Source organism: Tiliqua scincoides, chromosome 4, assembly GCF_035046505.1.
Source record: "Tiliqua scincoides isolate rTilSci1 chromosome 4, rTilSci1.hap2, whole genome shotgun sequence".
In the NCBI taxonomy this organism is placed as follows: Eukaryota; Metazoa; Chordata; class Lepidosauria; order Squamata; family Scincidae; genus Tiliqua; species Tiliqua scincoides.
The window spans coordinates 194,834,357-194,906,445 of NC_089824.1; the positions used below are offsets into that span (position 1 = coordinate 194,834,357).

A 72,089-nucleotide genomic window follows, 5' to 3' on the forward strand; every position below is an offset into this window, starting at 1 on the left:
GTGGGTTAGACTAGTCACAGAACCATTGTATATACTAACTCCTGCTCATATTTGTTCACATCAATATAAGAATGTGTAGTAGAGATAAAGCAAATCACAATCAGATTTACAAAATGCTCCAGAAAGAACAATACTTAAAATAATACAAGGACATCGTAATAATTGCTGTGTCTATTAGAATAATATCTATTAGACATTATTCTATGTCTGTGTCACAATGTCTGTGTCTATTAGAATAAAGAATAATGTCTATTAATGCAAATACCTCAGTAGAAAGGATTCTCACAATTAAAGAAATCCTTTTTGGGATGGAAAACTAAGTACTCGTTGAATGAGTATATTGGGAAAGCCTCTATTTATCACATTTTGCGACCTTTGTATCAGAGAAGGAGGTTGTCTGTCCCTGGCCTGGAGAGGGAGATGTTGTTCTAGATATGAGATCCTGACATTGAGTAGGATCTACTATCCAAGTAGGGGATCCTGACAGTACATAATTTTGATAACCAGCTATCACATTTTTCTGTGCCTAGGTTGATAGCATTCCAGCCAAGAGAATCTCGTATGCAGCAATTTCTGCCTCCCCGCTGGACCAGAACAAGCACCATTCTATCGAGATTTATGACTTCTGAACTAGAAAGAGAGTTGGTGCTGAAGCAGGATATCGTGACACTGATAAGGTTTTTGTTTTTAAACCAGCCATCATATTTTGCTCTGCTCGTTCAAGAGATGGAGAGAGTTTTCAGACAAAGATCTTGTACTGTAGCAATTTCTTTCAGTCAATCAGAGTATCACAGCCTGACTCATTTTTCAGCCCATGGGCTGGAAAAGATGCTAATGTCTAGTTAGAAGAACCTAAGAAGAAGGGATTAAAAAACAACTACCACAACTAGATCCAACCAGAAAAAGAAATAACAAAATACAAGATCCACACAGATAGCCATTCATATAACCAAGGAGGTTATTGTCAAGAAAGCATCTTTTTCTCCCCCCAATACGTGATCCGGAGAAGGACATAGTACCCTGGTTGAAGATCTTGCCAAGATCTTGCCAAGGAGTCCTTCCAGTTAGAAAACCTGCTTTCAAGGAGAAAGTAGAACCTTTCTTCCTGAAAACTGGTGTTCCATGCAGAGAGATTTTGTGTTGTATGAATGGACATTCAACAACATGAGGTGTCCTCCCCTCTCAGCAATTTAATGTGGTACAGCAGAGATGCAGGTTTACAACTGCATGATTTAGATGGAGATAATGGTATGGAAAAAGATTGCAGCCCCTCCCACAATGCCATGGCCCAGATTCATACTGGACTGTCTTGCAGTTACATTTAGGGCAATCGCTTATAGACCCTGCTTGTGATACTGAGAGGCATTTGGCTGGAAACAAATGCTGGACTGGATGGTCTAATATAGCAGGACAAACCTTATGTTCTAATGCTAATATTATTGTAATATTTGCATATTTTCATTATTATAAAGATTTAAATACTGCCTTGCAACAGAAGAAGTTTACAGAGTGATGAGCAGCCCAATCCTGAGCTGCCAAGCTCATGGGGCTGCTGTAGGGCCAAAATGGCTGCAGCAAAATCCTGAGCACGCTGGTCAGCCTTCGTCCCCCTCCCCACATAAGGAAAGTAGTCCCGCAATGGGGCTACTTGATTCTACGCCTGCTATTGAGTGGGCGCAAAGTAATGGAGTTCCATTTCACGCTGAGAGGCTCTATACTGGGCTCCGGATTTGGCGGAGCTCAGATCCGCCGGTCCCACCTCCTGCCTCCCCGCTCCCTTCCCCTGCCATGTCTCCTCCCTGCCCTCTGCCTGCCCTCCCCCAACTCATCTTGCCATGGAATGCCTCCTCCCTGCCTCCTCCGACTTCCCCACTCAACTCTTTGCCGCTAGGTGGTCCAGGCTACCACCGGGCAGAGGATCACCAACTTCTGACTGGCACTCTCACAGTGCAGGCTCACACTGAACCAGCTCTGGTGCTTGACCAGCGCTAACCCTTGCAAACGTGCTTTACAGCAGATTTGCAACGGTGTGCGCTTTTGGTAAGCCAGGACCCCAAGCTCAGGATTGGGCTCTTATATTCTGCCCTTCAAGAATGTTTCTGGATCAGTTGACAACACAGGATGTTTATCATATCTCACAAAGTACAACCATTTAAAACACTATTTATAGCAGCAATGACTATAATACTGTTTTAAAAGCCTGGGAAAATAAAACATTTTAAGAATGGAAAATGTTTCAACATTTCAGAATGGATCTTCCTGGTTTGGTCTCACTTCTGGCCTCCAGTTCTCCCACGCAGGCTGACAAACAGCTCCATCTCTCCCATGGAGGGCAGCCAAGACGCTTCTTGCTCACACCCAGAGCAGGTGGAATCACTCAACTGGGCTTGTCAGCTGCTTCAAGCCGTTCTCAGCCATTCAGGGAGCTGCTGGTGCCCTCCAACTGGCGACCTAAAAGTAGGAAAGAGAGATGCAGATAAAAGCAATTTAGGAGTTAAATTCAGACCTGGAAGAGCCAGGTTCAAATCCTTGAGCCAGGTTTAAATCCCTGCTCAGCCATGAAGTTTCCTGGGTGATCTTGGCCAGTCAATATCTCTCAGCATCACCCATGTCACAGGACAAAAGGAGCGAAGGGGCCAGCTCCTTGGAAGAAAGGTAGTATAAAAATGTGAAAAGTAAAGAAACATTGCATTGCTTTATTATCTCCTTAAAACTGGAACAATAATTATTTGTGTCATTGTCTCTCAACTTTGATTATTACTGGGACATACAGCCTCCTGTACTGGAGAGAATCAGCATGGTTTTTATAATTGTATTTTGCCTGAATTCAGTCAGGTGCCATAAATGCGCCCTCGCCACAGTCAAAGCATATACTGGTAAAGGTTAAAGAGGAACATGTAACTCCACTACTCAATTTTCATCTCTCCTTATTGAACCCTAACCTGACAAATGGAGAACAACTCTTCTATTCCAGGTAGAATGCACGTCAAATGAATCTTGTGGAATAGCTGTTCATTCATAATAGGTTATGAATCTATAACCTATTATGGTCTAATAGGTCTAATAAGCTGTGGGTCAATGGCTTATAAAAAAACAATATTGTTTTGCTTCTCCAGGGTTTATAGCATAATCTTTTTGCGGCAGGGGACATGTCTCTTATTGTCCAGACAGCATGTAGCACTCTGGGGCTTTATACTAGTGTGTAGATACAACTACACTACAAATAATAAGCCGTGTAAAGTTTGTGTTATGAGTCATGTCTACCATTTTATCATAACGGAAACAGACATGGGTTCCCCTGGAGACTCCTCAGACAGCAGGCAAAGCAGGGCCAAAATAAAATTAAAATTAAAATCACCTGCTACCACATGCATCATCGAAAGGTTCATCCACTGAACTGAGCTACACCTTTGTTTCTTGGGGTAGTTCTTTATATGACAGCTCTGGATCCCAGTGATAAAAGGAGAGCATGAGCAATCCGACTAGGATTGAGAGAGTATTGTTCAATCTTTTACAACCTCCTTTTTCTTCCCATCATGTTTCTTTGGGGTTCTGAGAAATCATTAATGGTCTCCATGGACAAGGCTGTCCTCTAAATCAGTGATTTTCAACATTTTTCATCTCACACTGACAAGGCATAAAAATGGTCAAGGCGCACCATCAGGTTTTGGACAATTGACAAGGCACACTATGCTGCCAGTGGAGGCTCACATCCCCCATTGGCCCTACTTATTAATGACCTTCCCCCAAATTCCTGTGGACGGCACTCATGGCACACCAATGTGCCACCGCGCAGTGCTTGAAAATGGCTGCTCTAAATTGTACTAAACTTTTGATAATGACTAGAATTCATAATTAATAACTGTTGATAATTGTATTAAACTGTTGCAAAGTAATGATTTGTTGTTTGGAGGTTCTCTCTTTGTTTCTTTCTCCCTTTCCCTCTGAGATATCTTCTGGGAATATCCTATATTCTGCAAGTGTTGGGACCAGCCAGGATCAAACCAGGGGTGCCACCTGGTCTGCATACTGGCATTTCTTCTGATGAGTCACTTAAGGCTGCAAGGTAGGAGGAAAAGTAGCATTGTTTCTCTGGGTCCCAGCATGGCTCCATCTATTGATAGCCTATTGATTCTGTGTTATGTAACCTGATTATAAATACTTTTTGACTAGGTTTCCCCAGATAATGAGGGCTAGACCAGGGTCAGAAGTATCACTAGGGTTTACATCACCCAGTGCAAGAGCTCATTGCATCACCCTCATGATGGACCTCCTCCTTCACCAAGACCATACAGAATAAATTACAATATCATACACACAGCCTAAATGCAGTGGTATCGCCAGGGTTGGTGTCACTCCCATTCACTTTATTTACTTATTTATTTTAATATATAACGGTACAGGTCACCCAACAAATCTGTAACCAACAAAAAAAAACCAGTGGCCAACCTGATAACACTCACATAATTGTATAAGAGTTCTAGTATTAGCTTTGAGACATGGAAATGAAAGCTGACTCATACGAACACCTTATTCATTCCCTGCTGTGTCATAATAACACCTCATTGGCTCTGGGAACAATAATTCTCATTGGACAGTTTTGAGTTCAGCAAATCCACTTCTTGTTACATAAGACTGTTATGTTTTTCTTTTCTGGTTATTTGGCTATAACTTTTGATAGAATATGGATATTTCAACGTGGTTTGTTCATTGCATTCTGCATTAAATTACCCATCAAATGATACATAACATGATAGTATTGCTTGAAAATACTAAGATTTTCACAATTTTGGCCAGTAGTGGTGTTACCCCCTCCCCTCGTGAGAGTGTGGTCCACATCTCCTGCATGCATAGTGATGTCACTCACCAGGGTTTAACTCTGGAATCTCTCAAGTAAGAGTACGTGGAAGGGATCCTTAGAAGGTGAATTTTTCTCACTTCTGAGTAACTACAGACACCAGCATACAGTTTCTGTAGACCACGCAGGAAAACTTTCAAGACTGAAGACTGCACCAGATTCTGACTTTATTTATTTATTTGATTTGACTTGGTTTTTGCCCCAAAGGACACCCCAAGTAGTTTATAGAGCCATAAAATGATATCCTTTGCTGTGGCTTCCCATAATAAGAAAAGCCCTGCAGGATCAAGCCAAAGACCCATCTAGTCCAGCTTTCTGTTTCTCACAGTGGCCCACCAGATGCCTCAAGGAGCACACATGACAACAAGATACCTTTATCCTGTTATTACTCCCTTGCATCTGGCTTTCAGAGATAGCCTACTTGTAAAACCATGAGGTTGCTTATACCCATCACTGCAGCGAGTCATGGACTCTTCGCTCACAACAGGAGAGGAAACTGAATGCTTTCCACATGCGCTGCCTCCGACGCATTCTCGGCATCACCTGGCAGGACAAAGTTCCAAACAACACAGTCCTGGAACGAGCTGGAATCCCTAGCATGTATGCACTGCTGAAACAGAGACGCCTGCGTTGGCTTGGTCATGTCGTGAGAATGGAGGTTGGCCGGATCCCAAAGGATCTCCTCTATGGAGAACACGTGCAAGGAAAGCGCCCTACAGGTCGACCACAGCTGCGATACAAGGATATCTGCAAGAGGGATCTGAAGGCCTTAGGAGTGGACCTCAACAAGTGGGAAACCCTGGCCTCTGAGCGGCCCGCTTGGAGGCAGGCTGTGCAGCATGGCCTTTCCCAGTTTGAAGAGACACTTGGCCAACCGTCTGAGGCAAAGAGGCAAAGAAGGAAGGCCCATAGCCAGGGAGACAGACCAGGGACACACTACACTTGCTCCCAGTGTGGAAGGGATTGTCACTCCCGAATTGGCCTTTTCAGCCACACTAGATGCTGTTCCAGAACCACCATTCAGAGCGCGATACCATAGTCTTTCGAGACTGAAGGTTGCCAACAAAGTATGCCAGGTGGCATCAGCACATCCTGTGGCAAGGCAAGGAGTTCCACAGATTAAGTACAGACATTGCATACAGGCATTACAGACATTGTCCCAAACATTGCTTTCTCCTGGTTCATTTCAGCTTCTTAAATTCCCATATCAGATGAACAGCAGCATGGCAGATCCTGGCTACAATAGACTGTTCCAGCCTCCCTATGGTGATGGCCCACTACACCACCCAAATCCAGTTTGAGTCCTGCTGGAATTTAGCTCCCTCTAGAGCAAGGCTGACAGTACATCTGTACATATGAGAATGGAAGAGAGGCATTTGGCTTAACTAAAAGGGCTGTTGCTGTCATTCCATTTATAAATCAAATCTGCTGTCATACATGGGTGCATGAGTCTATTATAATGGATACGCTAATTGATCATTTGGGTTGCACAGATATGCTCAGTCGATGTGTAAACATAATGTGTGAAACAGAAGGGTTATCCCAAGAGAAATGTTCTGTCTTTATTTTTGGCAGCTGCTGAAGCTCTAAAGGAAGAGATGACCTCCCCATTCCCACCAAGATATTGCTAGGCCAGCTAATTCGTTGTTCCTGTTATGTCGATGACTGCTATGCCTTGCACCAGTGTAAAATGAGATCTTAATTAAATTAAGAGTTAAAATGAGGTCTTAAATGCCTCCAGGCTCAGACTACCCCTGTAAACCACTGCCTCTCTGACTAGAGAATGGAGGGATTTAAAGGGGAAGTCTTTGGGCTGGAGTCTAGCACTTCATCACATCCCTCCAGGTCTGTTGCAGGTGCTGGTATGCAGACCTGAAGGTGTAGGAGGGACTGATTTTGTAAGCATTTAGTTTTAGGCTCTGTGGGTGCTTGCTCTGGGGTCTCCAGCTCTGGGGTCTGCTGTCTGGGCCAGGGTCCAGGACTGGTCCTTCTGATTGACTGCTTCCCTCTCAATGCCTGAGTTCAGAATGGGAGCCATGACATCACCTATGAAGGTCCTATGCTGATGCCACAAAGCCTAGCCCAACCCTTCTCCCACATGCAATGCATGAGCCTGTTCCCACAAAGATGTCACAATACCTCCTTCATCACTGTCTCCTGTGGCCCATCAATTAGGGAGTTGGCAAATGGCACCTATAACCACAAGTTCTGGATTTCCCCTCAGACTATTATTTTAATTGTAAGCAACTCTTGGGAAGGGACAGAGCCCATCCCAGATAGAGATGGTAGGAATACCATTCCAATCATAACAATCGCTATATCATACCAGACAAAAAGCTGGCATATAGAACCTTCATAGGCCCAGTGCTGCCTGACTGTGTGTGTGTGTGTGTGTAACATTTCCCGCCCCCCCCCACACACATATCTTCTCTTAGATGGTTTCACAAGCCCCTTCTCTTCCCTGGTAGTGTGCCACCATTGCAATCACCACCACTCCTCCTTTTCCATAGCTTCCTGGATTTTAATGAGGATTGGAGAAAGAAGAGGAAGCATGAAGGAGGGACAACTGGTGGGTATCACCAGCATAGCTTATTTGGGAAAATAAATAAGGAAATAATAAATGTGTGCACTGGAAGTTGGTGGCATTTATCTCCAACAGGCCGCTGGCACTCTGCCAGGTAAGGTGACACTGGGGACAGTGGAGGCAGGAGTAGGTGATAGGCGTGCTCTCCAATCTACCACCTGAGGTGACTGCTTCAGCCAGCCTTATGGAGGGATCATCCCTGGATTTCAGTCCTGTTGTTGGCACCACGTATTTCATACTGCCTTGGATCTAATGGTTTGTATTGGTGTTTGTGTGAGGGAAACACACACTTTGTAAACGAGGGCCCAACTTGAACTACAATAGCAAAGTAAGAAGGCTGCAACCTGGTAGGTCCAGATACTCTGAGTGGCCAGGTACCTTAACGTTGCACAGGAGGTGAAAACTGAGAAATGAAAGTAATTTCTGAGACAGACAGCATACCCAAAATAGGTTATTCCTCTGGTTGGGCTCCGCCAGTACCTCGGGGCAAGGCCATACATGTTCAACTTGTAAGTGATACACTAGCACAGAGCAGTCAGGAACACATTTCCTTCTTCTCCTGACAGCTTTCTGACAGTGTTGCAGCTCAGAAAGTGGGGGAAATATCACCCTCTTCAAACATTTGACAGATTCCTTTCTCTCTTTGCCTGGCAGTCACGGGAAAAGCCTGAAATAATGTTGTAGCTTTAATAGAATGACACATTTTTTTTAAATCCCTTTCTTTAGTGCCAAGGCTGTAGCTTTAGATCATAATTGGAAACATTTGATCAGGTTGAGTGGAGATAAGTGTCTTTCTTGTTAAAAGAATAAAAACAACTATTTTTCATCCCTGACTTGTGGTTCTTCGAAGAGTTATTTAATGAAAACTAAAATCCATGCGCTTTCTTGTTTACGACCAGCCCTGGCAAGGAATTGTATCTTTAGTAAAATGTTGCCTTATTCTTTTTTTCTATTGACAGTTATTATTGCTAGACTAGCTTTTGCCAGGAAAACCTAAAATGTGATCGGAATAAAACCTATGTGATCAGAGCGTGAACGAGATGCATCACTTTTTCCATCTGCCTGGAGACAGATGTCTCTATTAGTGTGTGGAAATATGACTGGCAGCAATTTGAAGATTCCTAGCATCCAGTAGGAAGCACAGGGTGGAAATTCAGCCCCTTGCTATGTTATTGCCATATTGTTTTCTAGTACCCTGCCTGTTGTTGCCGGTTGATGTTTCATATTTAGGCTGCAATCCTCGACACGCTGATCTGAGACTAACAGCCCAATCTTATCCAGGTGACACACTACTGGATCTTGTGGTCTGCCACTCTATTGCATGGGCTGCCATTGCTGCCAATGGTCTACAGCTCACTGCCAATGGTGCAGCAGCCTGGCAAAGAGAGAAAGGGATCTGTCAAACACTTGAAGAGGATAATAATTCCCCCACTTTCCTAGCTGCAACACTGTCAAAAAGCTCCAGGAGAAGAAGGAAATGTGTTCCTGACTGCTCTATGCTAGTGTATCACTTAAAAATTGAGCCAGTAAGCCTGGCACAGGTAGGTTGGGGGTGAGGGGTGGATCAGGGTAGACTAGGGTGGGGATTGGGCCAGATGGGGGGTGAATATTGGCTATAGCATTGTTCTCCAGATCCTATGCCCCCTTTTTAGGCATGACATACCCACTTCACCTTAACAAATCTACACCAGCAAAATAGCTGGCATCGATTTGAGTTAGGCCCATAGAGGACCAGGGATGAAGTAAAAACTTCCTTTCTTACCTCTCCTGCCTGGCCTGGTCACTGGCCAGCCTGCTGAATGCAGCAGATGCCACATTAGCATACCTCCACTATGCAGGGATGTCCTGGATAGCATTTGGGCTATTAATTGTAATTCCGAAGAAAATGCATACAATTATGTGGTTAGGCTTTTAAAGTTATTATTATGGATTTTCGCACAGTCAGACAGATGTTGACTTGTTTATTTTATCTAGACATCAAGTTCTTCCCAAAGACAGTGGCATAACTAATGATTGTGTAGCCCGGTACCAAGCTCAAAATGTTGCCCCAGAAGTGATGTCACAACCGGAAGTGACATCATACCCAGGCTTTTAAAAAGGTGAAAATTGGGAGGAACTCACCTCCCCCCCCAGCAGCTCTCCACCCACTTGCTCTGCTGCCTTCCCCCAGTCAGTGGCATAGCTAAAGCATCTATCTACAACCTGGGGTCAAAGAACATTTTGTAGCCCCCCCCACTCGCATGACAAAATCAAATTTAATTAAGTAAATAAATAAAAAATTATTGGTTTCCTGCTGTATCATAATAACATCTCATTGGCACTCAGAACAAACAGTCTCATAGATCAGTTTGGAGTTAAGCAAATTCATGTTTTGTTCCACAAGACAGTTGTTTTCATTTTCTGGTTAATTGGCCAGAACTTTTGATAGAAAACAAATATTCCAGTGCAGTTGGTTTCATTGCATTTTGCATTAAATTACCTTTCCAATGATATATAACATGTATTATTCATACAAAGATTTTCACAATTTTGGTCACTAGTGTCAAGCTCAGCTTGTTGCCCCCCTAAAGCTTGATGCCTGGTGCAACTGCGACCTCCTGCACACTCTTAGCTACGCCACTGCCCAAAGACATGGGATGTATGACTTTTATCATATTTTGATGTTATAAATATCATTGCAAAATGTAAGGGTGCCATTAATGTAAAATTAATGCCATTAATGACCAGAGTTTAATGACCAGAGTTTAAGTGCCATTAAACTCAGTGGGGTTTGCTGAGTAGACACCATAGGATTGCGCGGTTAGATGTTTGGTGTAAATGTGCATTAAATGCCAATGAATGGGAAGAACCCAAGGAGAAGGATGCCACATGGTTGTTTTGAAGAACAAAGGAGATTCAGTGACAAAGAGAAGATACTGATGTAGCTTATCAAGGATCTGTTATGGTTGCAAAGGCAACATTGGGAAGGAAAAGCAGTGCCTTACTTTGGAGATGTCTGAAAGACCCATTTGCACTCAGAAACTCTTGCTTTCCTTGGTCCTCCATCAGACAGTTGTTTTTTGCTGTCTTACAGTGGCACAGACCTTCTGGCTCTGTCACATCAAAGCCAATCACCCTTAATGGAATGTGTTTCCACTCTCTTTTGCACATGACTTTCCCCCATCCTTCCCCTCTTTTGTGATAATTCTTTATGGACAAAGGATTATTTCACTCAGGAGTTCTCCTTTGATCAGTGGCAGCCTTATCCAGTCCCAGTGACAAGCCCTTCCCAAAGAAAATAAGTCAGCTCTCTGGCTTTTAATGTGCAATGGGATGTGGGTGGCAAACTGCAATCAGTCAACAGTCCTAGCGGCATGTCTGTTTAGAATGTCAGCCTTGAGCACTTTCTGCTCTGTTGTCCTGTCTCTTAGGAGTTGGACTGTAGGGAACGCTCCCAGAGAAAAAGAGTTTAGCAACCAGAACTTTTTGCTTTCTGGAAAGGAATGGATCCCTTGTGATTGATCAGCAGAGGGTGAGAGATGGGAGTGGGTTCATTCAAAGAGCTAACCCCTATCTTATCTTCAGCGCTAGCATAAGAACCCTGGTGATCCATCTGTTCTAGCATTCCATTCTACAAATGAAAGATCCTCAGAAGATCTATTGCAGTTGTTTGTTTTGGTTTTCTTTGTCCCTAAACTGTGAAGAATGGCAGAGTGACTCCTCCATTGGAGGTTAATTTGGATGTAATGGGTAATAGAGCATTTGTGGTTCTGCAGCTAAGGAACCTGCAACCACCTGAGATTCACCTACTCCAAGAGACTTGCCATCAACACTTTTTTTTAAGCAAGCATTTAGGCTTTACCGTCCAGAAGTGATCTGAAAAGGCACATGGTAAACTCACTCTGTTGAAGCTGAGCAGGTCTAGATTTGATAAATTCCTGATCAGAGACCCTGTGTACACTCCCCTAGCATTCCATGGCAGATACACATGAAGCAAAGAACATGTTTATCTGTGTTTTATCATTCTTCATGGATGAGAAGAGCTGCTGATTTCATTATTTTTATGTTTTATGCCTTGGATGTTTTAAACTGTACATATTGTTATTTACTTTGAAAGTTCCTGAGAATTTAAGAGCAGATTATAAATGTTCAAATCAATCACATCAAAGCATCCTGATACTCCCATGAGGCTGAATATTGTACTTCTCTTGGCCATGATTGCGACTTATTCATTGCCACAATCAACATCTATGGAAATTGTCCTAAAGCAGTACAGCTGAGCTTTCGCATTCTAGAGTCACTTTCTAATCTCTAAGGTTAATATAGTAAGTAACCCCATTCTAAGCCATCCAGCTGCATCCTTTCTCTCTCTCCAGATGGGAGATTGGTGCCGAAGTAACTTTGAGTAAAGGGAGGATGAGTAAGAATTGCTAGAAGAAACTAGTCATGTGCATGACACTGTGGGATTATTCAAGTTTCTTAACAAAATGCTGCCTGTGTTGAAAACTCTCCCAGGAGAGTTGATCCCTGCTCCCCTTTCACATGATCAGGGAGCAACTACCAGGGCTCAGAGCTGAAGTATTTTAAAGGAGTGGAGTCTTGCAGACAACTTAGGTTGAAAAAATGGATTGAGATTTCACTGCACCAGAAGCTCCAGTCAGCAGCGGACCACCCCAGCCCCATACCCAGGACAAAGGTCCACGATGGCACCCCCCGCGGGCTGTCGCTGCCCACCCTCACACAAAAAGCCACCCCCCCACACTCACCAAAGGCTCACAGAGCCTCATGTGACCTTAGCCAGCGTCTGGGAAGTCTCTCTGAGCTTCCCTGACACTATAAACTGTACTTCCGGAAAACCGGAAGCGGTTTCCACCCCTGTTGGCTTCTGCGGCTCGCACCTGGAGCTTTTGCCCCTTTGGACCTTATGGCAGATCCACAACTGGCTCCAGTTTGGTTGGGCCCTTTCTCTGTACCAGAGTCTGTAGTGTACTTGGCATAGTACCTAATCCATCACTGAAATGGAATCATTTTTTCCATGTTTGCCCCTGAATAAAAGGCTATGTGTGTAGGTATACAATCAACTGGGCCTACATGCTTTTTCAAGTCTAATATTATTTTCTTTCATTACTTCTGGCAAGCACTTCTGAATTTTTTTTAAAAATTGTTCTTAAACTAGTGCTAGCAATCTACTTTATCTGGTATGCTGTATAAATCTTTTTTAGGAGGCAGCAAATGTCATTCAGGAAGTGGACGTGGTAAACCAATTTCACACATGGTAATTTTCTGAGTTCTTCTTGCAGACCACAGTCATTATCCTGACTGCTTAATGAAGGTAAGATGGACCCATCCCCTACTCTAGTCATGGCCTTGAACTCTCTTGTCATCTTCCCAGCACTTATGAACCTTTTTTTCAGAGTGTTTGCTTTGGATGACACTTGGCTTTGTAGAAAGGCTGGCAGATTAGTAATCCTTTGCTTGTATTTGAGGAGGTCATGGCTTTTAAGGTGGCAGGAACTGTCGTGAGGAAGCCTGTTCTCTGGGACAGAGCTCCTGCCATGGCCCCAAAACATCATTAATCTCAAACAGATGACCTTTCTTCCAACTCATTAACATCAAATGCTAAAGAGTTAGAGTGCAGAGCCATTATGTAGCAATTTATATGTAAATGCATAAGGTACCAAATAAAAGCAAGTCCATTGGCATTCATTAAAAGAAGAACAGCATTATTGGGGTAGACTCAGAAACCCTCTATTTTTGAGTTCCTTAAAACAAAACACTTTTGAAACCAATCTATCACCCTGCATCTTCAGTTCAGATGATACATAATGCTGCCTTACAGAGCGTCAACCCAATAGTGCACATGTGACTGAGGTTGCAGTCAGGATCAAAAACAGGCAATGGCAAAGTTCTAAAGCCCCATCAAGCAGCTGCTGTGGTTTGGCACATTTTGTATGCACCACATGCTACAGTGTATTTATAAATTACACACCCACACACACCCCATTAGGCCATACTGTGCTTTTGGAAACACATTTAGTTTGGCTCCTAAAAGTTCTATAACAGAACAACAGCCCCACTTGACCATTGGCTAGTGTGGACATGTCCAATTGTCCATTCATAATTAAGGACATTGGGGTTAGAGGAAGGCGGGAAGGAGGTTGAACAGGGGGTGGGTGGGGGCGGAATGGGGTGATGATAGGGGTGAGGCGAGGATGGACTCCTAATAAAAAGAGCTCATCCTTTCTTACTCCCTCTCTGCAAAATGTACCTAACTCCCAATAAGAGATGGCTTCTTGCCTGTATTGCTCATGATGCTTTCCTCATTTGCTATGCTTTGCAGCAGAATGACTGTGACAATGGAGGAGCATTGCGAATTTGGCTCTACCCACTTTAATCAATGCATGGAATGTTTGTGCAGCTGCGTTAATGAAACTTGCAGGGTATTTACTGCAGTCTGTTCCATTCCAACATATTGTTTACAGGATAGAAATTAGCCCAGGGTGCATTCCATTTGGCGCCTTGTAAAATCTTTATCCATAGTATTATGGGCAGAGCTGCTCAAATCACAATCCATGTTGCTAGTTTCCCCCCTGAAAAAACAGAAAGCTCCGTGCTTCGCTCAGAGTGCTATTAATCCTGCAAGTTATGGTTCAGTCATACAGTGCACATAAAGCATCTTGATCTTTCCAGTCATTTTTATTCATTTTGATCATTTTTTATTTATCTTTCAACAGCTGCGTCATGGAAAAAAGTATTAAAACAAGAGGAGATGATAAAAATGCAGCACTGAAGTCATAATGCCACTATTAAAAATGCAATGAGCTATGCCCTATAAGAGATGCTCATTACTAGCGCACCGTGCAAAAGAGACCCCGTGAATGCTCGCTAAACTTGTGGAATTATTCTGAAAAAGGGAAACTAATTCATGGCCAGCAAGGGCTTTGCTTTAAGGCAGATTCCCACATAGTCGTGGCAGTCTTCTCTCTTGGTAGGTATATAATTGGAGAAGGAGGAGAAGCTGAGCTCAGGTTAACCTCTGGTTTCAGATAGACTAAGCACTGTCGCTGCCCCATGAGCTGATCCCATGTAGCAACGGAGACAAAAGAAGAAACCTGGAGTTATTGCTTCTTCCCAGCATGATACCCTTCATACCAATGATACTTTTCAATCCTCTGTAAAAAAATTTCGACTAAATCCAACTTCCATTTGCACCTGCTAGTGCAGCAAAGCTAAAAGAGAACTAAATATGATTGAACCTATGCAATGTACAAACCACAGCTGTCCGTAAAGGAAACAGGAAAACTGAATTATGTTCACTCAGCTTCTGAAACAGCAATGTTCTAACCAGGGGTGGCTCCAAGGAGGGGGGCGTGGATGAGTGGCTCCCCCAAACTGTTGCGCCAGAGGGGAGGGGTACCCATCGGGATGGGGAGCAACGTTGGGTGCCAGGGAAACGCCCACTGGATGGAGCATTGGTGTTGAGATTGTGTCCGGCCGATGCTGTGGCTGTCCTGAGGTCTCTCAACCCTCCTCCATTGGTAGGACAAGTTCCAGGGCCTGGCTGGGACCTCAGGTCTACGCACCTGGAAAAGGCAGCTCCAGAGGGTAGAGTGGGAATGGGAGCCCAGGTCTACCTGGCAGGTAGATCTGGGCTCCAGAGTTCTGGCCCTGCAAAGCGCAACTTTCACCTGGAGCGCAGGTCTACCTTCCTGGTTGAGCTGGGCTCTGGAGTCTTTCAGGCTCGCACAGCCCAGGCCATGTGGCCAGAAGGAGTGGGGCTCATAAGGATTATAGGAATTGTTAAATATTGTTGTTTGGGATTATACTTATTTATATTGTTTTATGTAAGTTCCAATTCCAATTTTAGTTTAACTCAGGGTTAATAGTTTTTCTTGTTTTAGTTACAAGTCATTTCAGTTAAGGTAGTGCTCATGTGCTCCCTCTCCCAACACAAACACTGGATCCACCCCTGTTTCTAACCCCACTTCTCAAGACAACTAGCTAGAATGTATTTTTAGGATGATTTTTTTGGTACCATTTCTTGCTTCTCTGGTTCATTTTGCCCTCCTGATTTCTGCTTTGTCTAAACTTAATTCTATAATTGGAGCATGCACTATTTGCTACAGTGTTCAGTTCCCTTTGTCCATTTGGATCTTTTTTTCTCCTCTGTGTTACCATTGGTCATAAATACTTTTATACAATGCAGGAAAGCTGCTTTGATGTATGGATTGCATCAGAATACTTTTTGTCCAGCAATTTACCACTGTGCACATGGAGTTCTGCACATTCACAAATTCACTATATCAGAGAATCTCGATACACAACTATACGCACAATCTCATCAAGTCTTCTTTTTAGTAGTGTTATCAATGGCTACAAGCCCACACGCATATCAGAAAAAACAAGGCAAAAAAAGAATGTTGATGCAGTCATACATATGTTAGCAACTTAGCATCAAGACTGATAAAACACTGCAAAAAAGCAATGTGTATATTGCTGATAGGGGAGGTTGGGAAGAATGAACTATTGCAGCACAATGTACTCCATGTTGGCATCCTTCAGTCTTGGAAGACTATAATATCGCGCTCTGAATGGTGGTTCTGGAACAGAGTGTCCTCTCCAGTACGCGAAGTCTGGGTAAATTAGGTATGGAGGATAGATTGTTTCCCATGCAGCAAATCCACCCTCTCCACGTCGCTGAAATGGTCCAATGGAAAGGCAGAGGCCAATACGGTTGGTTCCAGCGGCTTCGCAGGAGTTTCCAGAACGTGACTATGTTCAGCCATGAACCGCCTCAGAGACTCCGGCTCTGGATTTTGCCTCGAGGTTGACTCCTGAAGCCTTTTCCATAACTGGATGTAGCCACAAGGCAGTGGAGGTTTGGGATCAGAGTTTTCCTTCTCTCAGATGAGCTGCCTTCCCAGGCTAACAAGTCCCATCTACCCGGTGGCTGTTTAGTTGCCTCTTACGCCAAGTACAGCCAAACTGAGGGCCTATTCTTATCGCCAGCCCCCAGGGGAAGTGCATGTACTAGTGCTCTGTATACAATTCAGAAACACAAAATGAAACAGTGGCAAACTCCTAATGCACCTGCATCATTTTAGAAACAAGACAGGATGAACAGGATGAACAGAATGAACCTAAGTCAGCACTGTGATGCGGCTGCAAAGAAGGCGAATTCAATTAGCCTGCATGATTAGAAACGTATCTTCCAAGTTGTGAGAAGTTGTGGTTCTGCTTTACTTTGCACTGGTTAGACCTCACCTGGAGTACTGCATCCAATTCAGGGCACCTCACTTTAAGAAAGATGCGGCCAAACTGGAGCAAGTTCAAAGTGACAAGGATGATCAGAGGGCAAGCCCTACAAAGAAATGTTGAGATAACTTGGTATGTTCAGCCTGGAGAAGAGAAGACTGAGAGGGGATACAATAGTGTTCTTCAAATATCTGAAAGGCTGTCATATGGGAGAAGGGACAAATTTGTTCTCTACTGCCTCTGAAAGTAGAACTAGAACCAATGGGTAGAAACTACAAGAGAAGAAATTCCGATTGGACATAAGAAAAAAAATTCCTGACAGTAAGAGCAGTTCAGCAGTAGAACAGATTGCCAAGGGAGGTGGCAATCTCCCTCACTGGAGATCTTCAAGCAGAGGCTCAACCTGCTGGAAATATTCCAGGAAGATTTCCTGATGCAGGCAGGGGGTTGGATGACTTATTAGGTTCCTTCCAACTCTATGATTCTATGATAAGACCAGGTAATTCAGATCTCCAAAATCCAGTGAGATGTTTTGGTGAAAATAATTTCAGATTATCCCTATGCTAGACAAGTAGCACAGACATGACTACCACAGATGTGGAATGGCATTTGACAGCTGGCTGATAGTAGTCTTTAGTAGCCATAAGACATATTCAGTTTCTCCAGTGAGTAAAATGGCCCTGATAATAGAGCAATGACACAATTGTAGAAAAATAAAGGGTTGTATCAGTGCAGAATAAATGTGAGGTACAAAATAATAATACTTCCTTGTGTGTTCTGGTGCTGACAAGCCTTGTGTCTCCATTTTAAAAGTTACCTGCAAATTTATTAATGTGCTAATATGGATATCTGTAATAAGGTGCAGGAATAGATTCATTATGAAAATTCCTCCAGCACCTTTCAAGCCTGAATCAGCTCTTCGCAAGATGAAAATTAAATGGAAGAGTAATCTTTTACTCAGATTTGTGAGTGTGGCTGCAAGAATTTCTATGTGTTGTTTTAACAATCATGCTGATTAAAAACCAGGATTTGCATATTAGATTTATTTTTTTTTAAAAAAATAAAACATCCCTCATTAAGTTGTTGGTTATCCCTGTCAACTTAATTGGAGATATTGCACAGCTCTTTAGTAAGTTTGGTGAGCCAATTGCCAGAGCCAGGCTTTGTCCACATAGGGCTTGGGGCCAACTGCAACTTCCATGATGTTAAACTGGGATGGTGGGAAAGATGCATGCCTTTGGTTTGTCAGGTATATTGGAGGATAAATCAAGTTTAGCAAAATCAAGGATCGATAAGGTGTATGGAATTTGTATCTTCACTGTCACCTCGTTTATCTTCTAATGCATCACAGCCCAAAATATATATAGTTATGACCATTCCAGTCTGGTGCAGTCAGGAAGCTGCATTATAAAAGGATGAAAGGGGAAAGCCCTGGTTCACCAGAATTTCAGACAAAGTTCTTTCCAAGTCCCAAAAGGCGATGCCAGGGACTGAACCTGGGGGCTTTTCCATACAGGGTCTGAGCTTTGGCCACATCCACAAAGCCCCTTGCTAAGCAGGCTTCAGTGCCTATCCAGAGTCTGCCAGATTAGAACAACAGGCTGGCCAAGATCAATCCCATCATATTCACTGCTTAAATTTTTATTTTTTAAATAAAGGAATTGGGGCTTAATTCTGGAATCTCTTGGCAGGACTGGGAAAGACCCTTGTCTTTCCCTGAACCTGTGGCAAGCAGATGCCAGTCAACAGTTGATGCCCCAATCTGATCTTGATGCCCCGATAACCTGACTCAGTACAAAACCACTACATACATTCATTGATTTTCATGACTCCCTTTTTGCCCAGTCTATAAGGAATTCCAGAAGAAGCCTGTTCTTTTCTGTGCAAGGAAAGCATGTAAGTAGTGGAGACAGATGGTGTTTTTGTGATATCTGTTTATTTACGAATACACAAACTGAGCATGGGGGAGCAGGAAAGTTCACAGGTTGACAGGAGTAGACTGTAAAACACCACCCTTTTTTAACTCTTATCCCCAACACCGTTAAGTACATATAATGACCAGTGTCTGTATTCTGTCACCCTATCTTTGTCCGTTTCTCCCTCCACCACTCTTTTTCTCCTCTTGGTGGAATATGTATGCATGAATCTATGTAAAATTAAATGCATGATTGATTGATTGATGCCCCCCATCACCCACATGCCTTCAGAGTTCCTATATCAGCTACAAAACTTAAGACTTATTTCTCCATTGCTGGCTATATTCCAGTGCCCGACCCTTAACTCTCAAGCCTCCACCTGAGTCTATGGTTTTTGTTGTAATCATAACCATCAATGTTCATTAAAGAAATACCTTTATGATAATCAAAATCAAGTGACTCAGGCAATCAACCAATAGAAAAAATTGTCCTCTCACTTGAGCTGATCACATACCCCAATCCTATTTAAACCTCCTGCCAATGCTGCGGTTTCTCCCACCCCTGCCGACTGCCCACCCCCTGTGCGGACTTATCCGTGCCAGAACTTCTTCAGAGGCTGCTTGTGCAAGTCACATGCTGCTTGTCACTGCAACCTGTCTGCACAGAATGGCAGGTTACATTTTGGTTGGCAACCTTAGGTCTCGAAAGGCTATGGTACAAGCCTACAGTACCCGGTATTCCCAGGCGGTCTCCCATCCAAGTACTAACCAGGCCTGACCCTGCTTAGCTTCTGAGATCAGACAAGATTGGGCATGTGCAGGGTAACAGTTGCTGTTGCGACTGTTGTAAAGCACACTGTGCTGCTGAAACATGCTCTGGCAGCACAGTGGCTAATAGGACTGGGCTGTGGATTTTGCTTGCACACAAATTATTTTTCCAGTGAAAGCCCCAATGGCAATTTGATGGTCTGGTATCCCAGAGTCCTCACTTTTGCCCTGTTCTTATCAGTCATGCAAAGCATGAGCTACCTTAGAATCAGAGCCCACTGTTTTTTATACACTGCTCAGTTATTTTTCCTTGCTAGCATTTCACAAAGCTATTACCATCAATTTCGTTGTAGGCTCGGTAACTATGTGAGCAACCCGGGGGCAAAGAGTGATTTACATCAAGGTGACTCAGGATGCAGGGTTCAAATTTTTGGCATTACTAATCCTGTATTGATTGCACAATGTTTTTTACAACTATCTGTTGTTAGTAAGTAAGAGGAGAAGTTTCAAAACTCCTTAGTTAGCTTTTTTTATTTCCACTTTGAAAAACAAAAAACAAAACCAAATCATCAAAGAAGTCATAAGTAATAAGATGCGCCAGGCAAGTATGCTTTGATATTGGAATACAACACACTGTGGCTTTTTAAAAAATAGAACACTTCATTGACTTTCATAATTTTTACGGTACAGCTTTAGAAAACAACAAAGGAAAAAAAATATGCCTGTGCTCAGATCTTTATATGAACCAGGGCTGCCTCTAGGGTTGTGGTGGGTCCTGGGTCACCGTTATGGTTGCCAGTTCTGCAGGATTGGCCTGAAGTCTCCAGGAATCAGCATCAATTCCAGGCAAGTACTGAAAGCAATCCCAGAAATGTTAACAGGGCCTCCAGTAATTTCCAACATTATATCACATTGAGGGGGGAAAAATATCTCCAGGAATAGCTTCAGAAAGAGTTGGAAACCCTACAGTGCAATCCTATGCATGTCTACTTAAAAGTAAGTCACATTGTGTTCAGTGGTACTTACTCCCAGGAAAATGTGCATAACATTGCAGCCATAGCCACATCCCTTATGTGCACAGACCCTTCTGGGCGGCTTCTCCCTGGTTTATCCTTTCTTCCAGCTTTCCTACCTTCCTTCATTTTATCTTCCCATCCTGCCTGACTGCTAGTTTACAGATAGGCAAGTTGGGGAGCAGTGGCCACCTCTTCTTGCTCTCAGGTAGAAGTTTCTGAGAAGAAAGAAGGATTCATACAAGATTTGTACAAGCATTTCCTTCTTCTCTACCCTGGCCAGTGGGAATATTGCTCCCAGGCAGTATCCATCTGGAAGCAATGCCACTTTTGATTCATTGGCTGGGGAGGGGGGAATGGCCAGTGGGCCAGGGACATTGCTTCCAGGTGATGTCCCCTCTATTAGCACATGGACCAATGCTGGGGAGCAACCACATTGATCACCATGCAAGTCATAGCAGGCTAAAAGTCTAGCAAGGATGCTGCTCCATCTTTTCCTAACAAACTTCTTGGTAGCCAGGACTTAGGTGGAAGAAAATCTAGTGGTGGACCCATCTAAGGTCCCTGGTAAGCACTTGAGAAGGGCCACTCCTGGTATGATGAACCTGCATGTATCTGACAAACCATGATGATGAATAGATATACAACTGGAAAATCCCTTGGGAAATTATGATAAAGTGATATACAAATGTCTTAAATAAATTAATGATAACAAATAAATGAATACACTGTACAGCAGATCTGCAAATAAGTAATCCACCAAACCAAGAAGATCACTGGTCCTCTATAGGATGGGGTCCACCATGAACTTGATAAACCTCCCCATAAGGATGTAGGCACCTCACTAAGGACACTGCTTTACTTCTTGTTGTCACAGCTAACATAGTGTGTGCATGCATGTGATCACTTACTTGAGTAAGTGATTGTGTTCAAGGGAAATCTTGAGTGAACAGAGCTCTGCAGGTCAGATGGGTAGATCCTCCCTGATTTGCCCTGGCTGCTAACTTACCAGTGACAACAAACAGCTGTCACTGCCCTCTGTGTCACTGTCCTCTATGGGATGGTGTCAGCTACATATGGGTCCTGGGGATTTGCACAGGACTTAGCAAATCAGGGCAGGGGTAGGTGGTAGCAGATAGTGAGATCCACCAGCGTAAAGCCTGGATAGGTCTGAGCCCTGAGGCTGCAATCCTATGCATGCTTACTTGGGAGTAAGTTCCACTAAATTCAAATAGAGAGGCAGCTCCCTCGGAGTGAGGGAGCATTTGCTCCCATATCTTGGGTAACACAGCCATGGTGCCAATGGGTCTCCTTGGATCTGCACTTTTGAGCAGGTGCAGACACAAGGAAGTTCGTGTTGGGCTTCCCAGGCCGGGAGGGAGGTTAGGATTATGTAGCAGAGCCTGCCACCTTCTCCATCCCCCTCCCCGGCCTGAACCTCCCCTTCCTCTGCTCCATTCCACCCACTCCCCACCTACCCCTGCCCTGAAAATACTCAGGCCAATGTTGCAGGAGTGCTGGCTGCCTGCCCGTGCAGCACTGAGACTCAGAGCCAACTAGTGCTGGCCCAGCACAGGTGGCCCGTTCTCTCCAGGTGCTGTGAACGTACTATATGGAATGCTTGTGACACCCAGCACCAGCACTAAGCAGCGGTGCTGGTGAATCGAGCCCTCAGGATTGAGCTCTTACTTCAGAGTAGACATGCATAGGATTGGTCTATAACTTCTGTTAGTGTAAGGGACTCATTACACCAATGCAGAGCCAATATCTTGCCTTATCTTTATGCTCCTCCCATACAGAAGAATTTTGGGAATGGTCCTATTCCGACGTGTGAATGCGGGGAAGGGATCATCCTGCAAAGTGTTGAACACAGGAGTAAAATGGTCTGCTTTGTTGTCAGATGGAGTTTGCAGGGAAAGCCAACGGAGAATTCTGCTTACTGCAGTTTCTTGTTGCTCAAAGTTGCTTATTGGAGCACAACACTAAAAAGATTATGGCATTCAAAGGAAATAATTCATAAACAGCAGATGTTTCCTAAACTATGATAAAAAAGAGACAATGTATGCAAGTGTCTTGACTTGGAAAAAGGTATCTAGACAGCACAGCTGCTGCGAAAGCCAAGGGAGGTCGATGGCAGAGTGGCAGCGAAATGCACATGTGATGCCGACTGCTTAATAGGAAATTTTCAAACGTGAGCAAAGAAGGGATCCAAGGAAAATTAATCTCATGCATTTTTACGAGAAACAAAAAAGTGGGTTTGGGAGGAGAGGCGACGGCTGGGAAAAGGGGAGAAAGACTATAGAATTTTGAACAAACCAACCGTGAGGTCTAAGGCCAGCCTGGAGCATCTTGTCAATAGAATAGAACTGCATGCCTCTTCTTTATCATCTGGATCCTCCAGCAGCACAGTTCCCTCCAGGGACATTGGGAATGACATTGTGAGATGCTGGTGTTGCTCCCTTCCCAGAATGCCTGTTGGCTGCAGCTGCAAAACTGTCCTTTGAGCAAATCAAAGTGGGCTTTCATTCAAGCTTTTGGTCTGATTGATTTCATTTCCTCTGCATCCATGAAATAATAGAGCTGAAATTTCAGCCCGCATTCCTCTTCAATTACCCACTTTTACTTTTCTTTTTGTAATCAGCCTTCTCCTTCTTCCTCTGTTTTGGGCTTTTCATTTTGAGAGCCGCCTTCTCTAACTGCTGCTGGCACACTGGGAAGCTTCATGGCATCAAAAGAAGACATGCAGGAAGGATGCATCTTGCTTTCTCTGGCAGACTCCCCCCCCCCCAATTTGGGGTGTGAAAGTAAACTTGCTGTTGCTTTTCAGATAAGGATTTGGTTTCCTGCTTGAATACTCCTGTTGTCAGGCTGTAGAGATATTCGGCTGAGTCTTTCAGACACCATTAGTGACATGAATTTGTCTGTGTGTGCATGCATGCGTGTGGAGAGCAAGCAAGTCCTTTTGCAATAAGACCCATAAGCAATAAGCAATAAGCCTCAGAACTCTTCCCCAGCCAGTTCTGCAGTTACATGAGGATCCGCACGCTGGGTAAGTATGAGCGGCAGCATCGCACAGGGGAGGTGGCATCACAGATCTTTGCCCCAGGCATACCAAGGGGTAAGTCCGTTACTGGGAGCAGTGCACTCTAGGAAGCAAGGGCCAATTCATGCCATTTTCCTGCCTTTATCCTGAATAATGTCTCCTATAGTACTGTTTCTTCAACTCAACCTTCCTGTAATGTACATCCCACATGATGGCGTGTATTATGGAAAGTATTACTACATTCGGAAATTTTTCTTGAAATGTGGAACTAAGTGCAGCCCTTTTTACACACTTGGGAACCATGGAAGCTGAATGCTTGATGGGAGCTTGCACCTACTGACCTTCTAACTGGCCTGACCCCTCCACATTTGTAGACATGGAATATGTAGAGGTCTGAAAGAGGGGCAGCAGACAAAATCTTGCTTCATACATTTCTACACAATTTCCTACTTAGTTTTGGCCACCACTGGCATTCCTGGAGGTGGGGTAAAACGCTAAGTGTTGCAGCCTCCTGAATGCCAGTGTAAAGTGCCCCCATGTCCTTGCCTATAGAGCCAGTCGCGGCTGCAACTGGCTCTGCAGGCAAGGAGGAGGGGCTGTTGCACACAGGTGTTTGGGAGACTGCAAGACTTAGCAGGATTGGGAACTCAACTCAGATGACGGACTCAAGTCATGAAAATGCACATTTTTTGCTGACTCGTGAACTGGTGAGTCATGCATGTGGGAAAAACACTTGAGTCGGGGCCCCATGACTCAACACTTGTCCTCATGCATGCTGACTCAAGTCTGCCTGTGTCTGGGGGTGCTTGCTTACTGTTTCCGTGGCATCAAAGACCTTGTGGGGCCAGCATTCAGACCCGGCAAGCAGCAGGGAAGTTCCAGCCACGAGGCAGGGAAGGTTTAATGTTTGCTTTTGTAGAGGTCAGGAGGGGGAAGATGGGCAGTCTGGTATTTTCTTGGCTGAGGTAGGAGGTAGGGCAGGCAGAGGAGCCCAAGGAGGTTCTTTCATTACGATTGGCTGCAGAAGCCCAGGTAGGGAGAGGGAGGCAGGAGAAAGCTGTTCTCTCCATCTCTGATAGGAAGGAAGGAGCCTATGATCATTAGATGCAGGATGGGAGGTTTGATATTTTCTTTGGTTGAAAGAGGATAGAAGGAGAAGCCGAAGGGGGTTCTTGCCTTACGAGCTGCTGGAGAAGCCCAGGAAGGGGGAGGAGGCAGGGAAGGGGGGAGGCAGAAAGTAGTGCCTTTCCACTGCATGGCATGGCTCCATTGTTACTTGGGGGGAGAAACCTTGACCAGCTGCAGTGGGACTACTTCTGAGTAGAGTTGCCAAGGATTGGGTCATTTCAGTAAGCCTTGCAGCTGCTGCACATGACACCTTCCTCCCTATTACCGTTTTTGTCCTTGCTCTCTCACAGAGACTGCCACCCTCTCCTGCCCTGTTTACAAATGGGCAGGAACATCAGGAGAGTATTAAAGGAGTACTCCGACACCCCCCCCCTTGGCAGCAGCCCCTTTATTTCCATGGCAGGCTTTTTAAAGGGGGCGGAGCAACTTGAGTCCTTTAGAATCACTAAAGGGTGACTCGGCGACTCAAAAAGTGCTCTTGTTATGATTAATTTTTGAGTCGAGTCACGGGGGGCTGTGACACTAGACTCAACTCAAGTCAAGCTGCATTGGACTTTCCCATCCCTGACTCCTAATCAGTCCATCCCCTGGAATGCCAGTGGTTTTGGCCACCTTTTGTAGAACTTAAAATAGAGGTGGCCAAACTTTTTGGTAGGAGGGCCACATCATCTCTCTGACACTGTGTTGGGGGTCGGGAAAAGAAAGAATTAATTTACATTTCAAATTTAAATAAATTTACATAAATTTATGTAAATGAATATATTAGAAATGGAACCTATATGAATCAATGAAGGTCTTGCAATAGCTCAAGGCCTATAAAAAGCCTTGCACAAAGCAAGGTCAGCCTTTCCTTCATGCTGCTGCAGCATCACAGACGTGAAACAGCAAGCAGTGGAGGGAGCCCTCGTCCCACAGCTCAGGTGAGAGGTCAAACAGTTGTCCTCATGCTGAGAGCAGTTGCGTTGGGCCAGTGTGGGCTCCAGCAAATCTCTGGAGGGCCAGAGGCTCATTGGAGACAGGAGGCTCCCTGAGGGCCGGACTGGGAGACCCTGAGGGCTGCAAGTGGCCCCTGAGCCGGGGTTTGGCCACTCCTGACTTAAAAGATCACAATTTTGAGGCAACAGTAGCCAGTGTTACAGCCAAATCCTATTTGGGCTGGCTGCCATTCTAGTGCAGGAATGTCAAACTTGTTTCATATGGAGGGTCGGAGTTAGCATTCATGTTGCCTGGCCAGAAGTGGGCAGTGACATCAAGAAAGTGACATCATTTAAGCAGAAGATGGTCAGAAAGAAGCATTTTGTTATTCTCATGTAGAAACTCATTTGCTGCAAGGGACAGAAGAGGAAATGTGCAAATTTTGTTCATATTTTCAAGATATGAGATAGCTTGGAGAGCCCAGTGATAACAGGGGCCAGATAAATTGCTTCCAGGGGACTGCATGTTTGACACCCATGTTCTGGTGCAGGGGTGGGCAAACATTTTGGTAGGAGGACCACATCATCTCTCTGACACTGTCGGGGGTCAGGAAAATAAAAGAATTAATTTACATTTCAAATTGGAATAAATTTACATGAATTTATGAATAAATCTAATGAATACATTAGAAATGGAACGTATCTGAATGAACAAATTTTACTGAGCTTATTGATAATACACATGAGAACTATAACTTGGCCCACAGCTCATGTCTGGCAGTCGCGACCTGCAGTAGTGGGCCAGCACGGGCTCCAACAGTCTCCGATGGGCCAGAGGCTCATCGGAGACTGGGGGTTCCCTGTGGGCTAGATTGGGGGACCCAAATGGCCACCAATGGAGTTCGCCCATCCCTTTCTAGTGCCTCTGGTCCTGACCAGTGGCGTAGCTAACAATTCTGTTGCCCAGTGCAGAGCGCTAAATGATGCTCTGGAAGTGATGTAACTTCTGGGTTTTGAATTCATACCTGCTTTTCAAAAAGTGAGAAATAAAAAATGTGCCACGTCCCGCAAGCACCAGCACCTCCCCAGCACTCAACCCCTACTACTGTCTGTCTGAGGCAAGCCCTGCATGTGTGTGTGTGTGTGTGTGTGTTTGTGTGTGTGTGTGTGTGAGGGGAAGCTGGGGCATTCCCCCCCATGCCAGGAAACTGTTTTGTTTGGCAGGCAGAGCTCGAGTCGTGCAGCAGCCATGGGGGGGGGGAGAGAAGAGGCTGCGGAGAAGTGGACAGCCTACTTGCTGGCTCTCGGTGGCTGGGAGGGAGGAGGACTTGGGGCAGGCAGGTGGGAGGAAGCCATGCCTGACTGACTGAGGCTCCAATCCTATCCACACTTACCTGGGAGTAAGCCCCATTGACTATGATGGGACTTACTTCTGGGTAGACGTGCCTAGGATGGGGCTCTCAGGCTCCCATCCTATCCACACTTTCCTGGGAATAAGCCCCATTGACTCTGAACAGGACTTACTTCTGAGTAGACGTGCCCAGGGTTGGCTTTAAGTGATTTCATGCAGGAGGTGGTGGCGGTGGCAGCGACGTGCCTCCCTCTCCTTCCCTCCTGCTGCTGCAAAGAGCGAGGTGGAGGTGGTTGCAACCCCATAGAGGAAGCTCCCTCGCCTCAGCGCCCCTCAGTGGGATGGCTGTTGGTTCTTGGGTGGGGGGGCTGCGGCACCAGCACTGAGGTAGCCCACAAAGATCTCCCCCAGCCCCGCCAAGGTCTGGGGCAAAGTGGAGCTGGCTCTTCTGACCGGGAACTTTCCCTGCTCAGATTCTGCCTGCTGCCGTTGCCACCTCAACTGCCTTCCCAGCTCTGCCAAGGGTGGATGGGCGGGTTGCCTGCCCCCAACCCCCTTTACTTTCCCTTCCTGCCCAAGTAAGGGTAGCCCAGATGGGGCTTCCTCGACCCCCCTCCGAGGTGCTTTCCTGCTCCCTCCCAGTCCCAGCTGCTGGAGGCTGCTGGGGGGAGGGCAACAGTGTAGTTCGTTGCCACATGAGCAAGCAATCACAGTGGACAACTGTTGCCCATGTAGTTGTTGTCCCTGCAGCCCCTGATGTTGCCCTCCAGCTGCTGTAGCCTGTTGCATCTGCTACCCCCTGCACCTCCTTAGCTACGCCACTGGTCCTGACTGTCATAAAGCAAACAGCACCAGTTGTAAAAGGTGCTCCAATAGTGCACTCCATAACATGCTGTCAGGGATGCTGGAAGGAAGGCAGAATGGGATAGGGAGGCTGTGGGAAGGGGTGGATATGGCAGCAATGGTGCATGCCAGATCCTAGCCCCCTTTCCTGCAGCCTCCCTGCCCCCTTTCTCTTCAGTTGTCTCTACTCTAAAAGGTGTCAGAAGCTGGGCATCCCCTGTTGGAATTTCTTGGTACTTGCTGATGTGGAACACTACCACATAACACTATTCAGCTGCCATAACTTGAGTTGGAGGACACCATTTGAACTGGGCTACTATTGACCTTGTAGGATGTTGCGTTAGGCTGATAGTGCAGTCCTCTGATAACCATCCACCCCTGTTACCATTCTACAGGAATGCGGTATCCTTTTAAAAGTTGTTGGCAAACACCTTCCTGTGCACACACTCTAGTCAAGATACTAAGAGATTGGGGGCAAAGGAAGGGTCTAGACATTTTTGTCTGTTCCTGAGCCAGGTATACCAGATGAATCTCATGCAACTCAGCTGAAGAAGCTTAGCTCAGGCTGTCGGTCCTTAGGCTTTAAAGTACGAAGGTGCCTAAAATAATCCCTGGTGTGGCAGTCATCAAAGTAATGGATCTTATTGAGATACCAGCTTAGCGGCCTTTGTCATTTCAAGCTGACTAGCCTCTCGATTGAATACAAAAAGGTGGCTTTAATGACACAAGGCAAACACCTCTGTCAGCCAAGGATAAGGGGGTTGGATTTAGCGCTGCCTGAACATAAGTGCATTGCAGAGTTCTTCTGGCACTGTTGCATTGATTTTTTTTTCCTTTTCTGAAAATGAGAGGAGAGGTCAGCAGCATATTAATGGTCTCCACCAGTTTCATTTCCACACAGCCAGATTTGTGATGGCATGTATTGTCCCCATGAGCAGAGTGGGAGGGTGGCAAGCTGTCCAGGGGGTGAAAATATCACTAATACTTGATGATGGATTTGCTTCTTACTGGCAAATCTGCTGAAGATGGAAGACAGAAATATTACCCCTTGTGCCAGGCAATGTGACTTTTTGTCTCTATGTTTGGAATGTACTGCAAAGAAAGCTGGAATCCACTCACTAGCCTTTGAAAAGCGGATAGCTTTTGAACTCTGACTTGGAAACTTGAAAGTGCTCTTTTTGAGTCACAGCAGGCCTGACCCAGTTAACCAGGTTCCATGACCTTGATTCTTCTTAAGGCCCTTGCTGGTTTTCCTTTTTCTCCATTTGGGAAAGGTTGGGGCCACTGTGGCTACAACATCACAGTGCTAGATTTGAAACAACAAAGGAACCAGATTTTTGTACGGGAACATGTTATGTATGCAAGTTATGCAGGATCGAAATCCTGTATAACTGATTGGCCCAGACTTATGGCTGGCCAATCGGGTGATGGATCGAAATCCTACCATCCGATTGGCCCTCCAGTTAATGTTTCAACTGCACCAATCATGGGGAGTCTGGGCGGAGCTAACGGGTATAAAAGCCAGAGGTGTTTGCCTTGTGTCAAATTCATTCAGATTCATTGCCAGGTCCTGTTCTGAAGATGGGATAAACGTATTGAGCTGTTATGCCTTCCTTTATTCGCATGGACCCACTATATAACAAACAACAAAAACAAAAACCACAACTCTTGAAGGCATCATGCCAACGCAAGGGCCCTTCTGTGATTGTGTAAAGGAGCTTGGTGTGCATGCGGAAAGTCCCAGGTTCAATACTTGATGTTTCCTGGTCAGGGGGAAAGATCTCTGTCCTAAACATAGAAGATCCAGTGTCAGCCAGGATGTACACTGGTGAGACAGTTGAACCAATAGTCTGACAGTGCTAGGTAGTTTAGATGTCTTCAAGGTACAATTTATGACACAATCAAAGAGAGAGCTTAGGACAGTGGCATATCTAAGCCAGGGCAGGGGATACATTGCCCCCTGTTGCAGAGTGGTGGTTTTCCACCATGACTGCAGGGGGATGTGACAGCACATATCAGAGGTGCGCAGTAAATGCTGCAAAATCGGCCCTTCTGCCTGCCCTTGTCCAAATGGAGTCATTTCTGGGGTCAGGGCTGTGCATGTGTATGGAAGTGGGATGACAGCACAGGCGCGGGGGTGTGTGACATTATGACATGAGGGAATCATTGCATCACCCAGCCCTGGGTACCTGCCCCCCCAGCTACACTACTGGCTTAGGATACATTTTAATTAACCAAATAAGGCTATGATCTTATACGCATTTACCTAAGAGCAAATCTCATTTAAATAAATGGCTTCTTAGTAGGCATGACTAGGCTTGTGATGTAAGGCACCTGCCTTAAGCCCAGTCCTATGCATGTCTACTCAGAAGCAAGTCCCTTTACAGACAATAGTGCTTACTCCCAGGTAAGTATGAATAGAACTGTAGCCTTAAAGAGTCAGATTATAAAACAGAAAAGAATATATTGCCCTAACAATGGCTTTACCTCCTTTGCACCCTCAATTCTCCGTCTGAAACCAGGGCATAAACAGCCCATTTAACATGAAACCTGCAAAAATAGCTGAAACTAACATGACAGAATAATCAAAAGTACCTGCAAAAGTCATCAGAATTTCCCCCTCTCCCTTTAAATTTCCCCCTCTCTCTTTAACACTTAGCGGGAAAAGCATCTGAAAAGCTACAAATCAGCAAATATAAAAGTCATATCTTTTGCCAACTTGTTTCTGATATGCTCATAAGAACATAACAACAGCCCCACTGGATCAGGCCACAGGCCCATCTAGTCCAGCTTCCTGTATCTCACAGCGGCCCACCAAATGCCCCAGGGAGCACACCAGATAACAAGAGACCTCATCCTGGTGCCCTCTCCTGCATCTGGCATAACCCATTTCTAAAATCAGGAGGTTGCACATACACATCATGGCTTGTAACCCATAATGGATTTTTAATCCAGAAACTTGTCCAATCCCCTTTTAAAGGCATCCAGGCCAGACGCCATCACCACATCCTGCGGCAAGGAGTTCCACAGACCGACCACACGCTGAAAGAAAAATATTTTCTTTTGTCTGTCCTAACCGTCCCAACACTCATTTCTTCCATTTGACAAGCTAACATATACCGATTTATATAGCACCCCTAAAATCATGGCTGTTTCAAGCTGTTCCTCCCCCCCAAAAAGTACTAATATGTCTAGGCGAACAAGTGTCATTGAAATAGGCAGGACTTAGGAGAGGGGGGTAAAGGGGGTAATTTGTACCTGGGCCCAGGGTCAGAAAGGGGGCCCAGAAAGTTCCTGGGATCTTACATTTTCCTATCTCACCTGAACTTGCTGCCTGCACATGATGCTGGGGGCACAACCACGGGCATGCAGTGGAAACCGCTGCTGCAAGCCTTACACACCAGGCCTAGGAATGCATCCATGCTCCTCCTTAACACACTGTCAAATCTAGGAGGAACCTGGCCTGCTACAGTAGCTCTTTGGTGTGCAGATCCGCCTGCCTTATAGAAGCTCAGGGGCACAGCTGCAGGGCTAAAGCTGCTGAAGTTCATTTTGGTGCACACAGATTGTCCATTCCAGTGTGAACCCAAATATGAAGATGCTAATTTTCTGCAATAGATTTTCTATATTTCAAAGATTTTAGAGAGACATAAGAGTATGTTTGGTTTTCCATATTACTTTATCTAGCTGCCAGTGTCACATGGTCAGGTAGACCTAGGTTTCGCATCAAGAAGCCTGGTAGACCTGGGCTCCAAAGACTATTCTGGTCATCAGCACTCTCCCCCTGTCCTATTTTGCCCCCCGTTCTGCCTGCCCCATTGCCCCCTCCCCCTTTGGGAAGGGACCCAAAGGAAACTTTGTACCCCCTGATAAAATTTCTCTCAGAGGCCCTGGAAATAGGGATGGTGTAAGACTGGGTCACTCAGGAGGGGGGATCTGGCCTAAGTGCTGACCAGATCCTGTCCTCCCACTGGCTCTCCCCTCTCCTCAGAAGGCCCCTAGAATGCTCTCCCCCACCCTCCTGCACCAGCGGCCCACTACTGGTGCAAACGTACCTTGCATTGGCGTCATGGAGGCTGCATTTGGCCTCTGAAGACCAGAACACCTCCATGCATGACTCTCCTGGAGGCACAGAAGTGCCTTACAGAACTTTTGTGACACCTAAATCTGGTGCACGGGACTTGCCCAGGCCCAAAAGTGTCTTTGGATTGCTCTCTCAGTCATACATCTAAGTCAACAAGATGTGATGAACATGCAGCTGTGAGCTGGCTCATTTTGTCTCCATGAACATGGAGACAGCGCTGACAGCCAAGCAACGAAAGAGGTCAACAGCTTGGGGTCAGAAACACTAAAACAACAACAACAACAACAACAACAACAACAACAACAACAAACAAACAAACAAACAAACAAACAAAAAAAAGCAGCCCTTTGTGAGTTCTCTGGTTCACAAGCTGCATTGAAAACCCTTCCTGTCTTGTCTTTTGAGATCTGCATGTGGTGCTTGGGGAGGGATGGGATATGGATCTGTTCTGTTTCTCATATGGAGACAGAAATGTAAGAATTGCTTGGAATTGATAATTTCACAGAAAGCTGAAGGAACTGGGCTTGTTAAAAGGGAAAAGGATGATCGCAATGGAAACAAACCTGCTAAAGCTCATGAGGACTGCAGAAGCCTTTGTAGCCACATTTGAATTATTCCGTTCCTGTCCCTTATCCCCCTTTCATGCAGCTTCCACGATTGCCTCACTTTTAAACTCTTTTCCAAACAAATCATCTCCAAATGTCAGCTTAATAAAAGGTGACTTAGCTCAGAAGCCCTTTGCTGCTTTGTCACTTTGCTGCCTCTGTCTCCGTCTTTCCCAGCTCCAAATGCAAAATCACACCAAAAGCAGTTTAAAATGAAGAAGAAAATTCAGTGAGCTGTGATGATCCTCTTCTTACTGCACTCAATTATTACTAGGTTTCAGGAAGGACCTGGTGGCAAAATTTGGGGCTCTACCTCAAGACCCTCGGCACATAAGTGAGTGATAAAAGCTTCACCTGCTACATTTCTGCATCTGATTATGTTATTAGGCTGCTGGTAAAAAAGGAGATGTGCAGAGCTAGGAAAATTTGGAAGTGATACTTTCAGAGTTGACTGGCCCAATCCTATCCAACATTCCAGCGTCAATGCAGCCCCAAGGTAAGAGAAGAACATTTGCTTGCCTTGAGGAGGCCTCCAAGACTGATCCCCCTGCAAGACACAGCACACATCCCATTGGCACAGCTACATCAGTGGTAGAAAATTGGATAGGATAGCGCCCTGACTCTTCCAGGAGCCCCGAGAACCACCTTTGCCTATCCACTGATCTAAACTGTTTTAATTTCAGGTATCTTAATTGAAAACAAAGTATTGCAAGGATATGTGATGTGGAGGTTTCTCAAATGTCTTGTAAGCTTACATCTTGTAAGTGGATGGTGAAATATGGATCACAAACTCTTTTCTGGCTTTTGTTCTTAGGTTCTAAGTCAGTGTTGGCGAACCTATGGCACACATGCCAGAGAGGGCAATCCGAGCCATTTCTGTGGGCACGCGCGCTGAGCCAGGCAGCCTGGAGAGGGGCGCTGAAACTGCTGCCTCCTCTCCCTTCACTCCGTTGCTCCCACCTGCCCCGAGTTTGTGTCCCTCCCTGTTTTTCCCTTCCCCAACTCTCCAGCAGGCTCAGCCAATCAGCATCCAGCAGACTCCTGGCTTTTTCTGTTAGAATGGCTCAGGGCCCTTCACTGGCTGAAGACCAGCCAATCCTGAGGTGCTCTCCTCCTCAGCCATTTGAACCTTTGTAGCCCGCCTTTCCAACTGCCCACTCAGCGCCAGGAGAGGCTTTTCCTCCGCAGCACAGGCACAGCTGGGGGTGAGCAGCACAGCCAGAGACAAATCTTGCATGTCTACTCAGAAGTAAGTCCCATTACAGTCAGTGGGGCTTGCTCCCAGGAAAGTGTGGCTGGGATTGCAACCTCAGAGCCTCCAGTTAGTCCCCACTGCCACTGTACCTGAGTGAGGTTCTGCAGCCTGCCGCTGCTGTCTTGGGGTTTACTGACTCCTGCACCATCATTAGTGAGCTGCAGAATGGTGGAACAGCTGCGGCCCTGGTGGATGTGGCTTTATCCTGGTGAATCATAAGATCTACTAGTGTAAGACCGAGATAGGACTTGGCTATTAATCTCATCTCATGGATCTGCAACAGATGGGCAGCCTTTTTGACAAGTGTGCCACTCTCTGAGGATGCCACTCTAATAATCAACAGGGATCTACGGTCATAGCAACATTGCAAGTGATAGAAATGAGAAAGGAGTCCCTTGGTGTCTTAAAGGGCAAACATTTTATCATGGCCTAAGCCAGGGGTGGCCAGTCTTTCAACTTTAGGACTCCAGGACCATTAACAATTGTGTAGAGGAGGGAATGTCAGCAGGTGGAGCTTGTCAGAAATGACAAGCTTTTCTGGACTAGAACCCACATTGTCAGATGCATAAAGAGTATCCTTTGCATATTTGCTTAGGGAGGGGCTGTAGCTTAGTGGAAGAGTACTTGCTTTGCAAGAAGAAAGTTCAATGCCTGGCATCTTCAGGTAGGACAGAGAAACATTCCTGTCTGAAACCCTGGAGAGTTGGTGTCAACAATACCAATCGCATCGCTAGGGGGGTGCGGGTCCCTCCAAGTGACACGCACAGGGAGGTGGTGGTGACACCACTACTGGCCAAAATTTTGGTATTTTTTAATAATACCATCATGTTTTAAATCATTCAAAGTGTATTTTCATACAGAATGCAAGTGAACAAACCACACGGAAATATCTCTATTCTATCCAAAGTTATAGCCAAAAAACCAGCAGGGGCAGAGCGATGGAGCATCGCCATGCCTACTGCCCAAGGCATTGCTCTACCCACAACACCGGAGGAGGTCCATCATGGGGTAACGCACTGGCCTCCCTCACCAGGTGACGCAAACCTTTGTGATGCCACTGAACAATTCTGAACCAGATGGACCAATAGTTTGACTCGGTATAGAGCAGCTTCCTGTGTTTCTGCATCTCTTTCTAGAGGTTTGGAAACTGTGGAATGAAAAAGCCATGCAATGGGCAGTCCAATCCTGCCTAATACCTGGTATGGCGATGCAGCCACACCCTCTGGGTCTACTCAGACCTGCACCAGCTAGATGGCTGCGGCTGCCAATACCAACCCCTTCCGAGCCTTGATCTGCCCGCCTCCCTGTCTCAGCAGCCTATCACCCTCCCTGTTCCAGTCTGCCCACCCCACCTCTCTCTGTGCTGACTTATTTACACTGGGGCATTTTCTCCATTCCCTGTTGTGCACACCTGGCTGTTCATCACTTTCAGCAGCGGCCAGGCCATGCTGTATGGCACGTTGCGCTTTGTGACAGTCGTAAAGGAACTTACTTTGCCAGAGTAAGTTATTCTGGTAGCATAAGGCCCTGTTCGAATTGGGCCAACAAGGGGCATGTGACATTTCTGTACATAAATTAAGAATACAACAATCCACTCATAGCAGCACTCACTTGTGATAAGGTTTTTAGGGAAGCTATGCTAATTTAACACCTGTACCTTTTAGGTACCTTACCTAAAAAGAGACCCAGAGTTCCTTCCAATTAAGTCTGAATGGAATCAAAATAAATTTGTGGATATGTTCTAGTTCAGCCATTTCATACCAGAGCCTCCCGTTGACATTGTCTTGTTGAAGCATGGTGCCTTTGAGATTGGTAATCTAGTACCTCGGGAGGTGGAATGAGCCACTGTTGATTCTGAGTGTTGCCAATCTTGATACGAGAAAACACAGTGGACGCATTTAGTGATTAATCACTACCCGTACTGCACAGTTACAAAAGGTGGAAAACTGTAACTGTTAGGAGCTTGTACTGTTAGTAGTTTGGGAGATGGCATTTCAGGAGATGCAGCTTTTTCAGATACCTGAAGGACTGCCTTAGAAAACATCTCTCAGCTGCATAAATATAAAAAATAGGGGAGCACTGAGATTGAAAGCTTGCCCATCTCTGCACACCTGGAGCTGGCATTCATCACTGAAAACTCAAGGAGAATAACTGTTTTTCTATATGTTCTGGATGTTTTGTTTCTTTTGCTTCTGACTTCAGGTGGCCTTTGGCTGCCAGCAATAACATTTATATGGAAAAGCACTTCCAAGTAGAAAATCACGCACGATCCTTGTGTAGACCATCTTTTGTGTTAGTCCCACAAATGTGTCTTTTATGACAAGCATTTTCCATGCATGACAAACATAATGGTCAATTGCTGGAACAGGGTAAAATGTGTGAAATTCCACCAAAGTCCTGCCTTTGGGGGATATTTCCTCCTGCAATCTGAGATCCCAAGGCAGACTAGCTCCTTAATGGAAGAATGAACATATCCACAAACCTCATAGCAAGGGAGGACAATCTTATGCTAAATAGGCAGTGAAGTTAGCAAAGCAATCAGCAAGTGGCTGGTGAAAATTCCAGTAAACAGCACTTAGGGGAAAAACATTCTTACAAAATAATGTCACGTAATGATAAAGGGAAGACTCTGTGAACTAAATAAAGATTTCAAGCAAGAGTTAGAACAGAGCATAGCCAGACTGTGTTTATTCTGATCTCTGGGATGTAGCAGCAGCCCCAGAACAATCAGATTCTGGCCCTCACTCATATTACCTTTGGCCTCATCTGCCAGTCGCTGATGAGCAATGGGTCAGGTGGCCAATCCCCATACGTCTCCATCATCAGGAAGCATTGCTGCCATCAAATTTAAGAGCTAATTTCAGGGGGCTCAGTACTGAGATTACACTTCCTGCTCCCAATTGCTTTAAAAAAGTTTTAAACACAGGAGACTGGCTGTAATGTATTCCTTAGCACAGCTGTCGATGGGGGCTGGCATGCAATAGGGTAAATAGCTGAGGATGCACAGTGTAATGTAAGAGAGAGGATGTAAGGAGGGAGAAGGAGGGAGCGAACCAGGGAGGAAAAACAATAAATGCATAAGCAAACTGCTGTCTGCAGCAGTCTGGCAATTTTAATGAAATGTTGCAACACGTCACAGTCTTAATTTGTGGCTCCTATAAATAAACATTGTTATGAAATGGGGGGGGGGGAGTTGGGACAATGGAATGGATAGGCTTCCTCACAGCTTCCCAGGTCCTACCTGAGAAGAACATATACCACTTCTGACATGGACTCATTGTTCAACGTCAAATTCTCAATATTTAGATCTCCTCATTATCTTAAATTGTCTGCGGTCTTCCCTGTTTCTAAGAGAGGGGGTGGTAAGGAACGGGGCAGTGTCAGGGATGGGGAGGAGGGCAGATCAGGCCTAGGAGGGGGGTGGATTCTGTGGCAGCAATCCTGACTCCTTTCCTGGGCCTGATCCGCCTTCCAGGGTCAACGTGGACTTGTGCCAGCAATTCAGCTGGTGCAGGTCTGATTTGATCCATAGCAGCTGCTGGGGCTTACCTCAGAGCAAGGGGACAAATGTCCTCTTATCCCAAGGAGACTGCCAACAGCCAAAAAAAAATCTCCCATGGGATACAGCAGAAGCCACACTGGGATGAAGTTTGGGATCTATTATCCTGTTATTATCCTGATAACGATAGTGTTATCCTAACTACAATATTCTCATTAATTGTGTTCTAAAGTTGTTCCACCTAGATTGATCTGCAAGAACCACATTTGATACTGAATGAAAATAAATTCCACCAACGTGCTGGTTTTATGGATTCCTTCTGACAGTGCCTTCACAGTAGTTGTGACTGCTCAGGGAGACCTGGTGCTAAAAATAGAGAGGTCAGGGAAATCAAGTCAAAGAGAAAGGTTAATGTATCTTATGATAGCAGGAATGTTGGATCTATTTTTACAGAAGAACGTGCCAGATCATTCTGGACTTTACTGCTTCTCTAGCCTTCCTCAGCTTGAAATTTTTCTCTAATATTCATGCCCCCCCCCCCGACTTTGCAGTTGTAAATGAAGTAGCCATGAATAAATGCATACTTCAAGCACAGGAATCGTGAGGACTGAAGACAAGTTCCAACGCATTTGGGAAGTGAGAACAGTTTCATGTCCTCCATCATGACTTGCCCCTGTCCTGCCCTGATCCACCCCTTGAAATTAAAAAAGTTTAAAAAAAACCTCCGAGTTTGAAAGCTGCCCATTTATAAAATGCACATTTTCTTGGTTCTGCACACAGTCATAGTATTCAGGACAGGCACTGTTAATGTCAACTATCAATTTTGCCATAGAGAAACATAGTTTTGGTCTCTTTGCTTTAAATAAAAAATGGTGGACATGTCCAACATCTGATTGTACGCTTAATGTGATGTGATGTCATGGTTCAGAATGTAAAATACAACCCTAAAAATGAGTATCTTTTATGAAAGTGATTTACAGGTAGGACCTTGTTATCCACTGATTTGACTCACCACTGATTCTATGCTTCACCTTTAAATGCCTTGTAATAAGGAGAAAAAGCACCAAAATCCAATTTCCCACCTTTGTGGTGTTAAATAATTATAATTTCATTCCATTAGATTCCATTACTCACCTCATCTAGTTGATGAATATGGTATAGCATACCAATGTATTCTGGGGCTACGATGGAGGAACAAGAAACCTGGAAGTGGGTCTTTAAAGCTATTTTTCCACTGATTTGGTATTCACTGATTTTTTTTTTTTTAAATCCACTGGGGGTTCCAGAACAGAGCCCCAGTGAATAATGAGGCACAACCTGTACTATATGGCATACTTCAAGCATTGGTGACCTGGAAACTGAAGATGAGTTTCAACACCACTGAGGAGTTAGCGCATTTTCATTTCCTATTGTTTGAATTTTTATAGCACAACCAAATGGCTTTGGGCAGTGTGCAAAAAGCAAATCAATATATCAGGACATAAAACCAGCCATAAAATATAATAAAATACTAAAACCAGTACACAGTTAACTAAAAATAGAAACACCCAAATCTATCATTACCCGTATTACAAGTCCTTTGCACCTTCGAGCAGGGCCTGAAGGCTGCAATGCAGCAACCACTTAATTGTATTCCGGGTGAGGCACTAAAGACACATATATGCAGAAGTTTTGCATTACCACTGGAACATAGCAAAGGTCAGGCTCTCAGAGACAATTCATAACCTGAGTCACCATAACCTTGATCTATACCTCTGTCTTGTCTAAATTTAATTTCAACTTGTTCTTCCTCTTTTAACCTAGTTCCAGCTCCTCTACAGCCTTCCTAGTAGATGGGGTGGATATACTGAACTGGGTTTCCTTTGCATACTGCTATCACCTAACTTCTTTGACAAGCTCCTTCTTTGACAAGCTCCTCCAGCAGTTTCATGCAGATGTTGAACAACATGGGGGACTAAATTCAACCCTGAGGAACATCCAAGGCCAATGACCACCCATTCCAGCAAGGCATTCCAGAAGAATACCTTGGTGAATGGTAATAGAAGTCACTGAAATGCCCAGAAGAACCCACAAGAATGTATTTCCTCTATCACATTCTTGACGTAGGTCATCAACTAGGCCAAGCAATGCTGTTTCTATCTGAATCCCTGTAGTTGGGTCACCATTCCCTGTCTGATCACCTTGCCGAAGAATGAGAGGTTTGAGACTGTTTAGGAATTATCTAGAATGGTGGGATCAAGGGATGGTTTCTTCAGGAGAGGAAAGATAATTTGCCACCTGGAACCATGCCATCTCTGAGAAAAGCAATTATCTCCCTGCCTTCTCACTCAGGCAGGCACCCCCCGCCCAGAAGATCTCACCAGCCATGATGGGCAAGGATTAAGTAGATACATGGATGGCCTCATACTACCAAAAACCCTGTCCGTGTTCTCAAGTTGTACAACAGAATCCATAATAAAGAATCCATAATAACCGGACAAGGAGATGCAGAGGGTACATCCACAGGATCTGTCAATGCAGTGTCCAAGGTGGTGCGTGATGAGCAATTTTATCAGAGAAGTGTCTTGCAAATTGGTCACCATGGGCCATTCTATACTAGGTGGTTACTTTAATTTCTTTTAACATGTCTATACCTCTTTCTTATTAAAATACAATTCAAGGCAGTATAGAGACATAAAACAGCATAGCAAAAAAAAAGAATAAATTAAACCCACTTAAATAAGCATAATTAACAAAGAAAATACAGATTGACAGAACCAGCAGTCCATCTGAGACATTGAGGATGATGGTCTCAGGTCTGCTGGCTGGAAAACTGCAGTCCATGGAAGGCCTCACTGAGTTCTGGTTGCTGAGTTGGAGGCTTGGGGAACTTGCTGGGGAAGAGAGGAAGGAAGAGACATTTTAAAAATTTAAAACAACCTGCAGGCATAAAAAAATAAAATAAAAATTGGATGCTGACACAAATCCACTGTAATTGTTTGATATTTTGGATTTGCCGATAAGGAGCGCCACAAGGGTAAAGGTGCAACAACAAAGACATTTTATTGTGGGGATAATAATGCAATAGAAAGGAAATAATAATGGTTGGCAACCTTCAGTCTCGAAAGACTATGGTATAAGCCTACAGCACCCAGTATTCCCAGGTGGTCTTCCATCCAAGTACTAACTAGGCCTGACCCTGCTTAGCTTTCAAGATCAGACGAGATTGGGCATGTCAGAAATAAAAAGCAATGCAATGTATACACTGATCATTCACTAGGCCATAAAGCTAAGCAGTTCCTAGGTAAAAGAAAGACAGAGGAGGAGATAAGAGAAAGGGCGTATGTGATGGTACAAGCAAGCAGAGCTGTGTTGAAACCACAGCGCTGAGATTTGAGTCGAGTCCTGAGTATGTGCCCCCTTGACTCGAGTCATAATGGTGGCCGTTGCGACTTGTCCAGAGCTGCTTTTCAAGTTATTTTGACTTGAATTCAAGTCTTTGTAAAGTGAGTCAAGCTCTTGAGGCAGCAAAAAGAAGCAAGCAAGCACATACCCAAAACAGAGTTACAAGCACACACAAAAGTGAGTCTTGACTCAAGTCTACTCAAGTTGAGTCTGAGTCACATGAGTCTTGGCTCATCCCTGCAAGCAAGGAAGGGGAAAAGAAGAGGGACGTAGGGAAATCAAGAAGGCTTCCCTGGAGGAACTGGAATTGGAGATCTGCAAGTTTCGTGATGATAGAAAAGGAGAGGGGGTGGAAGAAAGCTGGGGGAAGAGAAGATAAAGCAAGGAAGATTCCAATGTTCAGGCCATGGCAAAAGACCATGGCTGAGTTCCAGTTCTCTGTTGCTTGAATCAAGGGCAACAGAAGAGGGAGCCCTGGGCAGACCATGAATTCACTTCACTCACTAGGTGGGAGGGCTAGTCTCTCTCCCAACAAATGATCACTCTTAACTGATGCTGCACCAGTTGTGCAGGCAGGAAAAGGGGCAAGAGACAAGTGTGCAGGAGGTGGAAATGGGGGCAAATGTGCAGGTGAAAGTGCAGAGTGGTGACATCTCATGCTCGCTTCAGGCACCAACAGTCTTAGGCTGTGACCGACCACTTCTTGTGGTCATTTCTGGAGCCATCTCTCACTCTTGATATTTTGACTTGGCGCACAGAAGTATATTCAGGAGAGAGTATCCTGGTGGATATGAAGGTACAAATTCTGTAGAAACAAGGATACCAACTGTCTGTGGCTATGTCTATAATATGACTTCCACTGTTCCTCCTACTATCCGTAATGCTATGTATACCAAGGTAACTGATACTGAGAATGAGCCCTTTGTGACAATTTAAATCTGAAATGCATGTCATACTACTCTATTTAATTACTCCTGATCCTAGTTCTGTTACTTTCTATGGAGGTGGAGTGTACGTTTGGGAATAGTGCTGAACTCTTAACAGTTCTCTAACAGTCTGTAATAGTTAAGGAAGAACAAAAAAAAATCTGTTAATTTTCAGAGGTGTTATGTTCCTTATTATAGCTGTCAGATAAGTTATAATTTAACCTACACATGCAGGAAAAAAATATGTTCCCTGGAATGGTGCTAGACTTGATATTTCTCTCTTGACATATTATTTCGGGAATGAGTGCCAAGCTTTGTCTCAGTTTTTACAGAAAATGTAAAATACCCAGTGGATCCAAACATGACAACAGAACTATCAAGAAAAAGATGTATTTCAGTTCAGAGGAATGACTGAATTCTCATTTGAGATAGAGGGAGTTGCAAGGCTGTTATTGTGGCAGAACTGGTATTAAGCAATCAATTGAAAAGAATACAGGCCTCTCTCCAAGGGTACCTAGACTTCTAGGGATACGATCTGGTCAGGAATGGATCTGGGCGAATCTTCCAGACATTATTACCAGGCTGAACACTGCTTATCAGCCTGATATTGTTGGCCTGACAGATGCTTGACAACCCCCTGCTATTTTTCCAGTCCTGGACAGTCCTCACCTCCCCATGGTGATTCCCCCTTTTTCTCAGCCACTGTTAAGCCTCTTCTCAGACATTTTGTGGTGAGAGGGCTTAAAAAGATGGAGCATCACTGTGGAATATTTAGAACACATGCACACTTAGCCTAATGTGTCCAAGACATAGTCTGGGGGCACATGATGCAGAAGCAGTGGTCAGAGCCTGGCTGGGAGACAGCCACAGTCCTCTATATGCTTCTTTGAGGTCCATGATGGAAAACAAACACATTCAGGTCTGACGTGTTTCCTGTTGGACCACAACAGTCTTTTAGGCTGAAGGATAAAAAACTCTTAAGAGTAATATCAAAGGAGTAATATCCTCCTTTGAAATGTGTGGCTTTGTATTATCATCAGTTAGCTCTTGTCCCTACCCTTGCTGTGATGTCTGTCACCTTCTTCCACCCACATTAAAAGAAGGCAGCAGAATCCTGTTCTGTAACTTTTCATGTAGAGTTGGTATCGCTTCATTCCTGCCAGGATCCAGGATTTGCATGCTTACATTGTCTTACAGACCTATATGCAAGTGTAATTAATGTCTTCTGAATTAATCTTTAGCACTCAGAGGGGGAGGAGAAGGTGCCTTGGGCTGCCTCTGCTGCTGTCATAATGTCTGCATGAAATAATAGGGCTGCTCGAAGGACCATTTAATATCCAACCATGTCTTTATACAGCTCTGTTTGCAGTGCCCTGCATGGAAGGATTATCCTTATACCTGCTGCTTTCGGACTTACCAGCCTGTGTGACAATTATTGGCACCTACAGATTGGCAATGAAGCTCATTCAAGCTCCACAAAAAGCCAAAAGCAGTGTCAGGAGGAAGGACAGGAGCACTCCATTCCCCTTCCCACTATATTTTCCTCTCTAGAGTTCCAAGAAAACCGGTCATGAAGTCCTTGAGTAGTGGCCCACCTTCCTCTGCTGTGTGGCACTGGTTTGTCTTCCAAGAAATAAAGATGAATCTATATTTGGAAGGGAAGAAAGGACTGTTTGGATGGTTTTAATCTTTGTTCCTCAAATAACCATGGCAAAATAGTTAGCGGATGTAACTAGGGATGAATGAGCTCCATGCATTTTGATGCGGAAATAATTTGGGCCTCTTGGTTATTTTTTTGCAGGATGTCAGGACATCGCAATGCATGTCCACATTCTTGCTGAAGCTGGCTGAGGTCTCACAGTTCAATGCAGTCTCATGGGCACCAACCAGGTCTGCACTTGGTTATTGAGGGCTAGAGCTACCACTGTACTCTTCACTGTCAGACCTAGTGAGGAAGGATGATCCTTAGTTCCTTCATGGTGGTTGTGGTGGTGATGACAATGGTAAGAACCACCACGTTCATCCTCGCAATAGTGCTGATCTACATGGTGAGTGGATTATCAAGTATTATAGGGATGCTACCACATAACTGCTAACATGGATGACGTCTTAGCGGCTTCAATATAGCTGTTTTAATGCATGAAGCAGCCCTGATTAGCTTCAGTGCTCCTGGAACAAGTAGAAGAGTTAAAGGCAGAGGACTTCCTGGTTCTTGAGATACTATAGCAATAATTAGTCTACTGGCAAGAGTTTTCACCTGGAAATCAATGCTGATGCATGGAGACTCCAGACATCCTTGCCTACTAGCTAAATTTAGCCTCAGGATTTTGGGGGTCCTCCAACAAGACACCCACTCTGGGCTACATTAATCCAAACTAGGTGAGGTGTGCAAAGAGAAGTCTCTTATGCTATATTTCTTGTTCTTGAGTGCTCTGTGCACAATGAGAATGGCAGGAATGTGGGCCCCCTGCCCGTATTGGAATGAGAAAATTCCAGGCCATACCACCCTCTAGACTTAGTCCTGCTAGTATCCAGATCCTGTCTCCTAGCGTTCTCATTAGCAAATTTCCTGGGGAACTGGGGAGCTGCAGTGTAGGTATACAGTTGCATTCATCCAGGGCCTTCCTTATAGCAGGTAATGTGTATTTGTATTTGTTGTAGGAATCCTTGGTGGTGGACTGTGCTTATATCTGTACATGTGTATATGTGTGACTGGGGTGTGTGTGTCTCAACACACAGTTTTGTCCCATCTCAATTGTACACTGCTGACACTGCTACAGTGCTTTTACTTTGTCCCAAAGACCTCAAATCTGAACCAATGAGATCTGAATTAATCCACATCTTCATATCAAGCCATTCAGCGGCATATCCCCACTGCTTCACCCGCAAAACACCACCTTGTGTCTTGTTGCTTGGCGTGATGTTTGAATGAAACACTGCTTTGGGAAATAGTGTTTACACACACACCCCCCTTAATATTTCAGGGCTGAATTTTAATTCGGGGAAAGAATAATTACTGGGTCCATTAAATGTGATGAACCGAACTTTTGATATGTTCCTTAGCAAATCAATATTAGATGGATAAGAAACTGTTGACTTTTTGCACTATTATTATAGTGTTTGCATTATTTTTTGCACTATTGTTATAACATCAACATATTGTATCTTAATCTTAATCAACTTGGAGATTTGTTGGTAGAATAATAGCAAGTGCTATAATCTTAATGCACTTTTTAAAAAAATTCTCTGCTGTAAGTTTTTATTTTTTATTTATTTACCTATGGTCAAGCAATTTAGCATACATTTTCCAGGGCACATCTGTCAACCTCTACATGACACCAGAAGCTCCTTGTTTTCCTTCTGGATGCATGAGCATCAAGATATTAAAGACTGTTTTACAACCCACCAATGGGGGATCCTGTCTGATTGCTCGGTTAACAGCTGCCCATGCTTGACTTGAGGCAGAAATTGGTGGCTTGACTATTTTTTTAGACTCAACAAAAGCAAGATTAATGGAAAAATCAATGTATGTGCTGTAATTCCATGTCGTTAATACATACGATATTTTAAAATTACAAAATAATAGAAAAGCAGGGAGGTAAAGAGGCAGTAATTGATGGATTGCCTTTGATTTTTTTTTTTAAGAGAGAATAATTGTGTGTGTAAGTCTGAGATGAGGCACTTAGCAAGCTGACATCATGTTCTGTAACTCTCCCATCCATTTAGTCATGAAAATCACTGTTTTGTGCACACCTACAAAACTACACTAAGTAGGGCTGTGTCTTTCTTGTCAAACTGGAGAGAGATGTGGAGGTGCAGTGAGAATGGGTTGAGAAAAGCAAAAAATTCATCTTGTTCATCTGAGAACAAATTGCTCCAGCCTATGCTCTTTCCCACCTCTAGGTCTTGGGGAATTTATTTATGGATTGACCGTTCTTTGCCCAGACTTCCGGGAAGGGGCCATAACTCAGTGGAAAGAGAGCATACTTTGCATTTATAATTTCCCAGTTTCAATCTTTTGCATCTCGACTTGCAAGGTTTTCAGACAGTGGGGCTGAGAAAGTTCCTTGCCCAAGCACCCCCTACAAATGATGCAAGCCAAGGTCAGCTTGTTAGTATGGAATGGGCCACTTTATATATCCATATAAATCCTGCAGCAGTTTCCTGTCTAGTACTTCTCTTTTAGTGCATCACCTACCCTAGATGAGATAGATGCAGCTGTCACTTCTCCCTTGAGCGTTAACACCCTGGCTCCAACCAGAGATCACCTCTCTGGTTTTCCACATCTACCTCTGGAAAGGGGGCCAAGGCAGCTAAACTGCTCTGCCCATTCCAAGCTAGATGGCCTTTAAGATGGACTTATGGCCCAACCCTATCCAGGATTAGACAGACGCATGTTCACCTGTTTTAGCGTGCCGCTGGCAGCCATTTTACACCCGCTGCTGCCAGCAGCACAAAAGGCCTGCCACCCAACTGGCACAAGTAGATCCAGTGGTAGTTGGGGCAGAACAGGATGGGGAGGGTGAGGAATAAAGGTGTTCCTGGTATGGTGGAGGATGGGAGGGAGGTGGACTGGGATTGGCAGTACTTGCATACGCCGATATCCTAACCCCTTCCATTTCCCTGTCCACCACTGTTACTTGCCTCAGACTTACGTCTGCTAAATAGCAAGTGTAGGTCCAAAGAGTCCTATGGCAGCAGTGGAGGCTTTCTTGAAGGGTAATTACCCTGAAGAGACCTTTCCTACTGCTCCCCTTTCCATGGATGCAGTACACACTTCATTGGAATGGCTGCATCAGCAGGGTGGTTTTTGGTCAGAAATGGATTCTTTCACCCACAACCACTTAAGGGCCCAATTTTATCCTATTTTCCATTGCCAGTGCAGCTGTGCCAATGGGGCATGCACTGCATCCTGTGGTGGGGGGACAGTCTAGACCTCCTCAAGGTATGGGAACATTTGTTCCCTTACCATGGGGCTGCACTGCAGTTGCACCGGGGCTGGAAAGTTGGCTAGGATTGGGCCCTATCCCAATCAGATTACCCAACAGGTAAATCTCTTGTGTTCCTGATCTTACAAAGAAACATAAACATTGCCTTTTTCTTTGCTTTTCTATATTTCTTAATAAAATCTATATTTTAGAAAACTTTGTCTTGTAGTAACTGTTATTATAGTTACTGTTAACCTAATTAGAATCACTTTGAGGTTGTTTGCGCCGCTATCCCGTCAACAGTCCCAAAACAACCATATGCTGCATTTTGACATATGCGCTTGCCCAGAGGTGGGGCCTGCAAATGTGCCTTACAGCATGTTTGCGACAGTGCGTGCCAGTGCGCACAGTGGTAAACCAGCGCGCACTGTTCAGGATCTCCTGGTGAGGAGATAAGGAAATGAATAGTTAGGCCAATTGCTTAGACTGAGTCCTGAACATTTGCAGGTGCCATTTTTGTGATGCACAAACAGGATGTGTTTGGGCCCTACATTGCACCCTCTCACCATACAGAGCCAAGTAAAGATGGAAACAAAAACCAAACAAAAAAGCCTTCCCTTTGAACTATGAAATGTTAATGTGTGTGCCTACACCCTCTGTCCTGGTTTCCAGGGAGATGACGCAGAACTGTGTGTCACCTGGCCTTCAGAAGTGGGTGGGGGTGAAGAAAGGTGTATTTATGGAACAATGACACCTGCTAGGCCAACCTTGCAAGTTGCCTTTCAGTGTCAGGAAGGTCAAGTTTTTTGTTCTTGTTCTCATTCAGCTTTGACTTTCTTCTGTCTCCTGTTAGATGTTCTGGGGACCGCTGACTATTACTGTGCTGATTGAGCACAGGAAGTGAGACCTCATACTGTTCTGGAACCCAACAGCAAGGCATTAATAGCTTATGTATGACTGTCATTCCACCAGCCTATCCCACGTCCTTCTGAGAAGCACGGGTATAGGTGGAAGTCTGCCATCTAATGAATATTTAAATTAAATTTTAAGAATGAACTGTCCCCTGGAGGCCTAATTTAGTCTCTAAGTGTTAAACTGTACGAAATATCATTTCCTGGGATTGGGGGGAGGAATAGAGAGTTATGGCTGGCTGCTGAGCAAGAGAGTCCATCAAGGGAAGATGTAGTGCTTAATTTTCTTCAGCAAATGTGTTGCTGAGCCTTTCAGGGAGGTGAATTCTCATTAGCTTTCCGAAGATATACAGCCAGCGTTCTTACATCACACCCATGTCATGGGGGCATGCAGGGACTAAAATGTACTTTCCAAACAGCCTTTGATGGCATAACCCGACAAGCTAACTTGGCAGGGAAGCATAATACTGGGAGAGAAATCCACACCTTCTCAATTACGTGCCTAGAGCTCACATGGATTGGGACTGCTGATGCAAAAAGCAAATGGTGAAAACATCCCCAAAGCTGTTGTATACTGTTAAAGAAAACATTAATGGAGGGAGAAGGCAATCTACGCAACATGAAAGTTGGCACCAGTGACTGGGTTACCTTATTTGGCCAGCGTGCCTCTTAAGCTGCAGATTTTTTTAATGCACCCAGATTATTTCAAAGTTCAGCTGAAATATGACATTAAAAGAGGTGTGTGGTCAGATGATTGAGTGGGACCTGCACTTTCTGGAGGGCATCACTTGGTAGTGGTAGATGCAGGGTGTGGTAGATGCAGGGAGGGAACAGCCTAAGTATGCGCTGGTGGAAGTTTAGTGCCTGGAAAGAAGCTAACAGTGCCCACTGTAGGCCAGTGACACTGCCTCTGCATTCTCTGCCCCTGCCAAGTAATGCCCTCCAGGTAGGGAAGTGACCTTCCTTCCCCTATCTCCATGCTGCAAGGAAGTATGCCAAATGTTCTTGCTTGCACCACCACAGATTCCAACAAGAATCTGATGCAAGAAATAAGTAACACCACTGCTGTGGTTGGTGGAATGTACCCTTTGAAGGAGCTGCACCCCAGTGGTGTAGCTACAGGGGGTGGTGTTGTTGTAAGTACTGCAGGCATTGCAATGTGCCGTGTAAGTGGCCCACTCACCGTCGGTGCATTTCCATTGCTGGAAATAGCTCCAATGGTGAGGGGGCAACCTACATGGCGTGTTGTGAAAGGCGAGTGTGAGGAGTGTTTTTGTGTAAAACTTGGGCTCAGTCTGAGGAGGACCTGAGGGAAAACTGCTGCAGGAGAGGAGGCTGCAGTACCAGTGGAGGGAAGGTAGAGGCTGCTGTGTGCAGAGGCCTATAAAAGGGGCTGCACAAGCGAGAGCTGGATAGACCACCAGGGAAGAGCTGCTGTGAGGAGCCTTGGAGAGCAAGCTCTGTGGAGGAAGAAAGATCACCAGGTGAGCTGGGAGAGAAGGAGCTGCAGAGCGGAGCTGAAACCTAAGAGCTGAGGAGAGAGAGCTGCAGCAAGGAGCCCCTGAGAGGGAGCCAGGGAGCAACCAGCCAGCCTTTGCCTCAAGTCCTGCTGCCTCCTGCCTGCCTCAGGTCCTCACTCAATCAGGGATTTGGAAGGAGGGAGTTATCATTTTGGTTCAGGTTCCAGTCCTCACAATAAAAGCCTTGAACTTACATTGGTTTCAGTGGTCTCTGTCAATCCTGCATAGCAGGAGCCACTTACGTGGCACCAGGGCCCATGAGAGGGGGTTGAAGGGGGTCAATTGTGCCCAAGCCCAGGTTCGAAAAGGGGCCCAGGCGCCAAAGGAGAAGGCCTGCAAATGTCCTGGGATCTTACATTTCTGGTTGCTTATGAGAAGGGGGTGCAGGGGGCACATCGTACTTGGGCCTGGGCTCAAAAACGGGGTCTGGGATCTGTTAAAATGGTCTTTTCCTTTAAATGTGTTATGCCTCCTTCAGCCCCCCCCCCCTGTTACCACTTGAACTGAACTTTGTATGTCCCAAGGGCAGGCTGAGTGCAGAAAGGGTGGGGCTCAGCCCGCAGGACTGAAGGGAAAAGTGTTACTTAGGGGGCTCTGCAGAGACTTGCGAGCTGCTGCAAGTCCAGTGCTGTGTGCAAAGCCTGCCTGGCTGCAGAGGAGGCTGACTCAGCAGGGGGAGACCTCCAGGGAGGCAGGCAGGGAGACTGCCAGGTCTTCTGTGGGCTGCCGAGACAAGCTGGGAGTTGGAGTGATTCCCTCTAGAGCTGCAGTTTAGCTGGGAAGGTGACAACGACTGAAAGAGCCTGGCAGGTGGATGATGCGTAATGGGTCTGCTGGGCCTGGCCTATGTTTCCCAGAGGCCCTGCTGTGCCTGGGATTCTGGCCCTGAAAGGGGAGGAGGCCTTGCTGGAGGGCTGAATCAGAAGGCCTGAGCCCAGAGAGAGAGGGAGGGCCTGGGAGCAGGTGTGTGGAGGAGGCCCAGCCAGGGATGCAAGTGGTGGGTTCTGGATGCAGAGAGAGAGAGAGGAGTGGAGCTGGGCTCTCCTGTGCAGTGAGCCCAAGTTGGATTGGCAGCCATAGGCAACTTGTTAAGGCCCTGATGCAGCTTTCCTTGGGGATACTGTTCCTGTGCTGCCGCCCCCCCCCATGATTGCCAGCCTCTCCACCCCCACCCCAGGCCCTGCCTTCCCTATCAAATAATCTGTTGTCATGAGCCAGGTGTTGCTGGAACCACCCCAGTGTCAGTGCAGAGAGGCAGAGCTCCTCTCCCACCCCTCTTCCCAGCCCAGGCTGCCTCTCCATTCAGAGAGCTTCTGGCCATCAGGACTAAGAGCCACGACGTTCCTCCCTGAATCTGCCCAGTCGCCTCTGCAGCCATAATCTCAGGCAGAGGAAAGGAATTCAAGCAGGTACTTGAAGCTGGTCTAGAAGGTGGAAAACCTCATGCAGTTCTCTGTTCTCTCCCTTGCAGATTGTGGAGAAACAGAATCTGAAGCAACCACACCTTTTGGAGGGACAGACATGGCTGCCACTCATCCCCGCCAGGTAAGGGAGATTTGCAGGGGGCAACTTGGGCGTCCTCTCCTGTAACATTCCCAGCCCCAGCCTTTTCACCTCAGTCTGGACCATCTGCACCACACTTGTTTCCTTCCTATAAACCCTGCTGACAGTCTCCATTCCCTGTACCCCAGAACCTTCCCTCCTCCTGGGTTCCTCTGGAAAGCCCAGCTAATCTACCTCCTTCCCTTCTCCCCCTCCCTCCCCCTTTCTGCTCTGTTCTTCTTGTTCAGAGAAGTTCCTGTCTTTTCCCCTCTCTTTTTCATCCCCTCTTAGCTGCTTTCCTTAGGGTTCCATTGTGTGTGCATGTTTGTGGTCAGAGTCCCCCTGTATAGTTTCAAAGGGAGTGTCAGAATAGTGAGTCTGAGCTGAAACCCTGTTTTGGTTCTTAAGCACTTTCAGTAAACTTTGGTGCACCATAATTCTTGCCAAAGTATCTTCAACACGGGTTCTCTGCACACTATTGCTTTCCCCCTTGTGTGCGCATGTTAAACGTGTTTTTAAAAAGCACTGCTGGTAACATAGCACAGAGGCTTGAGCGAATGGACACCCCCCGAAGAAGCCTTTGTGGCAGCCAAAGCAGCAGAAAGTGATGTTAATATTTTTTAAAGTGGAAAATGTGATGGGGGTTATAATAAGTGAAAGCAGCTACACAGTGCAAAGGTTCTCAATTCTGGCTATGCTTACTGGAAATACGTCCCCAGGAAGCAGCAGAGCTTACTTCTAGGCTTGCGTGCATAGGATTGTGGAGGTAGTTTGGGAATTGGAACGGAAGGACAGGATCCTCCGGGAAATCTGGGAATCCGTTGGAGTTGGAAGCCCAAGAAGTGGACATGCAAAGTTGAGAGGGAATGTGTGTGTGAATGTGTTTTCAAATTTGGAAATATTTTGTCCTTTCAAGGAATCTGGAATGCTCTTCTCCCTTTGGACTGAAGTGTTGGCCTAGGGTGACTTATAAAGAGAACATTTCTTCTTTTTCTTCCAGAGTCCAATTTCATTTCCCGACGTAGCGTTGTATTTCAGCCGTGAAGAGTGGGCTTTGCTGACTTCATGCCAGAGGCGCCTTTATGAGTCTGTCATGATGAACAATTATGAAAATGTGATCTTTGTTGGTAAGGAAGATCCTTTGACCCTTAATTGACAGATGCCTCTGGTAGGAACCTCTACTCCATTGGATGCTGCCAAGGGGAGTTGTGGCCAGGCTGCATGACCTGGTCATGGCTGCTGTGATACCTGATGGCCCCACATCCTCTCCTTCTGGCTAGCCCAGATCTGGGTCTCTTGATGAGGACGGTAGCCCCAGCTTGGGGACATGGTGCAAGAAATTAACTGGAGGATCCTTGGCTCTGCTGTAGTAACTCCAGATTCTCTAGTTAAGATTAACCCTTTGTTTTGTCGTTTTCCATATGTATTTGTGTGTGCATTAAATGACAATATCATTTTACATAGGCAGGATTAGTTTTATTTATCTAGATGATTTTTTTAAAAATAATTGTGCCGGACCCTATAAATGGAAAATGTTTGTTGTTATTAAGAGCTTTATTATTTTATTTTCTTTGTACCTTATATTGATTCCTTTTTTTCTGAGAGTAGTGTAACTGCCCGTCTTTGCACCTACCAAACCACATAGGAAAGTCTGCTATCGAACCCCCCCCCCTTTTACAGGCATTAAGCCATGCTGGGACACTCGGACAATCAAGTTGTGTACTGCTACCAGAACAGTCACTAACCCCACAGTGAGCATTGCCTACAGTGGACCTACAGGTGGACCATAAATGGCTATGAGACTACTTATGCCTCTCCCAAGGCAGGATTTCTAGTTGCCTGGGTGACAGGGACACTAGGGAAGCTGGTTCCAAACTGGAAAGGTGGTGGAGCCATGATTGTTTGGGAGACCCCAGTATGTTTTTTTCACTTGTGTACCCCATTGTACCCCTCCTAAACCTCCACTGCCTTGTGGCTACATCCAGTTATGGAAAAGGCTTCAGGAGTCAACCTCGAGGCAAAATCCGGAGCCTGAGTCCCTGAGGCAGTTCATGGCTGAACACAGTCACGTTCTGGCAACTCCTGCGACGCCACTGGAACCAACCGTATTGGCTTCTGCCTTTCCATTGGACCATTTCAGCGACGTGGAGAGGGGGGATTTGCTGCATGGGTAACAGCCTATCCCCCATACCTACTTTACCCAGGCTTCACGCACTGGAGAGGACACTCTGTTCCAGAGCCACCATGCAGAGCGTGACACCATGGTCTTCTGAGACTGAAGGATGCCAGCACTGTATTAGCAAAATGTTTGTAATTTTGCTAATAACAAAATAACTGTTATTTCAGTTATTTCTGTAACAGTTGCTGTTATTTCAAATGCATATGTTTTCAACTATTGATCCATATCTGATAATACATGAATTGATGACCAGAAACTAGCAGTTGCTAAGGCTTTTGCAGCTGCCTTCCTTCCTGCCTTGCCAGCCCTACAAGGCATTCTAATACAGACCTGCCTTTTTCCACCATTATTCAATTCTTGTTCAAGTACCCCTAAAGGTCCTGGCAAGTACCTCTGGGGGTACCCATACCCCATGTTGGCAGCCATTGCTCTGAAGGAACCAGTGCGCAGTCGGCATACTTTTGTGCACAATTTTCTTCGGGAAGCCAGATGTCACCCATATTTTGGAGACACTTCTCTGATTCACTAGCTGTAACCCTTTCTGACCTTGCTAGGGGACAGTTTCCAATCATCCCTAAATCTGAAATCACATTCTCAACTAGAAACTTGCTTTCTTGTTTTGTTCTTTTTCTAATTCTTATTCCTCCTCTTGTGTTGAGGCCTTTATTTCTCTGATATTCCTTCACCTCTAAAGAAGCAAAACAGGATATTGATGAAGACACTTGCAGTGAAATCTTGCTGTGGCTTTTCTGGGTTCTAGGTCTGGTCAGACCAAAAATGCTTTTGGGGATTCCCCAACTACCTGCTATTTCTTCCTTTGGTCTCTTACTACATTTCTTTTTTTATTTCAATAGCATCGGTTTGGAACCAGATTGGAAGAAAGAAGAAGCAGACTCAGTCTTCACAGCAGACAGCCCACACAAGGGACAGAACATTAGCATGCCAGGAGTATGAAATGGCCTTCAGTCAGAATGCTGCACTTAAACTCTGTCTTAAAACTCACACAGGGGACAAGCCCTATAAGTGCCAAGAGTGTGGAAAGAGCTTCAAAGTAAGCAGAAGCCTTATACACTATCATAGAAGAGATGCAACAGACAAACCCTATAAGTGCCAGGAGTTTGGAATGTCATTCAGTAATAGTAGTGCACTTAAGATCCACCAGAGAATGCATACAGGGGGAAAATCCTATAAGTGCCAGGAATGTGGAATGTCATTCAGTCATAGCAGTGCACTTAGGATTCATGAGAGAACACATACAGGGAAAAAACCCTATAAATGCCAGGACTGTGGAAAGAGCTTCAGTCATAGTGGTTACCTTAAGCTCTATGAAAGAACCCACATGGGGGAGAAATCCTATAAGTGCCAGGAATGTGGAAAGAGCTTCAGTTAGAGTGGTAAATTTAAGGTCCATGAGAGAACCCACACAGGGGAGAAACCCTACAAGTGCCAGGAGTGTGGAAATTCATTCAGTCATAATAGTGTACTTAGGATCCACCAGAGAATGCATACAGGGGGGAAACCCTATAAGTGCCATGAGTGTGGAAAGAGCTTTAATCAGAGTGGTGGTCTTAAGGTCCATGACAGAACCCACACAGTGGAGAAACCCTATAAGTGCCAGGAGTGTGGAAAGTGCTTCAGTGACAGTGGCAGACTTATAGTCCATCACGGAACCCACACAGGGGAGAAAACCTATAAGTGCCAGGAGTGTGGGAAGAGCTTCAGTCGAAGAGGTTATCTTAAGCAGCATGAGAGAACCCACGCAGGAGAGAAACCCTATAAGTGCCAGGAGTGTGGAAATTGCTTCAGTGACAGTGGCAGCCTTATAGTCCATCACAGAACCCACACAGGGGAGAAACCCTATAAGTGCCAGGAGTGTGGGAAGAGCTTCAGTCGGAGAGGTGATCTTAAGCAGCATGAGAGAACCCACACAGGAGAGAAACCCTATAAGTGCCATGAGTGTGGAAAGAGCTTTGGTCAGAGTGGTTGTCTTAAGGTCCATGAGAGAACCCACACAGGGGAGAAACCCTATAAGTGCCAGGAGTGTGGAAAGTGCTTCAGTGAGAGTGGCAGCCTTATAGTCCATCACGAAACCCACACAGGGGAGAAACCCTATAAGTGCCAGGAGTGTGGGAAGAGCTTCAGCTGGAGAGGTCATCTTAAGCAGCATGAGAGAACCCACACCGGAGAGAAACCCTATAAGTGCCAGGAGTGTGGAAAGTGCTTCAGTGACAGTGGCAAGCTTATAGTCCATCACAGAACCCACACGGGAGAAACCCTATAAGTGGCAGGAGTGTGGGAAGAGCTTCAGTCGGAGAGGTCATCTTAAGCAGCATGAGAGAACCCACACAGGAGAGAAACCCTATAAGTGCCATGAGTGTGGAAAGAGCTTCAGTTATAGTGGTGTCCTTAAGCTTCATGAGAGAACCCACACAGGGGAGAAACCCTATAAGTGCCAGGAGTGTGGGAAGAGCTTCAGTTGGAGATATCATCTTAAGCAGCATGAGAGAACCCACACGGGAGAAACCCTATAAGTGCCAGGAATGTGGAAAGAGCTTCAGTCGGAGAGGTGTCTTTAAGCTTCATGAGAGAACCCACACAGGGGAGAAACCCTATAAGTGCCAGGAGTGTGGGAAGAGCTTCAGTCAGAGAGGTGATCTTAAGCAGCATGAGAGAACCCACACAGGAGAGAAACCCTATAAGTGCCAAGAGTGTGGGAAGAGCTTCAGTCAGAGAAGTCTCCTTAAGCTTCATGAGACAACCCACAAAGGGGAGAAACCCTATAAGTGCCAGGAGTGTGGAATGTCATTCACTCATAGTAGTGCACTTAAGATCAACCAGAGAATGCATACACGTGAGAAACCCTGTAAGTACTAGGAGTGTGGGAAGAGATTCAATGTGAGCAGCAGCCTTATAGTCACGGAACTCACACAGGAGAAACCCTTTAAGTGCCAGGAGTGTGGAAAGACCAGTTAGAATGGTAATCTTTTATCCATCACTTAACTCACATGGGAGAAACCCTACAAGTGCTGGCAGTTCAGAAAGACCTTCAGTCTGAGTGGTAATCTTATGATCCACTAGAGAACGTACTCCAGAGAGAAACCTTATGCATCTTACAAATGTTGAAAATATTTTTGTGCTCCATCAGTAAGAATGTTGTGTTCCTTGTTTGTCTCAAATAATTAATGTTGAGAATGTCCTGATATTTTTGCAAAGTTTGTTTGAGAAGTAGATGAGGTACCTTGCATGTTCTTGTTTTCAAAAAAATTGCCAAAATTGCCCTGTCATTATTTCCTAGTCTTTGGAATGGGCCTTGCTCTTACTTTCCCTGATTGGAAGGTCTCCTGCAGGCAAAAGGGATTTCTCTCAGGTTTCTTAACAGGACCCTTGGCTCCTCACTGAGATCTTTGATGGGGAGGAGTGGCTTCTTTGTCCAGGTTTCCAACTGAATGAGAAAAATTGGCAGCCCAGTCCTGAACCCTGGTGGCACACAGAGGAGTAGTGGCACTGAAATGGCCACCGCTGCATCTTATGGAGCTGGGCAGCTGCCAGAGTCTTCTCAGGATAAGGGAACTTTTGCTCTCTTATGCTGGATATAATGCAGCCAGTGGCAATGGATCTCTTTGGAGCTTTGTCAACTATTTAGCTGGTGCAGAATTGAGAAGATCCATATTGGGCTTTCCAGTTAGGGACAAGCGGCATTCAGCGGCAGTATCTGCCACTATTTGCACCCTCTTCCCAGGCTCGTTCCTCCCTTCTGCCCACCCCCCCAGTTTTGGCCCCTCCCCAAAAAGCTTCACCCCTGGCCAATGGGAGAACTTACCACTGCTGGAGCCACTCTGGCATCATCTTGGCGCTAAGGCCCAGCCTCGGCTCAGCCGGCTTACCACCGGCTCAGGAGTGCTTTACTGCAGTTTTGCGATGGCGGTTTCTGTGGCACTCTGCTTAGGCTGTCTGCTTCTTCTTCTGAGGTTATACTGAAGCTGCTGGACATTTCTATGTCAGTCGTTCCTAGCTGGTTTCCAGCACTGATCACTATGATAGTGAAGTCTGGGTGCAAGACTGTGGTGCCACCAAGTCTGCCAGACCATCCATATCAGAGACATGCATGTTGGGGGAATAGTACCAGGCAAATCTGTCACAAAAACTCTTGACTTCTGAGGAGTAGACTTCCCTCAAATGAGGAGGCTGGTTAGAAGGAGGTTGAAAGGTAAGATAAAAAGAGTCCAATCTCTCCAGGGTGCATGGAGGCTGCTTAAAACAACAGTAATAGAGGCCCAGCAGAAGTGTATACCACATAGGAAGAAGGGTTCCACTAAGTCCAGGTGTATGCCCGCATGGCTAACCAGCCAAGTTAGAGAGGCTGTAAAGGGTAAGAAAGCTTCCTTCCATAAATGAAAGTCTTGCACTAATGAGGAGAATAAAAAGGAACATTAACTGTGGCAAAAGACATGTAAGAAGGTGATGCAGGAGGCCAAGAGAGGAACACATGACCAGCAACATTAAAGGGAATAATAAAAACTTCAAATATGTTAGAAGCAGGAAACCCGCCAGAGAAGCGGTTGGCCCTCTGGATGGTGAGGGAGGGAAAGGGGAGATAAAAGGAGACTTAGAGATGGCAGAGAAATTAAATGAGTTCTTTGCATCTGTCTTCACGGCAGAAGACCTCGGGCAGATACTGCTGCCAGAACAGCCCCCCCCCCCCGACCAAGGAATTAAGTTGAATAGAGGTTAAAAAGATATTTCAGACCTAACTGATAAATTAAAGATCAATAAGTCACTGGGCCCTGATGGCATCCACCCAAGAGTTATTAAGGAATTGAAGAATGAAGTTGCTGATCTCTTGACTAAAATATGCAACTTGTCCCTCAAAATGGCCACGGTGCCAGATGATTGGAGGATAGCAAATGTCACACCGATTTTTAAAAAAGAAGGAGGGGGGACCCAGGAAACTATAGGCCGGTCAGCCTAACATCTATACCAGGTAAGATGATGGAATGCTCATCAAAGATAGAATCTCAAAACACATAGATGAACAAGGTTTGCTGAGGGAGAATCAGCATGGCTTGTGTAAGGGTAAGTCTTGCCTCATAAACCTTTTAGAAGTCTTTGAAAAGGTCAACAGGCATGTGGATTCAGGAGAACCCGTGGACATTATATATCTGGACTTTCAGAAGGCGTTTGACACGGTCCCTCACCAAAGGCTACTGAAAAAACTCCACAGTCAGGGAATTAGAGGGCAGGTCCTCATGGATTGAGAACTGGTTGAAAACCAGGAAACAGAGTGGGTGTCAATGGGCAATTTTCACAATGGAGAGGTGAAAAGCAGTGTGCCCCAAGGATATGTCCTGGGACGGGTGCTTTTCAACCTGTTCATAAATGACCTGCAGACAGGGTTGAGCAGCGAGGTGGCTAAGTTTGCAGACGACACCAAGGTTTTCAGAGTGGTGAAGACCAGAAGTGATTGTGAGAAGCTCCAGAAGGATCTTTCCAAACTGACAGAATGGGCAGCAGAATGGCAGATGTGTTTCAATGTAAGTAAGTGTAAAGTCATGCACATTGGGGCAAAAAAAATCAAAACTTCACATATAGGCTAATGGGTTCTGAGCTGTCTGAGACAGATCAGGAGAGAGATCTTGTGGTGGTGGTGGACAGGTCAATGAAAGTGTAGACCCAATGTGTGGCTGTAGTGAAGAAGGCCAATTCTATGCTTGGGGTCATTAGAAAAGGTATTGAGAACAAAATGGCTAATATTATAATGCCATGTACAAAACGGCTAGTATTATAATGCCGTTGTACAAATCTATGGTAAGGCCACACCTGGAGTATTGTGTCCAGTTCTGGTTGCCACATCTCAAAAAGGATATAGTGGAGATGGAAAAGGTGCAAAAGAGAGCAACTAAGATGATTACTGGGCTGGGGCACCTTCCTTATGAGGAAAGGCTACAATGTTTGGGCTTCCAGCCTAGAAAAGAGGCGCCTGTGGGGGGACATGATCAAGACAAAATTATGCACGGGAAGGATAGAGTGGATAGAGAAATGCTCTTTACACTCTTAACATAACACCAGAACCAGGGGACATCCACTAAAATTGAGTTTTGGGAGAGTTAGGAGAGACCAAAGAAAATATTTCTTTACTCAGCGTGTGGTTGGTCTGTGGAACTCCTTGCCACAGGAAGTAGTGATGGCATCTGGCCTAGATGCCTTTAAAAGGGGATGGGACCAATTTCTGGAGGAAAAATCCATTACAGGTTACAAGCCATGATACAAGCCATTACGGGTTACAAGCCATGATGTGTATGTGCAACCTCCTGATTCTAGAAACCTCTAGAATCTAGAAACAGATTTACGGAAATCTATGTCAGAATGCCAGATGCAAGGGAGGGCACCAGGATGCAGGTCTCTTGTTATCTGGTTGTTATCTAGCTGGACAAGATGGGCCTATGGCCTGATCCATCAGTGCTGTTCTTATGTTCTTACGACATTGATTACTTAAGAGTTTGGGGAAAATGAACAACAAAGAACATCCTTTACATATCCCCAAGTAATAAATTCCAATCCCAGAAACACATCTGGTTTGGATCCCCGGGCTTGCCATCAGTGGCGTCACTAGGGTTTGCGTCACCCGGTGCGGGAGGCCAGCACGTCACCCCCATGCAGTGGGTGGGGCAACACTCCAGGTGGTGATCTACCATCACCCCGTCCCCACTGGTTTTTTGGCTGTACCTTTTGATAGAATATTTCAGCGCAGTTTTTTTCATCGCATTCTGCATGAAATTACACATTGATTGATATATAACATGATGGTATTATTTTTGCAAACTGATTTTAGTGATTTTGGTCACTAGTGGTGTCAACTCCCCCCAGGGTGTCAACTTACTAACACCTTATTGGAGCAGTTCTCAAACTTTTAGCACTGGGACCCAATAATTTTTTAGAATGACAATCTGTCCAGGACCCATCATAAAGCAAATTAAAATAAATAATTATAAATAAATTAAAGTAAAATAAATAAATAAGGGGAAGCCAGCCCTGTTCCACCAAGTGAATTCTCTCTGTAGCCTGCCTGCAATAACACCCCCCCCCCCGCAAAGAATCAGTAAGATTTTCACCCCTACCCAGTACCCAGTTCAATTTAAGTTCTTGTATTTCAGGCATATCACTATCAGGACCCACCTGGCTTTACAAGTCTGAAACAGAAAAAATTTCACCTTACCCTGTCAATCCTCTGTTTCATTCTTTTTATGTGGGGGGCTGCCTTCTGGAGCATTTGCTGAGCTCCAGTTCAATCAAATCAGGACCATTCTGGTGGCCTCACATTTCCCTTTACCTGACCTGCCCAGGAGCCAAGGCACGTTTGTCTTTTGGGAGCTACATTCATTGGATCAGGACAATTATGGTGTTGTTGGATTCCTCCCAGCCTGCCCTTTCAGATGGACTAAGACACACTCACCTATTCGCGAGTAAACATGCGATACGGCTCAGTTTCAATTTCCATTGGGCTCCATGCATTTTCTGTTTTCTGGTTTTTTGCCAATAACTTTTGATAGAAAGGAGCTATTTCACTCCCATTTTTTGCATTGCATTCTGCTGGAAATTCTGCATCCAACGGTATATAACATGATGGTATTACTCCTAACCACCGTGATTTTAGCATGTCACCCTCCCAGCGCACTTCACCCCCTTGCACGTCACCCAGTGCAGCCTGCATCCCCCGCACCCCCTAGCGACGCCACTGCTTGCCATGCCCTGATCATCAATACACAAGCATTCCCTCAGCATCCAATCAATACTAGAGGCCAGTCTTTGTGTCTTTGTGACTCCTGGAGTGAGGCAGAGACTCCCTTTGCCTTTGTTTCATTCTCGGCTCTCCAAAGCACCACATTGCGCACTGAGACTTGCAGACTATCTTCACGATAGAAGTTTCCATCATGCTGTGACCCTTCTTTTCTCTTGCAACTTTCCTTTGTCAATCACTCTGCTCTTCTTAGTAGCCACGTCGAAGGGTCTAAAGAGTAGAGCACTCCTAACCCTCCCAAATTTTTACCTTTCTTAGTGGTGGACCAAAAACAAGTACATATATTCTTATAGTAGAATCTAGGAATAGACCATACCAATTAAGATAACTTTTACTGCAATTTTCTTGAGCCATTTGTGAAGTACCTAATGATGAATTACCTTTTGATGTTAGTTGTTTTACAATAAAGCTTATGGTTCAATCTTTTGGAACACAATTCTGTTGTGTCGCCATATATGAGGCTTCTGGGAAGTCACAAATGCAACATGATGGAGTGCATAGGACACAAATGCAACATGATTGAACTGATGAGCTGTTGGCCCTTGTGCGGTGATGGACAGCAGATGGGATGCTAGCTATCCCAGGTAGAATTGTGCAGGGGACTGAAGGGAGATGGGGAGGGGTGGGACAGGAGATGGTTGGAACAGGAAGGTGACAGGGCCAGGAAGGAGGGCAGCGTGGGACCAGGGGGTGGCACTACTGTTCAGCAGTAGTGGCATTCACCAAAACCCAACCCCTACCTTGGGCTCAATCCCCTTTGCAGGTCCATGTAGACTTGCACTGGTGATATTTCTGACATAGGTCCAGGTTGACCCATCAGACTGGCAGAGGCTTACCCCAGGGAAGGCAACAAATGTTCCCTTTCCCCGCGGAGGTCCTTCAGAGACCAAAACGCCCCTGTGGGATGCAGCAAATGCCACATTGTCGCCCCTGCATTGCTGCACTGACTGCAGCCAGTGAAGATTCCTTATCAAGGAGCAGTTTCACTGTGCCTTAATCGCTCCCCTTTGGAGAGGCAGGACTGGCCATCCTGTATTCTCCTCCAGGGAACATTTATTAAACAGATTCCCCATGCAGCTCCGCTGGTCTCACGTTCAGGCATTCACACCTGGCTCAAAGCCAAGGACTGCTGAACGACAATCTCCAGCTTCTCACTATCTTTATCCCATGACAAAGGCACAGGGTGAAAAAAGTTATAAATTGCAGATAAAGCTCTAAGCCGAAAAGTCTTTGGGGTGACTCAGCAACCCTTGCCCAATGGGGCCAGATCCAGTAGTCCAAGCTGAGAAGACTTCTGGGATTGGTCATGGGTCTCCTTTAAACAATCAGCTAATCCCTGTTCTTGAATGTTCTTGTGGGACATTCATGCATTACCAGCATAATCTGTACATGTGTGGTAGATGTCCAGATGCTCAATTAGATGAGGGACCCTGGCACAGCAGGGGCTATGATGGGGGGGGGGGGAGTTGGTAAATTGTACTGGGTCAAAGAGGATCCCAGGAGCCAAAAGTAGGGAGGGCAGAAATTTCCTAGGATCTTACCTTTTCTGATCTCACCCGAACTTGCTGAGTGTGTTTGATTCGTTCAGCTCTCACTGCACGACCACTGCTATCGCCATGTCATCTCCAAGCCAGCCTCCTGCAAGTCATACTGGGGGTACTACTTCAGGCTGTGCATGGCAGGGGCTGGTACAGCAGCTCTTTGGGTCCTGGATTTGCTTATTGTGAAGTAGTGCACAGGAGTTCAGAGCCACAGCTGTGGGACTATAGTTGCTGCAGAAGTAAGTTTGGATACCTGGAAATTTCCTGACATCTCAGCTGTCCTCATGGAGAGCAAAAGATGGAGGCTGGGTGACAGAGAGGCCAGGTCTACTGGGTAGGTAGACCAGGGCTCTGGAGACCTAGAAAAGTCTGTTGCCATCTTCCCCCTGCCCTGCCCCATCCCACCTGCCCCATTGTTCCCCCCTTCCTTGTTTCTCCCTCTCTCCCCCTTTGGGAAGGGTCCCAAAATAAACTTCGTAACCCCAATACAATTCCTCTCTAAGACCTTGCATATCATCTTGTGGTGCCTGTAATACTTAGCCTGCCACCCCCGTAGCTGTGCCACTGCTGCACCCCACAGTGAGTGGTCAAAGCAGTGCACTTCAGTTCATTTGAGGCCCCAAAGTGGGGAGAGATGACTTACAGCCCAACCCTATGCTTGTCTACTCAGAAGTAAGCCCCATTAGAGCCAATGGGGCTTACTCCCAGGAATGTGTGGATAGGATTGGGCTGTGAGTGGGATATGGAGGATTATTTACCAAATAGCACAACCACCCCCGTTTCTATACATATGCTAGAAAAACATCGTGGGCCGTTGTTTACTTTTAAGGGTGAAAAAGATAGAAAAGGAAGGGGTTTTTTTTGTATATAATAAATGTGTTCCAGGAATGGCTGCCCTTTTCCCTCAAGATTGATTGCCTTGCTTCAATATATGTTATTAAGCATAAAACTTACACAAGGATTGGAAGGAATAAGGCATAGTATAAGATGCAGAGATTTATGTCCAGGGTTCCTCACCCCATGACTACATTTGTTTTACAGCTTTGCTTTAGGGGTTCTGATATACATACAGAAGGGCACCTCCCAGGAGCCAGAGTCTAGGAGAGTTATGTCTTTGTAAACGTAGTCTGTGTGTGTGTGGGGAGGGTGGGGGGTGTTACAGAACTAGACATAGTCAAGAAGACATAAGTAGTGAACCAGTCCAGATGTTATTTTTATCTCCCCAACCAATCCCACATGATAATGGACCTGTATATACCTGTCCTGGTCATTTGTCTTGCTTCTGTGATAGCTTCCCTAATCTAATAAGGATTTTTCATCTGAACCATCCCTCTAGGCAGGATGCTAAAGTATGAGATTAGAGAAATAAACCAGAAAGTGGGGGAAGAGGGCAGGGCACATGTGTAACATGAGTCACATGGGGCTGATTTGGGGCTACAGTATCATCTGAACCAGTCCAGCCTTGCCTTTCCTAGTAGCATGGAGGGAGGATGTCATGGGTCTCAGAACGACCAGGTTGACACCTGCTTACTAGGGGTGCTTTGAGATGGTTTGTTTGTTTTTTAAGTGTGCCAACTGCTGCTTCTTTAAAGGGAAAGCCCGGATCTCAAAGGAAGAGTGTCAATGCACCATTCCAAACTGGTGGTTGGGCTGCCCTTCTTTCCCAACACATTAGTGGTACTTGGGGTATTTCTGATCTTGGGTAAGTAACAATTTCATTTGGTGCTTTTCTTCCATCCTTGATCTCAGCTTGGGATATTGATCCCTGCTGGTAGCCCTGAACGAGGTTGGAATTTTATTTATTTCAAAGGTAAAGGCTACTCCAGATTTAGGGAGCAATGCAGGAGAATGCATAGAACTGAGAGGCTATACACAAGTCATAGTAGAAGGAATGGAGGCTTGGTGGTGGTTTGAAATATGAATCAACAAGCTCACAATGCCTGGCTGTATCTCAAACTCTCAGATCATCATCGAAGCCAGAGAAGAATTCTCCAGTCCTTACATTTCACCCCTGAATCTGGCTAGATGGTGGGAGCAACTACAACAATGGTGGAGATGGAGATTTGGGCCTCAGTGTCTTCCCTCTTATCTTTTTCTGGTGTCTGGAATACTAATGATTTGGGTACCAGGGAAACTATATTGCAAAGGTCTTTAGCACCTAGGATGCTTGAGAGGTTTCCAGATCTCTGCTGTTGTCTCTCTCTGCTGTTGTCATTGCCATTGTTGCTGTAGCCATCAAGTAAATGAAGGGGAAAGGACAGTGTTCAGTGGCTCTTGGGGGCATTTGGAACCCTTCTTGTGAATGGACTGTGTCGTCAGTTGGGCTTGTGAATTCGGTATTCAGGCTAGACAAAATATTTATTTTAAAAAGGTATATCCTGGCCTTCTGAGAAAGACTGTGCAGGGCTAACAGCAAAAGTCGAACTGTATAATAATAACCAAAAGCAACAATAAGAGAAAAAACCTGAGCAGGGAAATAGTTTTGTTTCCAGTTCAAAACCCAGAGAACTAAGGTGGATTCTGCTATCACTGGTTCCATCCAGCACCTCTCTCTGATGTCTGACATTGCTAACCTTGTTTTATCTCTGGCACTTTGGATGAGTTTATAAATGCCATCTGACAATTTTTTTTTGTCCATGTGATTCTTCCTGACAAACTTCTTGTGTGTGTGTGGTGGCTATGTAGTGGCAGGCATACAGCACCCCTCCAAAAAAGTAACAACCAAACTAGTTATGCTGGAGGGCTGAGTTTCAGAATTCTTCGCAAATGACACCCCCTACTGTGGAAATAATGAGCTTTTTATGATTGGAGCCCAAAGCCCTCTGAATTTCAGCAAGGCCTTGTAAATCAGTTCACAGCACTCCAAGCTGCCCCCATAACCCAAGGCTGCTCCCCAGGCCTTAGTTGGTTCCAAAATCCTTACTAGGAAGTTCTCAGCGTAAGACTCAGAAACTTAATCAATCTGATCTGAGTAAGGATGCAGAAATCTGGTAAGGCATAATTTCCACAGATTGTTTTAATGGGCAGGGATGGGCAGTGATTTGGATGACTCATAAGAACATAACAAGAGTCCTGCTGGATCAGGCCAAAGGCCCATCTAGTCCAGCTCCTGTATCTCACAGTGCCCACCAGATGCCACTGGGGGCACACAGGACAAAAAGAGACCTGCATCCCGGTGCCCGCCCTTGCATTTGGCATTTTGAGGTAGCCTACTTCTAAAACCAGGAGGTTTTAGAATTAAGGTTTTATTAATTAGCCTACTTCTAAAACCAGGAGGTTGCACATGGCTTTTAACCTGTGACTCAGAAAGAGTCCCAACCTTTTCAGGAATTCCTGAAAAATCTCAGACTTGAATGAGCACAGCTTGGATGGAGGGGGGTGAACACTTTCCTATCTCTCACCCAAAATGCTCCTCAATGACATGCTTCAAGTAAAGATGATGGCAAGGTCAGATATCTTGCTGTTGAAGCAAAGGTTGCTGAAAGGTTAGGTACACAGTGCCATCTGTTTACAAAGCGGCCCTTCTGTGCCTTGTTTCTTGGGTCCTTTGTCTCCACACTGAGGAAAACAGATACTTCCCTTACTGACACAGGACATGCGAGAGGATTGATTAGTGAATATCTGCCAGCAATTTGGAAGATGAAAAGTGTTTATTGTTAACATTAGGTGTAGCTTCAGCTCTGCTTTATTCCAAAGCCTGCAGCTTCCCATATCTCATGTCAAACCGGCACTTTTCACGAGTTTAAAAATGAGGCGCTTGCTGGCGGCGGATAAACTTTTTGTCTTTCAAATTTCCACTTTGGAGATGTGTTTAATTTTTTTTAAACATGGTGTAATTTATTGCCTTTCAGTTTTTGCTTGGAGAGCTGTCACCAGGAAAATGGTGAGAACAGAACAGAAAAACCCGGCGTTATTGGGACGTTCAAAGACAAGGGCAAGAAGCGGTGGAGGAGAAGAAAATCAAATTTCATACCATCCTAGGCACAAAGACTGGGAGAGACTGGGGCTTGAAACAGAATCATATGACAAACTAGTTCATATGTGGCCAAATTTTTATCCCCCTCATTATTAGTTATCTGAAGGGTGACTATCCTCTCTGCCTTTCATGCCTGAACAGCAGCAAAAGAAAAAAAAATGTATATCATTGTTTCCTGCCATGTTGTACAAGATGCTAGTACACAGGTTAATGGAAAAAATGCATGGATTTGGATAGATATATAAAGGTCTCCTGGGTGTTGAGTCATAAATCTTTGTAGCTGGAAGGCACCGCAGACACAAATAGGCCTGCTATCCCCAGCTGCTTTACATACAAATGAGTGCTTCCCTTTAATATAGTTGACAATATTATTATTTTGGACCACAGAAGAATGTTAAATAACTTCTGGTTTGCTGTTAGCATTCGGGCTGATCCTCGATCTCAGGAATTGTGACGGAAGCCGTGGCCACAGGCTGTGTGTGTAGAAATGATTAAAAAAAATAACAGACAAAAAAGCCGCTGTGGGTGCCCTTCGGGGAGAAAGGTGGAATATAAATCTAATAAATAAATAAATAAATAAATAAAAGTGTATTATCTTGTTGTAATCCATAAGCATTATTAACAATATTACAATATTGCAGCTGTAGAGCTGAGGCTGAAAGGGAGAGACTTGCCTAAGGCCAAGACCAGCCCAAGACATCTCGAGCTTTGTATGTAATGCTGAGGGCATCTCAAGCGATGTACCTGCATCCCTTCCCTGTTGATGAGCCAGCCTCTGTTCCCATAGGAGGCACCCTTGCCCATCACTCTTCAACCCTCAGCACTTCTGTTCCATTTCTCCATCCTTTTCCAATCTAGGGAGTGGGAGGAAGTGAAAGTGGAACAGTGGAGGTGAGTGGGTGGACAAAGGTGAGTGCCTTTTCAATCTGCTGCCTGAGGCGACTACTTCAGGCGGCCTTATGGATGGGCCAGTCCTGCCTAAAGACACCGAGTGAGTGGCAAAGGCAGAATTTGAATGAGGGAAGTTTTGGTTCACAGTTTATGGCCCAGTCCTACCCTTCCTTTCCTGCCAAAATGGTCACCGCTGTGTCCTATGGTGAGGGGGCAGTTGCGGAGATCTCCTCTGAGTAAGGGAACAATTGTTCCCTTACCCAAGTGTAAGCCTCCACAGTGCGGTGTGGTCTACTTCGACCTTCGCTAGCTAAATAGCTGGTGCAGTTCCATGTGTGCCCACGCTGTGGGATCAGGTTCGGGAAGGGGGTTAGGACTGCAGCATAGGAATCAATTTAACTGGCAAGTTGCTTTACATATGACCTGATACATTAGCAAGCAAGCAGGTGGCAGTTTGCTTCAAGGTATTTGGAAAGAGTACTGGGGAAGAGGTTGAGAATGAATGACTGACATAGAGGACACAAACATTGTTGTAGAGGTAAATATAGTAATAACTACAGGAATTTGGGGTGAAAGAGGAAAGCAAACCTGGGGCATTGGAGACTCATGTCACTGTGGCAGGACACTTGTGCCTTGTGTATGCACTGCAGCTAACTGAATATTGAATGTTAAGTGGACTAAAGGTGATAAGCCAGTGAACGTGATGAAAGGTGTACTTAACCTCATAGAACTTTTTGTTTATTTGGTCTCTGCTGACCATATTGCTGTTTGTTAAGCAGGGCTCTCTCTCTCTCTCTCTCTCTCTCTCTCAGAGGGCTCTGAGAAGAAATTGGTGCCAAGCCTCTTATTCAAGTATTTCCTCCACATGGGAGAAGGTAGGAAACAAGAATGTTATTACCTGTTTATATGTGGCCCTTCAATTAAGAACTCTCAGAGGCTTAACTAAGCAGCCCTGTTGCTATTTTACCAGGCTTAATTCTTTCCCACTGAAATAACAGTTCTGGACCTTAACAATTTGGGTTAATGGGAACACATGACAGGGCCTCTTCAGTTGTAGCACCCAGGTTGTGGGACTCCCTTCACAGTGAGACTTATTTGGTGAGAGAGACTTTCACTGAGGAGCTTAGTCCTTGCCTGTAGCCCTTGATTCAGGCTACAGAGAACTTTTAAGCATCCATGGCCTTTCACTGTGGCCAGAACCCTGGGAACCTCTCTCATTTCCTTTCCCTACCCTCCTACTTTTCTTCTTTCTCTCTCCCTTCCTGCTACTGCATAACCCCTGGGTTTTCCAGCCCCAATTCCCCCTTTGTAACTCTCCTGATTTCATGAATTCTCTTTCCCTCTCTTGCTTACACCATCGCACTTCCCTTTTCTCTTTTAAAAATTCCCCCTTTCTTTTTCCTGTACTTAATAACTGTTTGTGTTTAGGGCCTACTCCTAAATGTAAGCAGTTATTATGGTTAAGGAATATTGAATGGTTTAAAAAAAATTTTTTTTTTATTCCCCTGTAGGGGCCCACCCCTGAAGGGGCCTGGAGCAGGCTTGTTCTACCCCCAGGGAGGCCTCAGATTGGCTGGAGGAGAAGGGGGTTCCAGCACCCTTGTCCTCCTCCCTAGCAGAGCTGCCAAACTGGGCCTAGTAGAGCAGGAGCTATTGACCTCACAGCTCCCTGCTTCACACTGACTGCCTCTCATCCCTGGCCTCCCTGTTTTATGGAGCAAGCCTGCCCCCTTTGGCCCCTCCCCTTCCTCCAGGTGGGGCAGAAAAGGCCTTTCCTGTTCCTGGCTTGTTTCCTGTAATGTTCCTTGTTTGCCCTGCCAGCTCCCTCTGGCTGGTTGGGGTGAGCCAACTGGCTTTGCCCCCTTCAAGGGCAGTGAAGCTTCCTCACCCTGGGCATGGGGTGCCTGCTCCAGGGTAAGTCAGGGGTCAGGGCATCTGGGAGGGGCCCCGACATCCCCTTCCCTATAACTAAAATTACACCCACAATAAAGTTCTTCTTGTTGCACCTTCACCTTTGCACCTTCACCTCTTTCTCCCCTGCCAAACTGTTGAGCTGTGCCACTGGCCACTGCACAGGGTCCCAGCACATGAAATAGATTTCCCCTGTGGGTGCATGTTAATGCATGTTCTGAAAAGCACACCTGGTGACACGGTCACCTTTGATATGCGTGGAAAGAGGCAGGACATAAATCTTTTAAAGAAATAAATTGCATGTCTTAGCCATGGCAGGACACACATGCTGTATCTGCTCTGGGATTGTACATGTCTTTCCCTAGGTGGGGAGGAAAGACATGCATGATTTTTCCCTTTTAAGTTGCCCAAGTCAGAAGCCAAGAGAGGGCTTCTCAGTGAACAGCATTTGCTTTGCATGCAAAAGGTTGTAGGTTCACTCCCTGGCAGCGCCATGTAGGGCAGAGAAAAATTCCCATCTGAGTCCCCGGAGAGCTTCTATCAACCAGCCTTCGAGGATACTGAGCTAGATGGACCAATGGTCTGACTCCGGATAAGGCATTTTTCTGTGGAAGACGATGCATATATCACCTCCACATCTTCAGCTGACACTTCTGTGATAATGCACAAAGCTACTATCAAGGGGAGATTCGAGTAGCAAATGCAAATGATATTTGTACAAGATTCACCAAGATTTCCATTGACAAGACAAAAGAACTTAAGATAGAAATCTTTTAGATTTAGGATGACATGGCCAAATAGCCGATTCCAGCACACTCATTATGGCTTTTGAATGCTACATCAGAAAGTAAGCAAAGTGAATTACCTGCAAAACGCATGGTAATACCTGGCAATAAAAACCCGGTTTACTTGGTGTTCTTCTATGGGCTTTAGCACTATCATTTTCATGTCACTTGTTACATTGTCAATATTTTATTTCCTTTGATTCCAAGGTGTGCAGGAGACACACATCTATACATGTGTTGTAGTGATATCCCCCTTTTCACTACCAGCTTTATAGTAGTGGTGGTCGTCCCAGCAGTTGCCATTGCACCCTGCCCCTGTGGAATGCCTCCTGTGAATGATGCAACATCATTAAATAGTGCCGTTTCCAGGGAGCATTCTGGGGAAAAATGGCAGCCCCAGGTGATAGCCACCTGGAAGACTGCTACTGCTGCCTCTGGTGCCCCCCCCCATCACACACACTTTAGACGCATTTTTCTTCATTAAAAATTTCTAGTGTGTGTGTGTGTGTGTGGGAGTAGCATTGTGTTGACAGGCTTGCATGGAGAGAGCCCTGCAGATGTTCTAATGACACCTGGAGGCTGGAAGCTGAACCTGCTACTGCAATCCACATTCCCCTACAGGTGTTCATTTTGCCCCAAACGAATGCCTATAAATGTGTTGATGCTTTCTATGTTCTCCTTTTAAAATAACAACCCTGACCTATATGTGGATGCAGCTTAGGGGGTCTTGAGTTGCATTTGGAAGTCATTTTTGCCTGAATCAAGTCAATACAGAACGACACCATACAATAATGATTATAAAACAGCCTGGGATTACTGCTCTGTAAATAGGGAACAAATTCTCTAACTTGTTAAAAACTTCCCCAATTTTAATAGCTGAGTTTTCAAGTTTATCCACTTCTGATTTTTTGTGACATTGTCGTATGCCCTGATATTTCTCCAGATCTGCTTTGGCTGCATTGTGCAACTTCCTGTTCAAGCAAGTTGAATTGCTTTATTTTTAATAGCCGAGGCAGCAGGGCGCTGTGTCTACAGCAGTCAGAAGAATGGATGGTGTGCAACCACGAATGCAGGCATATCCCTGAAAAACAAATAAAACCATGAATGATAATATCTTCCCTTCTGTGCTTGCTACAAAAAATACAGCAGCATCCTCTGAAGGCCCACTGTCCCTTTGGAGTATTGGGACTCTGAAGTTGATGAACCAGAGCTGGTGATGCATTGTGAACCTCTCTGCCTTTTTACTGCAGTGTCTAAGGGTCTCTAGAACCAGACACATTGCACAGTGCAATGCAGTTCTATTTCTCATTGAATATCCTGCATACATATTGAATCCATGAACATAACAGACATCCAGGGACAGGGAATCCAAATCTGGAGAGGGGGAAAAAAAGGTACAGGTACATGGAAATGACTCCTTATGTCAAGTATAGTATTTAGGTATTTAGGGTGACTGGTCCTGTGTTGTCAAGTCATCATGTTCTGATTTTCCTGCCTTAGCTCCATAACATCTGCAGCTACTGGTGAGGTTGGGATGAATTGCCAGTACTGTGACATCACAATACACAGTCAATGACTTTAAACATGTGGAGGTGCTGTTATTGTCATTGTAGGCTAAAGTCCTTGCCATGCAGAAACACCGCAATGTGATAACTGGTTTCAGTAGGTTAAGGTGGTCGGTTAACAAAAACCGACCCTATTTCTCCTGATTTTTTTCCTTATTACTCTGGCTGTAAGATGGTAAAGGTTCTATCTCAGGCTATTTGGGGGGGGGGGTATCATTGGTCCCTGCTCCTTTACCACTGCCCTCCCCCGCATCATATTTTCTCCATGTGGCAGTTTTGTGACATCACCAGGCACCACTTTAGAAATCTCCGTTTTTTTAATGTCTCTCTGACCAGATAACCCACCACTGCTAGCTAGTAAAAGAGGCACTTTTAAAAGTGATGCTTCTCTTACATTTAGCAGAGCAGCTGTCTCTCTTTCCCCAGCACAGCATCTTTTCCAGGGACTGTTCATTGGTGCTTCTTCTGCAGTTTTTTTGATTGTGAGCTCTTTTGGGACAGGATGTAATATATTTACTTACAATCTTACAAGCAACCTAAGAATGCACACGCAGCAGGCACTTGCAAGAACCAAACAGTGTCTCCTACAAGTTGCCGTCACCACCTGGAATGGGTCTCACACTGAATGGGAGGGGCTGCTTACGTTGCGGTGCCTGCAGTACCTACTGCGTCACCCCCTATAGCTACACCACTGCATGGGAGAAAGGGTTGAATTCCCAGCAGAATATCCAGGTGGAGCTGTTGGTGAGCTTACCAGCGATCTGGTCCTGGACAGAAGGTGATGGTATAAATCTTTCACATTTTGAAACAAATATCCATTCTAGGAGCATGAAATTAAAAGTAGAAACTGTCATGTTTAGACAAAACTTCTGAACCACAGAAGTGGTTTGCAAACCAGCTGAACCACAGATGTTGGTGCTTCTCATATTTATTTGTTAGCTGGCATCTACCCCCTCCGGCACCTTCTATTAGGAGAAGATGCCTGATCTGGTGCCAAATAGAATTGGTTTTGTAAAACTTTCATTAGGCTCTTTGCAAAGTGATGATGCTTCTATCTGATATCAGATATACAGATTGTGTGAAGAATGTTACCTGACTGCTAATGAGCAGAGATGGGGTTCACAAGTTCCATTAAGAACTC

The 72,089-nt window shown here is 45.3% G+C and overlaps 1 pseudogene; it reads left to right on the top strand.

Moving 5' to 3' along the window:
* Positions 1–23,402: 23,402 nt before the first annotated feature.
* LOC136648572 (zinc finger protein 709-like) lies at positions 23,403–55,358 on the top strand (annotated as a pseudogene).
* The last annotated feature ends 16,731 nt before the right edge of the window (positions 55,359–72,089 follow it).